Source organism: Scyliorhinus canicula, chromosome 9 (assembly GCF_902713615.1).
Source record: "Scyliorhinus canicula chromosome 9, sScyCan1.1, whole genome shotgun sequence".
Lineage (NCBI taxonomy): Eukaryota > Metazoa > Chordata > Chondrichthyes > Carcharhiniformes > Scyliorhinidae > Scyliorhinus > Scyliorhinus canicula.
The window spans coordinates 80,628,732-80,700,820 of record NC_052154.1 but is presented as its reverse complement, the minus strand read 5'-3'; the positions used below and the strand labels follow the sequence as shown (position 1 = coordinate 80,700,820).

Sequence of the window (72,089 nt, the reverse complement as noted above, 5' to 3'; positions counted from 1 at the left end):
AGTGACCCGCTGACAGTGCTGACACAGTCCCAGTAGCCTGGAGTGAAGTAACACATACCCTGGGAAGGTGAGAAATGTGGGGTGGTTCTCACTTTTGGGAGGTTCTCACTGAACCTAGTATTTTTTCAGGAGTGCAGAACTAAAGACGTTGGTAAGACCGGCTTCTCAGAGATCGAGGTGCCTACAGGGTGCCCAGATCTCAAAGTTAAGTTGAAAGTCCTCCACTCATGGTCATCGTGACCCCCACCACCTCCCACCCCCCTCATTCCCACACCGACATAGGCAACACTACTGACCTTTGACCCCGGTAGAGCAACCTCCCTCATCACTAAATGTCCAGATCAACACCCCCCCCCCCCCCCCCTCCCTGCCCAGCTCCGCCACACCATCAGGCAAGAAGGTGACCTAACCCCACTCCCATCCATCCTCGTTGGCATTGGGACACCACTCCCCACCTTTCAGCCATACCCCCCTTTCAGTTTGCCATGTGCCCACTTCAGGCGTCGCCCTTTATAATCCCCTTCAACCCCCCCCCCCCCCCCCCTTCATGTCCCCACCCTCCACACCCTTCAACTTCAGGCCTCCCAGCTTCAGGCCCCTCTTTATGCAAGCCCTTCATGCCCCCCTTCAAGTCCCACCCCTTGGTAGTGCCTTGGCACTGGTGCCTTGGTACCTTGGCACTGCCTGGTTGGAACTGACCAAGTGCCATGCTCAGTGGCAGGACACTGCCCTGCCTTGTACCCAATCACCTGGGGCCTCCAATGGCCTCCATGCCTCCCAGCGTGGTCACCGCCTCTGAACCCCATTATTGGAGACCGGTACTGAGTCGTGCTAACCTCACGCTGCACCGATGGGACTGGTGAATCCCAGGAGCCGGGAGACTCCAGCCTTGAATGGGCTGCACATCCTTAAATGAGTTTTAAGACTCATTTAAATATGCAAATCCGGTTCATGCCCAGCAAGAACCGATCACGATGTTCCTGGCCCGTAACACCCGACGTGAAACCCGTTTAGCAGCTCTCCCTGTTCAGAGGGAATAGTGGGATTGACGCCGAACGCAACACAGCCAGAGAATCTGACCCAGATTATCTCAAATTCAGTTCGCAGACTGAAGAATTGAACGATTCTTAGTGTAGCTGCAGAAAATTGTCTTGAGTATGGCTGAAAGTTCAATATTATTGCTATTTATTTGATTTAACATGTGTATAAACTTTCATCTCAAAACAAGCACTGTTCCTACGTCAGCCTGAAATATATAAATTGATATGCTCCTTCTAATATATATGCCAAAGATTGAAATTAGGTCGCTAATCTTGAAGAACACAATGCTCTTCACTTTACCATAAGTCAACCTGGGATGTAATGCAGGTTTCTATTAAAATAATCACCAAAAGGGGTCTGGTTTAGCTCACTGGGCTTAATCGCTGGCTTTTAAAGCAGGCCAGCAGCACGGTTTGATTCCCGTACCAGCCTCCCCGGACAGGCGCCGGAATGTGGCGACTAGGGGCTTTTCATTGAAGCCTACTTGTGACAATAAGCAATTTTCATTTCATTTCATCTTTCAATATTGTTGTATACCTTCTATGTTAGAAACATACTTCATTCAATTTCCATCTCTTTGTCTTTGGTTCTGAGCAGCAGGAAATAGCAACCTCATTTCCTGACCTACAATTGTTCAGTTACACAATCTCTCATGTCTTATTAATTTCAGTTGCATAACCCCTCATGCGACCATGTTCAAACAATGACCCAAGCCAGGATCAGGTGGTTTACTTTAGTTGCAGCACAATCATGTTTCAACCTGTGCAACACTGCAATACTTTTTCCACTCAGCCAAAATATTTAGGTGCAAATCAGAATTGGCCAAGATGCCACCCACGATGGAGATGCAATTTAGAAACATAGGAACAGGAGTGGGCCCTTCAGCCCCTTGAGCCTGTCTTTCCATTTAATGAGATCATGGCTGATCTGTGGCCTAACCTGTCTTTGGCCCATATTCCTTAATATCTTGACTTAACAAAATTCTATCTATCTCAGATTTAAAATTAACAACTGTTCCAGTTTCAACCGCTGTTTATGGGAGAGAGTTCCAAACCTCTACTGCCCTTTGAGTGATGATGTGCTTCCGAACATCTCTCATGAACAGTCTGGCACTAATATTTAGAATCTCCAACAAGTGGAAATAGCTTATCTTTTATCTACCTTGGCCTGGAATCTGCAGTACGACGGCTAAGTGTTGACGCCGGCGTAAACACCGGAGTGTTTTACGCTGGCGTCAACGGGCCTCCTGGCCCAGCGGTTCCATGGCCCACAGGAGGTCAGCACAGTGCCGGAGTGCTCCACGCAGCGCCGATGCCGATATAAGGCCCTGCATTGCTGGCCGCGGGTCCGCGCATGTGCGCAGCCGCCACCTGCGCGCTGGGCCCGCGCAACATGGCAGACCCACACAGCGGGCCGGCGCTGAAGAAGGTAGGGTCCCCCGGATCGCGCATACCCGGCGATCGGTGGCCCCCGATCGTTGGCCTGGCTGTCATGGAGGCCCCCTCAGGAGTCTGATTCCCCCGTGCCCCCCCCCCCCCCCCAACCAGGATGGCCACCGCGGCTTTGGGTCTGAACTCCCGTTGGTTGGAACCATGTTAGAACCACGCCGACGGGAACTCGGCCGCGGAGAATCGCCACAGGGGCCTATTTCACCGACCCCCGACCGACGCTGCCTCAATTGGGCCTGCGGCTGGCGGCAATTTTCCAGTCACCGGAGAATTGCTTCCTGGCGTCGGACATGCGTCGTGGGCCGTCTCGGCGTCAACTCCAATTCTCCGAGTCGGCGCGGGCTCGGAGAATCCTGGCCCCTATCTTTCCCTGTTAATATTTTTTTTAAATCTAGAGTATCCAATTCTTTTTTTTCAATTGAGAGGTAGGTAAATTAGCATGAACAATTAACCTACCCTGCACATATTTTGGGGTTGTGCGGTGAGACCCACGCAGACACAGGGAGAATGTGCAAACTCCACACGGACAGTGACCCGGGGCCGATCGAACCCGGGACCTCAGCGGCGTGAGGCAGCAGTGCTAACCACTGGGTCACCGTGCCACCCTTGTTAATACCTTAAATACTTTGGCCAGATCACCGCTTAACTTTCTGAATCTGAGTGAAAACAGTCCTAATTTGAGTAATCTCTCCTCGTAACTTAACCCCTGTAGTCTAGGTATTATTTTTGTAAACCTACGCTGCACTCCCTCCAAAGCCAAAATATCTTTCCTGAGGTGTGGTGCGCCGAATTGCTCACAATACTTCAAGTGGGGTCTAACCAGGGTTTTGTAAAGTTGCAGCATAACGTTCGTGTCTTTATTCTCCAATCCTCTTGATATAAAGGCTGACATTCCATTTGCGTTTTTGATTATTTTCCACACTTGTTCCTGGCATTTTAAGGATCTATGCACCTGAAGCCCCAAGTCTCTTTGGACATCAGCTGTATCTAACCTCTTTACATTTAGAAAGTACTCTACTCTATCCTTTTTTGGTCCAAAATGGATAACCTCACACTTCTTTTTTTAAATATTTTTGTTCAAGGCTCTTCAACAAAATATAAGTATTCAAAAGAACAACCAAAGAGCCTCAAAAGACCATCACATCAACCCAACCAACCACCCCAACCCTCCAGCCCTTCTGAAACCGACACCCAACCATGTCCCACCTTCCCCTTTTTTTACCTCCCTTACTCTCCCTGGAATGCCACCCCCTCGCTGACTCCTCAATCCTCCTTGAACAAATCAATAAATGGTTTCCATTTTTTTTTTTTAAATAATTTTTATTGGAATTTTTTACAGAAAATATAAAAATATAACAACAAGTATAGCAACAAGCAGTAATATGCAACTAGCAGCCCCATAACACCCACAATTCCCCCATACTGTAACATCACATGTATCACACTCCCCCCACCCCCCCAACAAGAGAACTTAACCATAAATTAAAATTAAATAAATCAAATTTAAATAAAATAAGCAAACATAATCAACGCCCCCCCCCCCCCCAAACCAACCCCCCCCCCCCCCCCCCCCCCCCCCCCGGGTTGCTGCTGCTACTGTCCCAGTACCCTATCGTTCAGCCAGAAAGTCGAGGAAAGGTTGCCACCGTTTAAAGAACCCTTGCACCGATCCTCTCAGGGCGAATTTAACCTTCTCAAGCTTAATGAAGCCCGCCATGTCATTGATCCAGGTCTCCAGGCTTGGGGGCCTCGCGTCCTTCCACTGTAGCAAAATCCTTCGCCGGGCTACTAGGGACGCAAAGGCCAGCACACCGGCCTCTTTCGCCTCCTGCACTCCCGGCTCTACCCCAACCCCAAAGATCGCGAGTCCCCATCCTGGCTTGACCCTGGATCCCACCACCCTTGACACCGTCCTCGCCACCCCCTTCCAGAACTCCTCCAATGCCGGGCATGCCCAGGACATATGGGCATGGTTCGCTGGACTCCCCGAGCACCTGACACACCTATCTTCACCCCCAAAGAACCTACTCATCCTCGTCCCAGTCATGTGGGCCCGGTGCAGCACCTTGAATTGGATGAGGCTAAGCCGCGCACACGAGGAGGAAGAATTTACCCTCTCCAGGGCATCAGCCCATGTCCCGTCTTCGATCTGTTCCCCCAGTTCCCCCTCCCACTTCGTTCTCAGCTCCTCTACTGACGCCTATTTCACCTCCTGCATAACCTTGTAGATATCGGAAATCTTCCCCTCCCCGACCCAGACCCCCGAGAGCACCCTGTCACTCACCCTCCTCGCGGGGAGCGCAGGGAATCCCTTCACCTGCCGTCTAGCGAATGCCTTTACCTGCAGATATCTAAACATGTTTCCCGGCCTGGTTTCCATTTTTAAGTGAACCCCTGTCCCAACCCCCACGTGATCTTCTCTAACCGCAGGAATTCTGCGAGGTCGCTATGGCAGCTCCGAGTCCCTCCTACATAACAAAATTCATCTCCGGGCTATGAGGGAGGCAACAGCCAATAACTGCCTCTCTACCACGCCCTGTACTCTCAGATCTTCCGACACCCCAAATATCGCCACCTCCGGACTCGGGATCAACCTTATCCCCAGAAGCGCCGAAAATCCCTGCCAGAACCCTCTTAATCTTGGACACGCCCAAAACATGTGGATGTAATTCACAGACCCCCCTGCGCACTGCCCATATCTATCCTCCCCCTCAAAAAACCTGCTCATCCTCGCCACAGTCATATGGGCCCTATGCACCACTTTAAACTGGATGAGACTTAATCTCATGCATGACGAGGACATATTCACCCTCCACAAGGCCTCAGCCCATATCCCAGTCCCCAGCTCCACTCCCAGCTCCTCCTCATCCTTGTGCTTAACATCCTCCACCAGGGTGTCCTACCTCTCCATCAACTCCTTGTAAATATCCAACACCGTCCCCTCCTCTATTTCAGCCTCCAACAGGAGCTTATCCTGCAGCATCCGAGGGGCAAACCCAGAAGGACGGCACCTTCCTTCTCACAAAATCCCTCACCTGCAGGGACCTAAAACCCCTTGGGTAACTCGTACAATTCCTCCAACTCCTCCAGCCCTGAACATGTTTCCCCCATAAACAAGTCTCTGAAGTAGTCAATCCCCACCTGCTGCCAGCCCCCAAACCTCGCATCCAGCCACGCCAGCACAAACCTATGGTTTTCGCAAATAGGTGCCCACAACGATGCACCCTCTCTCCCCAAGTGTCCTCACACCCTCAGAACTGACACCACTACTGGACTAATGGAATACCTGGCTGGTGAGAATGGCAGAGGCGCCAACTACAAAGCCCTCAAGCACGTCCCCCTACACCTTGCCGCCTCCACCTGTTCCCAAACAGGTCTCTCCTCCGCTGCCCATTCCCTCATTGCAATGTTTGCAGCCCAATAGTAATTTATCAAATTCGATAACTCCAGCCCCCCAAGCCCCTGCCCCATCCCTCGTCCCCGCTCCAGAAAAGCCCGTCGCACCCATGGGGCCTTCCCCATCCACACAAACCCCAAGATCAATCCATTGACTTATCTGAAAAGCGACTCAGGGACAAAGATGGGGAGGTTCAGAAACCTAGGTAGCACCGTCATTTTAACTGTCTAACTGGCCATGCCAGTGGCAACGGCAAAACATCCCACCTCTAAAATCCACCTTCATCCACTCCACAAATTGAGCCAAGTTCAACCTATGCAGCTGGGCCCAATTCTGCACCACCTGGTGGTATCTAAAGCTCGTCCCCACAACCATAAATTACAACACCCCTAACCTCCATTCCTGTCCTCTAGCATTGATTGGGAACACCTCACTCTTTCACATATTCAATTTATACCCCGAAAACGGCTCAAATTTCCCCAGAATCCTCATGATCGCCCCAATGCAGCCCAGTGGGTCCGAAATATACAATAACAGATCAACTGCGTACAACAAAATCCTATGCTCGACCCACCTCGCTCAATCCCTCGACGTCCTAAGCACCATTGTCAGTGGCTCTATCGCCAAGGTGAAAAGCAATAGGGAGAACAGACACCGCTGTCTCGTCCCATGGTGTAATGCAAAGTACCCCAAACTCACTCGGTTCATCCGCACACTGGCCACTGGTAGCTTATACATCTACCGGACACAAATCACAAACCCCTGTCTGAACCCGAACCTCACCAATACCTCGAACAAATGCGCCCACTCCACCTGATCAAAAGTCTTCTCCGCATCCATCGCCACCACCAGCTCATCCTCTCTCCCTCTCTCCCCCTCGCTGCGATGCAAGCACCTTCGCCAAGAACTTGGCATCAACATTCAACAACGATATCGGTCGGCACGTTTACACAATGGTTAGCACAGTTGCTTCACAGCTCTCGGGTCCTAGGTTCAATTCCAGGCTTGGGTCACTGTCTGCTCGAAGTCTGCATGTTCTCCTCGTGTCTGTGCGGGTTTTCCCTGGGTGCTCCGGTTTCCTCCCACAGTCCGAAGATGTGCAAATTAGGTGGATTGGCCATGCTAAATTGCCCTTAGTGTCCAAAAAAAAAGGTTAGATGGAGTTACTGGGATAGGGTGGAGGTGTGGGCTTAGGTAGGGTGATCTTCCTATGAGCCTCGCAAAATCCCATACCTGCAGGCATCTAAAACTCCTTGGATATTCGTGCAGACTCGATGGGCCAAATGGCCTCTTTCTGCACTGTAAATTCTATGATCTACGACACACACTTCTCCGGGTCCTTATCCTTTTTAAGAATCATGGAGATAGAATCCTGCGACAAAGTAGGGAGGCGTCCCCCCTCTCCCTCACCTCATTAGACGCCTTCACGAGCAGTGGCCCCAGCTCCGCTCCAAACCTCTTATAAAACTCCACTGGGAACCCGTCCGGACCCGGGGCCTTCCCTGACTACATCGACCCTCATGCCATCCATCATCTCCCACAGCCCAATCATGGCCTCCAGACCCTGCACCCACCTCTCCTCCATCTTGGGAAACTCAAATCCATTCAAGAACCGCCTCATCCCTCTTCCCTCATCGGGGACTCCGACTCGTAAAGTTTTGTATAGAAGGCCTCAAAAACCACATTCACCCCCTCCAGATCCATACCACCTTACCAACCTCGTCCCTCACCCTACCAATCTCCCTTGCCACTGTCTGCTTCCTCAATTGATGGACCAACATCCTATGCCTTCTCCCCGTATTCATACTGCCCCTTTGTCCCTCCGCAACTGCCCCACGACTTTCTGCGTCAACACTAACCCAAACTCCATCTGGAGCCACCGTCTCTCCTTCAACAACCCCTCCTCCGGCGCCACAGCGTATCTCCTATCCACCCTCAAGGTCTCCTCAACTAGGCTTGCCCACTCTTCCCAGTCCACCCCCTCTCTCCCTGTGAGCCCGAATCAAAATAAACTCCCCCCAACTACTGCCTTAAGTACCTCCCACGAGGTGGCGGCTGTGACCTCCTCTGTATCATTCACTTCTACATAATCAAGAATGGCAGCCCTCATACACTCGCACACCCCCACATCCGCTAACAGCCGCACACCTAAACTCCACTGTGGCCGCTCGGCCTCCCCCAAACCACCCGCAAATCCACCCAATGCGATGCGTGGTCAAAGACCATGATTGGCGAATACCCCGAGTCAGTTACCCCAGCCAGTGCACATCTACACATACACCCGGTGCACATGGGAGAAGAACTCCTTCACCCTCAGCCTCTCAAATCCCCCCCCCCCCCATGTGCTCCATGAACCCCCTCAGCTCCCTAGCTACTGCCAACCTCCTCAACGACTTTGGGCTCGGACGATCCAGGCTCGGATGCAGGACCTTATTATAAACTCCAGCCGCCACCCCCCCCCCCCCCCCCCCCCCCCCCTCCCCGCCACCCCAAGACGGGCCTCTCCTCATCACCATGATTGCAACATGGGGATGAGTGGGTTGATCCATTCTGCCAGCTGCCTGTGCACTCAGCTGGACAGTTTTGCCCCATCTCTTGATCATTCATGGTCAGATGATTCAGCACAAGGTGATCGGAACTCTACACTTGTCTTGTGCAGTGTTAATGTCTGAGCTAGTGTTCTCAAGCGTCTGTTCAAGAGATGGGGCCTCTCCATTAGGACCGTGTGGTTGCTCTCTCTCTCTTCCTTCCCGGGCTGTGTATGTGAATGGGCAGGTGGTAGGTCATGGGTACTGGGGTGGCACTGATGCTTGAAAGGTTGGTGCTGTGATAGGTAGGAAATGTACAATGTTGACAAATGTGAGGTTATACATTTTGGTAGGATTATTATTTAAATGATAAAATATTAAAACATGCTGCTGTGCAGAGAGACCTGAGTGTGCTAGTGCATGAGTCACAGAAAGTTGGTTTACAGGTGATTAAGAAGTCAAATGGAATGTTATCCTTCATTGCTAGAGGGATGGAGTTTAAGACTAGGGTAGTTATGCTGCAATTGTATAAGGTGTTAGTGAGGCCACACCTGGAGTATTGTGTTCAGTTTTGGTCTCCTAACCTGAGAAAGGACGTACTGGCGCTGGAGGGTGTGCAGAGGAGATTCATCCCAGAGCTGTAGGGGTTGGATTTTGAGGAGAGGTTGAGTAGACTGGGACTATAGTCGTTGAAATTTAGAAGAATTTAGAAACATATAAAATTATGAAGGGAATAGATAGGATAGATGCAGGCAAGTTATTTCCACTAGCGGGTGAAAGCAGAACTAGGCCGCATAGCCTCAAAATAAGGGGAAGTAGATTTAGGACTGATTTAGGAGGAACTTCTTAACCAAAAGGGTTGTGAATCTGTGGAATTCCTTGCCCAGTGAAGCAGTTGACGCTCCTTCATTAAATGTTTTTAAGATAAAGATAGATAGTTTTTTGAAGGATAAAGGGATAAAGGGTTATGGTGTTCAGGCCGGAAAGTGGAGCTGAGTCCACAAAAGATTAGCCATGATCTCATTGAATGGCGGAGCAGGCTTGAGGGGCCATATGACCCACTCCTAATCCTGCTCCTAGTTCTTATGTTCTTATGACAGCTGATATGCAGTGGTAGTTCTTCAAGGAAATTCTCAATTCCTCACAACTAAAATATATTCCAGAAAGGAAGAAAATGGGAAGTGGGGTAAAAAAAATACATCCATGGCTAAGCAAGAAGGTTAAGGACAATAGAATGACAAAAACTAAGGTATACCATTTTGCAAAGGCCAGTGGCAGGCTGGAAGATAGGGAAACTTTCAACATAAACAAAGGGTTACTAAAAAGTAATAAAAAGAGCTGAGGTAAATTATGAAAGAAAGCTTGTACAAAATATCCAAAAGGATAACAAAAGCTTTTGTAAGTACATAAAAGGGAAGAGAGTCACTAAAGTGATTGTTGGTCCCTTGGAAGATGAAACTAGAGAGTTAAATGTAGGGAACACAGAAATGGCGATGATGCTAAATCAATATTTTGCCTCAGGTATCACAGTGGAGGACACTAGTACTATCCCTATAGGAATGGATAATTCAGAGATAATAGAAAAGTTGGAATTTAGAACAATCAGCAACAATAGGGAAACAGTACTCAATAAACTATTGTGATTAAAGGCAGCTAAATCCCCAGGGCCTGATGGCTTATATTTTGGGTTTTAAAGGAAGTGGCAGTGGGTGGAGATAGTGGTTCAATTTGTTCTAGTATTCCAAAATTCCCTGGATTTGAAAAATTTTCATACAACGCCCTTTTTCAAAAAGGAAGGGAGGCAGGGTGGAGGAAATTCCAAATCAGTTTGTTTAACATCTGTTATTCGGAAATTGGTATAATTCTTCCTTAAGGAAGTAATACCATTTCGAATGTCAAAACGCATTCCATTAGAGTCAGCGTGGTTTTATGAAGGGTAAATCAGGTCTGACTAATTTGCTAGAGTTCTTCTAAGATGTAACAAGCCAAGTAAATAATGGGGATCCTGTAGATGTAGTATATCTGGACTTCGGGAAGGCGTTTGATGAGGTGTCGCACAGAAGGTTAAAAAGCAAGCTTAGATCAAACAGGGTTAGGAATAATTTATTAGCTTGGATAGATGACTGGCTGACGGACAGAAGACAGAGAGTCAGAATAAATGGGTAAATAAAATTAATAAATGGAATAAATAAATTTACGTACCAGCCTCCCCGAACAGGCGCCAGAATGTGGCGACTAGGGGCTTTTCACAGTAACTCATTTGAAGCCTATCTGTGACAATGTGATTTTCATTTCATTTTCTTTTTCTTGATGGCAAGATGTAACTAGTGAGTGCCACAGGGCTCATTTCTTTGGCCCCAACTATTTACAATCTATATTAAGGAGTTGGACACAGGATAGAAGGTTCCACCAACAAAAATTTGCAGATTAAACTAAAATAGGTGGGAAAGTACGTTGCAGTGAGGAAATACAAATGGATATAGATAGGTTAGGTGAGTGGGTCAAAATGTACCAGATGAAATTTAATATGGATGACTGTGAGGTCATCCATTTTGGTCGAAAAATTGGAAAGGCAACTTATTATCTAAATGGGGAGAGAATTCGGGGTGCTCCAGTACAGAGGGATTTGGGTGTCCTCGTGCATGAGTCACAGGAAACTAGCATGCAGGTACAGCAGGTAATAAAGAACGTGAATGGAGTGTTAGCATTTATAACTAAAGAAATAGAGTATAAAGGTCAGGAAGTGTTGCAACTGAATAAGACATTGGTACAAACAACACCTGGAGTACTGTGCACAGTTTTGGTCCCCTTATTTGAGGAAAGATGTACTGGCATTGGAGGCAGTTCAGAGGAAGTTCACTAGATTGACTCCAGAGATCAGTGGCAGAATTCTCCTTTCCTGTAGACACCTGGGCAGGAATTGTGGACTTCTACGACAGCAAAACTGGCACCACACCTGGGCCAATTCAGCGGCCCTTGAGGGGCTTCCACCAGCACCACTTGGAACACATTTGATTCCAATGAATAAACATTGCGGGATTCGTGATTGACATTCAGCATGCTGACAAGCTGCATCCGCATATACACACTTCACTCGCATTACACACCATCCCAGCAAACAAGATGGCAGAGAGGAGAATGGCACCCCATTTTACAGACGCTGAGTTTGAAGCCCTGCTGGACACTGTGAAGGAGAGGTGGGCGCCACTGTACTCCGGCACAGGAAGAGGCTGCCAGCCTCCGCCATTCGCCGTGCCTGGGCGCAGATGGCAGAGGCTGTAAGCACAAGCAACACCATCTGGACTAGCCAGCAGTGCCGGAAGCAACTGCACGACCTCCTCAAGGAGGCCAGGGTGAGTAGGCAGCACTGTGACCCTGGCACCAACCCCTGTCCCATACACCCGTAACCCTACCCCTCCCACCAGGCCGGCGGTTGAACGCCCACCCTGCACAACATGCCGGCATCCATATCAGTCGCCATGGCCAGGTGTCCTGGCTATTGAAGCCACCAGCTACCGACCCCTTGGGCTGCATGCGTAGGACTGCGTGTTTTCTGTTTTCTGTTTCCTTTCCCACCCCCGCTTCAGGAGAAGGCCGCCCATAACCGCCGGGAGCAGGAGATGACTGGAGGGGGACCGCCAGACCTGCAGCTCCTCACCGTGGCAGAGTAGCGGGCACTGGACATGGTCAGTGTGCCCGAGGGAAGGGCAGTCACCAGGGTGGAGATTGGCCTCAGGCAAGGAAGTGAGACCCCACTGAGTGGTGGTTCCCTGTGACACGTGTGTCACCACCCCCCACATTACCCTCACAACTCCCTTACCCCACACAACCCTCACATCACCCTCACCCCCACACCACCCACACGCCCACATCACCCGTACACCATCCCCTAAACGCACACCACCCTCACACCACTCTCACACCCACACCAACATCAATCCCAAACCACCCTCACACCACCCTCACACCCAAACTCACACTCACCTTCACACCCACACCACTCGCACACCACCTCCCAAACGCACATCACCCTCACCCCTACACCACCATCACAACACCCACACACCATTTTCACACCACCCTCACACCCACACCAGCCATACACCAAACCCCCACCACCCCCTCACCCCCATTCCACACACCCTCACCGCTCTACTGGCCCCTGGGCAGTCTTGTTTTGTGTCTTGCAGGACCTGCTGGTAATGGGGCGGGCCCTTCTGGTGTCCTCCGCTCCTGCCACACCCAGAGCCAGAGCCCCAGGTGTCGAGCAGTGACAAAGGCACCGACACGGGTGGGAGCCATGAACACAAGACCCAGGACACCCCGAGGCTCGAGAGCGGGGGTGGAACAGGTTTCCCATCACAGCTGTCTCCAACATTCTCCACCATCCCAGAGACACCCATCTTGTTTGGGCACTTTGATGAAGAGGTCCCTGGGACGCTATCTGATGCTCACCACACAATTGCTCCAGCACATCAGGTGGCGGAAAGGAATTGCTGAGGGGGAGGACGGTTGGAGAGCGGGTTGACCCCAGGGACTAGATGCCTTCCAGATGAGTTTTGGGCCTCTGGAAGGGACTGTCCCATTGACCATGGAAATGCAGTTGCAGAGCCAGGGAGGAGATAAGGAGTTGACAACGGGCGTCCAGCACCTGCAGGCACAGGTTGAGGAGTCCAACAACATGCAGGAGAAGAAGGTGGTGCCAGCATATGTGCCACCCAAGTTAAGACCACACGAGTGGCATGTGCAGTGGAGGCATTCGAGGCGAGGGTTTCAACTGTGGATCAGCTTGTCCAAGGCCTGGGGCAATCTGTGCGGGCAGTAGCCGAGACTCAGGACAAGGCTGCCCTCTCACAGGCAGCCATGTACCGGAACCACCGGGACATTGCAGCGGGGCTCCTGAGCATGGCCCAGTCACAGCAAGCCATGGCTGAGAACGTTGGCTGCATTGCTGAGCCACTGGCTGTTGCAGTGTACACAAAGGGGGAGATGGCCCATCCCAGAGGAAGATGCCACAGTTACTGGCTGATGTCGCACAGACACAGAAGGTGGTGACACAGTCACAGAGTGATGTGGCGCAGTCCCACGCTGAGATATTCCACTCCCTGTGCTCCATGGCCGCAAGAATGTACACCCAGGTCAAGATGGCAGCGGGTCTCCAGCACTGGCAATGCTATGTGGCGGCGGAGCCTCAGGGGGTAGCTCCCCTCTCACCTCCATCCCATGGAGTAGCCCATGGACCATTGGGCACCTCAAGGGAGGAGGAGGCGGTGACGGGGATGTGCCGGAACATCCAAGCACCTCGGTTTCCCCTCCCCACCTCCTGTCCCTGATGCATCTGGTCAGCAGGGGGCAGGCCAGGGCAGCACCATGCCACCTGAGTTACCCAAGCAGCGATTGGGCCCATCCAGGCCCTGTCGCCCCAGAAGGTGCCCGCCAAAGGGGACCCAGGTCGCAGGATGGGTCGCAGTGGGCCGTCTCCACTCCTGATGTCCCATCTGGAGATCCACCTGGCGTCGCATTAGGGCCCATAAGGTCAGAAAAGTAGACACCAGTTGAGTTGGTACCGGTGCCGGGCACAGTGATAGGGGTTAGGGCACAAACGTGTATATATGTTTTCACATTTAACACTTGTACACAATGTTACAAACTGCTTGGTTCTCTGTCAGAAGGTGTGAGGGGTGGACTTGTCTTGGCTGGCAGCTGAGTTGGGGGTGGGTGAAGGGCAGACTTTGTGGGTGGGCTTGGCTCAGCGACTGTAGTTTAGCTAGCGTTCATCGCTCTGGTGCCCCACCCCCATCCCAGCTCCCTCCCCCACCCCCACCATCCCTACCTCCACCACCCCAAGGATTTGATGGGACCGTGTGATGGAATGGCCAGCTCGCATGCAGGGATCACCCAGATGGACGGTGCAAAGTGCTACCATGGGCAGGAGTCAGACATTGTTCCTCTGGGGCAGGATCTGCGGCTTCTGCTTCCTCCTTGATTATCCCCAGCTCGTACAGCCGCAGTGCATCCCCCAGGATTGCAACGACTAAGAGGAAGGCTATAATTTCTGGTTGTCTTCCAAATCCATTGACTGCATGGGGTGAAAGGCCAACATGTTAGCATGGTGCGTACCCCTGTGCCCAAACAGGTCCACCAGGCTACACAGTGGCCCCCATTGGCACTGCAGTCTCTGCCCCCACATGTTCCCCAAACCCCATCCTCTCCTCACCCTCGTTGGTGAGCGGCACTATGGGGGCCCCTGATCCTGGTGCCCGTACCTGCTGCCAGGAGTACCATTGACTGGTGCTGCCCATGCCAGCAGTTCGCTCTGGGGCTTCTGTCCTGCACATCCCTGAAGGTGCTTCTGTGGGTGTCCCCCTGGACGTGATGCCCAACCAGTAGGTGTCTGCCGGTTTGGCAGGGTGGTATGGTGGAGGGTGTGGTTCAGGGGGATGATGGGGTGAAGGATTGGGGCTGGGTTGCAGGCGTAGGCACACCTGTATGGCCGTTATCACTCTGCATAACCAGGTGCCAAGGCGAGTGGTCATTGAGGTGGACAGCAAGATGGCTGCCCTGCAGACCGTGGCAATGGTGATCCCTGGCTAGACACCGACACAGTACTAAGGGGGGGTCACCCTGGCCCCACAGCCCTTACTCCTGTTCCCCCACGAGCCCTGACATGTTCCCCCCCCCCCCCACCCTCCCCGTCCCAGCCAACCCAGCCAGTGTCAGAAGAGGCAGCCCATGGTCACACCTCTCTCTCCCCTTATCAGCCAAGAATACTGATTTTTAAAAGCACAAGTGAACCTCACTGTCCTGAATTCGCTCAGTGGAGGCGGAGAATCGCAGAAGCCCTGGAGGATACTGGGTCAGTCCAGCTAATGATATGCCAATGATGTTTATTGCACATGCAGAGTGGAACACATTGACGCTGCTGTCGAGGCACCGGAGAATTGTGATTTGCCGTGAAACCGGTGCCCGCCACGATTTCAGGGTCAGAAACGATTCTCCGCCCAATCGTGTTCCCAGATTCTGCACCAGCCATCAGAGAATTCCGCCCGAGGGGTTGCACAGCAGGAACATCTCCACCACACAACCAGATGTCACACATCTGGTGGGAGAGCACAAGGTCCACTCAGTGAGGGCACACAGTAGACTCCACTGGGAGACATTGCAGAGGCCACAGACCCTCTCAGGAACACTCATTGTGGCACCACTGTTACCACAGTTGGCAGGAACAGGTGGTGAGCACAGAGGCTGCCCGCATCACAGGCTGGATGCCAGTCACCAATGGGGGCAGGTAGGCAGTACGGACTACCTCATTTTGAAGGGGACAGGGGTGGCGCAGCAGAACAACTCAGGGTGACCATGTAACCTGGTGGCATCGGATGGTCAAGGGGATCCTCAGCTTTCTCACATTCTCTGTCTCTTTCCCTCCCCCTGCAGAGACATGGATTTTGGACTACAAACAGCAATGCTTGCTATCCACCTGGCTGCTGCTGCCATTGCATTTGCACCGTGGCGGGAGGGTCAAGGTCAGCTGAGAGAGGACCATGCACAAGAGGTGCCTGCCCAGAACAGCAGGGGACAGCCAGTGAGGCTCAACTGCTGGCCGACCATCAGTCCGAGGAAGAGGAACGAAGGAGACACCGCATCAGGTCACATGTATAAAGTCGGCACCTGTTCTTCGAGGAGCTGCCGGACTGTGTGTGCTGCTGACGACTCCAGCTGAGTAGGGAAATGTGCGCCACCTGTGCCAGGTAATGGCACTCCTGGCACCACGGGGGTATGGAGGAGGACACAAGCTCCCAGTAACCATCATGTGATGGTCGCACTAACCTTTACACCTCTGGTTCATTCTTGGAATGAGCTGAGATCTGTGTGGGATATCACAGTCATCAGCACACAGGCACAGCCACACTGTTACAGATGGTTTATGCGCCCGGGCATCTACATCAGCTCGTCTACATCATCTACGTTAACCTCGACCAGGCCCGGGCAGCAGGACTTGCCACCATCGCCGGCATTCCCCAAGTCGAGGGGGCAATCGATAGCATGCATGTCGTCCTTCGAGCACCGGCTCAACAGGTTGTGTCCTTCATCAGTAAGAAGGAGTTCCATTCCATGAATGTGCAGTTGGTGTGCAACCTCTAGTTTAACATCATTCCCGTACCAGCCTCCCCGAACAGGCGCCGGAATGTGGCGACTAGGGGCTTTTCACAGTAACTTCACTGAAGCCTACTTGTGACAATAAGTGATTTTCATTTTCATTTTCATGTATGCCTGTGCCCGATACCCAGGCAGCATGCACAGCGCAGACATCTCATTGTTTCCCGACACGTTCACGGCGTTCCCCCAGCTGAGGGGTTGGCGAGTGGTCAAAAAGGCTTACACGCTGAGGTCATAGCTAATGATGCCCATGCGGAGGGCCCAAACCAAGGCGGAGAACTATTACACCAATACTCACTCAGCAACCAGGAGCATCATTGAGCGTTACATTGGTGTGCTCAAGATGGATTTCTCCTGCCTGCTCCACTCTGGTGGGGGCCTCCAAGATAGCTCCCAGAGGATCTTGGGCAATGTAGCGGCCTGCTGCGGCCTTCATAACATTGCGCAGAGGGGTGACACATTGAAACAGGAGGAAGGATGCCAGGCCTCATCTGACGAGGATAAGGATGATATCCAGGAAAACCTAGGCATGGAGCTGGAGTTGGCACCCAGCGTGTCTTCCAGGGCCACCACATAAGGGACAAGCTCATCACCTCCCAAATTACCAACTAGAAGGCCTGGCCACCAGCAACTCCACCAACCTGACCCACCTCTCCCCCGCCCCCCACACACACACATAATCCAACTTCATCTGAGCCTCTCACTCTTTGCTTCTTCCTTAGAACTTCACTGCACTTCCCACTAGCCTTCCACTCCTTCCCACTACCACAGATCTACCCTCCCCTCCAAGGGTCATACCAGCATCACCATAGGGTGCTGGCCCTGGATTGGATGTATCAGCGGGTCTTGGCTGCAGCACAGAGTATGATGACGACTCGCTGCGAGATGAGTTCTGGTGCTTCTCATTGTCTCACAACGTCAGACTCTTGTCTCTAAGATACTTTGCAGCACCAGGATCCAGGTTTGATTCCCAGCTTGGGTCACATTCTCCCTGGGTGCTCCGGTTTCCTCAAACAAGTCCCGAAAGACATGCTGTTATGTAATTTGGACATTCTGAATTCCCCCTCTGCGTACCCGAACAGGCAACTCGGGGATTTTCACAGTAACCTCATTGAAGTGTTAGTGTAAGCCGACTGTGACAATAAAGATTTTTAGTCTCCAATTCGCTGTGCCAGCTTAAGTGTAATCTATCTTTCTAGCATTTTGTGCTGTACTGCTCCTTTGAGCTGTGATCCCCGACAGCAAATCAGAAGTGGAGACGGCTTACCAATTCTTCTGCCCTTTGCCCTCTAATGCCCTTAGCAGGTGTCCTCTGGAGGACCTGGGTGGCCTCGGCTGATTTTCAAGTGTCACAGGTGACAAGGTATCAGCCTGTTCAGCCGCTGCCTAGCAAATGCATCAAGGTCAAGTGGGGGGGGGATTCGGAAGTGCTGAGGTGTTCGAGTACCTCCCCTGTGGGAGGTGCCAGGCATAATGGTTAGCACTGCTGCCTCACAGCTCCAGGGACCCGGGTTCAATTCCGGCCTCGGGTGACTGTGGAGTTTACACTTCCTCCCTGTGTCCACGTGGGTTTCCTCTGGGTGTTCCGGTTTCCTTCTGCAGTCCAAAGATGTGCAGTTTAGGTGGAATGGCCATGCTAAATTACCCCTTAGTGTCCAAAAGGTTAGGTGGGGTTACAAGGTTCCGGGGAAAGGGTGGCGGTGTGGGCTTAAGTCGGGTGCTCTTTCGAAACGCCAGTGCAGCCTCGATGGGCCAAATGGCCTCCTTCTGCACTGTAAATTCTATGATTCTACTTCCTCCCCCCTCGAGCTGCTCGCTGGCCTCCAGGTCACTCCATGGGACGGCAGGGAGACTGGAATGAGCTCTGGAGGCGCCACTGTCACCTGACGCTGCCAGTCCTGGAGGCCGGCCTCATCTTCACTATGGTCTCGATTCCCTCAGCTGAGGCACGCTGAGGTTGAGCCATGTCCCTCAGTGCGTCGGTCATGTCCCTCTGTATATGGTCATGGTCGCTCAGCATCTGGCCAATGCTCTTGCACTCTTGCAAGTGACACAGCAATATCCATCTGGGCCCGAAACATGTCTGCCTGTGACTGCACCATCCTGTCCTGCGCTTCAGACACGGACAGAACAAGCCTTGGACGTCCTGACACAAACATAGTTATGATGTTTTGGCCCAGGCCTTCCACAGCAGCTGCCATCCTTTAAATGTTGGCCCGGGTGCCACGCATTGTTGGCAACAACTCCTGTGCCAGAAGGCAAGTGGGCTCCTCCAGCTGGCCTTGCAGACACTGTAATGTCACTGGCACCCCTCCTGTAGACTCTGTCTCTGAGCCTGCATCTACACGAGTGCTGGGATCACCTTTTCCAGAAGCTAAACATCTGCCTGGGTGACAGCTGTTCTCTGGATTTGGGCAGCCCTCCGATTGTCAGGAGCCCTTGGCTCCACCTTAAATGCTGCAGCTTGTGTGTGGTGTATACCAGATGGTGACCCAGGAGCTTGATTGCTAACATTACCCATCGAGGTGACAGTCTCTGCGATGGTGGATAGTGCAGGTGACAGTTGTGCAGAGATGTCGGTCTCTTCCCCGAGCCATGCTCCGAGATGCCCTGAGGGTTTCGGCTGAGGAGGGGGGTTAGTGACCCCAGATGGCCCAGCCTTGTCTGGAGGTGATCCTGAAGACATAAAACAAGGGTTGAGGTGTTGGGAAGGACAGGTCTATGGGAGATGATAGACTCACTTTGCTATAGGAACATCTGTGTTGCATTGGCTTCTCACTGGTTTGCCTCATGTAGAACTCGATTGCAGACAAATGTCCTCTCCTAGACCTCCCCTGCGATTTGGAGTGCCTTTTCTTCAAACGGGTTTTGGACCCATAGATGTGGTTGACCCACTCTAGTTTTCTCCCAAACCTGGCCATATTAATCCTTGGGGACACAGAAAGGACAAATTGAGATGCTGGGACGTCAGTTTAATGGGGGAGTTTGCAGCTGTTAGAATGCGTGTGCAAGACTCCGAGCCAGAGAGGGTAATACAGGTGGTGGGGGTTCATAGGGGGTGGGCTGTAAGAGAAATACAGGCATGTAGGGTGTTAATACAGACTGGGCGTAGGTGTGAGGGGTGAGGGACAGGAGCGATGCCAAACATACAGAGTTGGTTCCTCACCCGAGCTACTCGAAGATGGACGTTCACTTTTTTACGGCATTGCATTCCAGTCCTCTTGGTTATGCCAGCAGCATTGATTGCCACCTGATCCCAAGCCCGATTGAGAAGGGCAGGCTTGGGTCTCCGCCCCATCCTGGGGAAGAGTTTCACCTCTCGTCGACAGAGGCCAGTAGCCTATCAATGTCAACAGCCAGACAGTGAGGTGCAGCTCTTCTACTCATCATCTTCTTGCTGGAATGAAAGTATGGTCTAAGTGGGTCACTTAAAAGCTGCTCCAGCTTGGCAGGCTCCCAACCCCAACAAATCTGACTCCAGCAGGGCCAGGAATCGCCCGGGCTGTGCATTGCCCACATGCTGTTCTCTTTAAATGCCCTGGATAGCTCATAGCCAGCACACCCAGAGGCAGTGCCAATTTATAGTGATCCTCCACCACTAGGAGAACATAGGGCGGGATTCTCCATTGCCCAACGCTGATATCGTCAACAGCGATCGGGCGGAGAATCCCTATTGATGCCGAAATTAGGGGCAGCGCCTGTTTTCGGATGCTCCACCCCCTCCAAAACAATGTCACCGGGGAACAGGCCTTTGGGACGGCCTCAGGATGTCACCTGAAAACCGTTCCCCGATGCTCCATCCCCAATGGGCCAAGTCCATGACGGCGCAGATCACTTGTGCTTTGAGTTTTCGTCAGCCTCGCGTGGGGGCTGCGGACTGTGTCCAGCGCCGCCACAGTCAGGGGGAGCCGTGTCGCTTGCTGGGGGGCTTCGGCGGGGACTGGGAGGGCTGGTGGGGGTGGTCCAGGGGTGGCGAGGGAGGGTCTAGGGGTGCACTATCTGGCAGGTCGGGTCTGTATGCTGCTGGCATAATGTTGTATGGCGTGACCACTGTAGATGGCCCTAAGATCTGTTATCATGAAATCATGACATCATGAAACAGGGGCTGGTTTAGCTCACCAGGCTAAATCGCTGGCTTTTAAAGCAGACCAAGCAGGCCAGCAGCGCGGTTCGATTCCCGTACCAGCCTCCCCGGACAGGTGCCGGAATGTGGCGACTAGGGGCTTTTCACAGTAACTTCATTGAAGCCTACTCGTGACAATAAGCAATTTTCATTTCATTTTCATTTGAGCGGTTCGTCATGAGACGATCGCTGCCAGCCTCCCAGTTTGCCTATCACCGCAACCGGTCCACAGCAGACGGTATCTCACTGGCTCTGCAATTAACACTCGAACCACAAGGACACCTATGTAAGACTGCTGTTCATAGACCACAGCTCTGCCTTCAACACCATTATCCCAACAAGACTAATAACCAAACTCTGCGGGGCCGGACGGGTTCCCGGTGCGGGGCCGGACGGGTTCCCGGTGGAATTTTATAAAAAGTATGCGGATCTGGTGGGCCCCCTGTTGGTGTGAGCCTTCAATGAGGCATGGGAGGGGGGGGCTTTGCCCCCGACGATGTCGCGGGCGCTGATCTCTCTGATCCTGAAGCGGGATAAGGACCCCTTGCAGTGTGGATCATACAGGCCTATCTCGCTCCTCAATGTTGACGCTGAGTTGCTGGCGAAGATCCTGGCCACCAGGATAGAGGACTGTGTGCCAGGGGTGATACAAGAGGATCAGATAGGATTTGTCAAGGGACGGCAGCTCAATACGAATGTGCGGAGACTGCTAAATGTTATTATGATGCCGGCAGTGGAGGGGGAGGCGGAGATAGTGGTGGCGCTGGATGCGGAGAAAGCGTTTGATAGAGTTGAGTGGGGGTACCTGTGGGAGGTGCTGGAGTGGTTCGGATTCGGGGAGGGATTCATCGAATGGGTGAGGCTGCTCTACGCGGCTCCAATGGCAAGTGTAGTTACCAATGGAAGGAGATCGGAGTACTTTAGGCTCTACCGTGGGACCAGGCAGGGGTGCCCATGTCCCCCTTGCTCTTTGCACTGGCGATTGAACCTTTGGCTATGGCGTTGAGGGAGTCAGGGAGATGGAGGGGTCTGGTGCGGGGTGGGGAGGAACATCGGATATCGCTGTATGCGGACGACCTGCTGTTGTATGTGGCGGATCCAGAAGGGGGAATGCCGGGGGTGATGGAGCTGTTAGCGGAATTTGGGGGATTCTCGGGCTATAAGTTAAATTTAGGCAAGAGCGAGGTATTTGTAGTACACCCGGGTGATCAGGAGGAGGGAATTGGGAGACTCCCATTTAAGAGGGCAGTGAAGAGTTTCAGGTACCTGGGGGTGCAGGTGGCCAGGAGTTGGGGGACTCTCCTTAAGCTTAATTTTACCAGGCTGGTGGAGCAGATGGAGGAGGAATTTAAAAGGTGGGACATGGTGCCGCTATCGTTGGCGGGTAGAGTGCAGTCCGTCAAAATGATGGTTCTCCCGAGGTCCTTGTTCCTTTTTCAGTGTTTGCCCATCTTTATCCCTAGGGCCTTTTTTAGAAGGGTGACTAGCAGCATCATGAGCTTTGTTTGGGCGCATGGGACCCCGAGGGTGAAGAGGGTCTTCTTGGAGCGAGGTAGAGTTGGGGGGGGGCTGGCGTTACCCAATCTCTCGGGGTATTATTGGGCAGCCAATGTGTCGATGGTGCGCAAGTGGGTAATGGAGGGGGAGGGGGCAGCATGGAAACGGATGGAGAGGGCGTCCTGTGGAGATACAAGCCTGGGGGCCCTGGTAACGGCGCCGTGGCCGCTCCCTCCTACGAGGTATACCACTAGTCCGGTGGTGGCGGCTACCCTCAAGATTTGGGGGCAGTGGAGGCGACATAGGGGAGAAGTGGGGGGCTCGATGGAGGCTCCGTTAAGGGGGAACCATAGGTTCGTCCCGGGGAACATTGATGGGGGATTTCAGGGTTGGCACAGAGCGGGCATCAGACAGCTGAGGGACCTGTTTATTGATGGGAGGTTTGCGAGCCTGGGGGAGTTGGAGGAGAAATTTGGGCTCCCCCCGGGAAACATGTTCAGGTATCTGCAGGTAAAGGCATTTGCTAGATGGCAGGTGGAGGGATTCCCTTCGCTTCCCGCGAGGGTGGTGAGTGACAGGGTGCTTTCGGGGGTCTGGGTCGGAGAGGGGAAGATATCTGATATCTACAAGGTTATGCAGGAGGCGGAGGAGGCGTCAGTAGAGGAACTGAAAGCTAAGTGGGAGGGGGAACTGGGGGAACAGATCGAAGATGGGACATGGGCTGATGCCCTGGAGAGGGTTAATTCTTCCTCCTCGTGTGCGCGGCTTAGCCTCATCCAATTCAAGGTGCTGCACCGGGCCCACATGACTGGGACGAGGATGAGTAGGTACTTTGGGGGTGAAGACAGGTGTGTCAGGTGCTCGGGGAGTCCAGCGAACCATGCCCATATGTTCTGGGCATGCCCAGCACTGGAGGAGTTCTGGAAGGGGGTGGCGAGGACGGTGTCAAGGGTGGTGGGATCCAGGGTCAAGCCAGGATGGGGACTCGCGATTTTTGGGGTTGGGGTGGAGCCGGGAGTGCAGGAGGCGAAAGAGGCCAGTGTGCTGGCCTTTGCGTCCCTAGTAGCCCGGCGAAGGATCTTGCTACAATGGAAGGATGAGAGGCCCCCAAGCGTGGAGACCTGGATCAATGACATGGCGGGTTTCATTAAGCTGGAGAAGGTCAAATTCGCCCTGAGAGGGTCGGTACAAGGGTTCTTTAGGCAGTGGCAACCTTTCCTTGACTTTCTGGCTCAATGATAGGGTACAGGGACAGTCGCAGCAGCAACCCGGGGGGGAAGGGGGGGAAGGGGGAGGGAAAAGTGGGGGGGGGGACGATGACTATGTTTGTTTATTTAATTTTAATTTATTTTTAAGTTCTTTTGTTGTTCATTGGGGTTGGGGGGGTGGGGGATGTGATACATGCGTCGATACGGTCTGGAGGGTGTTACAGTTATTATGGGTTATTTTGTTGCATTTCATTGTTTGTCGTTATGTTTTATATTTTCTGTAAAAAATTCCAATAAAAATTTTTTTTTTTTTTTAAATAACGAAACTCTGCAATCTTGGACTTGACCCCTCCCTGTGCAGCTGGATCATTGACTTCCTCACCAACAGACCGCAATCTGTCAGGAGAGGCAAAAACACCTCCTCCACAATAGTCCTCAACACCGGAGCCACGCAAGGATGTGTGCTCATTCCTCTACTGTACTCCCGAAACACTGTGTGGCAAGATATAACTCCAACTCAATCTATAAGTTTGCGGATGATACGACTGTGGCGGGCTGCATCTCAAAAAACGACAAATCAGACTACAGGAGGGAGATAAATCACTTGGTTGCATGGTGTACCGAAAACAACCTCTCTAAATGTTGGAAAGACCAAGAAACTGATCATCAACTTCAGGAAACGCAGCATGACACACTCCCGCCTGCATCAATGGCTCCGGAGTGGAGATGGTCGATAGCTTTAAGTTCCTGGAGGTCACCATCGCCAACAGTCTGTTCTGCTCCACTCACGTTGGTGCAACAATCAAGAAAGCCAACAATGTTCTACTTCCTACAGAAGCTAAAGAAATTTGGCATGTCTGCATCGACTCTCACAAACTTCTACAGATGTGCGATAGAGAGCATCCTAGCCAGCTGCATCACAGTCTGGTATGGCAACTGCTCGGTCCAAGATCGCAAGAAACTACAGACTGTGGTGAACTCAGCCCAACGCATCACACAAACCTGCCACCCCCACATTGATTCTGTCTACACCTCTCGCTGCCTCAGGAAGGCAGGCAGCATTATTAGAGACCCCTCCCACCCAGGAATTGCCTACTTCCAGACCCTTCTATCAAGCAGAAGGTACAGAGGTCTGAAGACGCGCACATCCAGACATAGGAACAGCTTCTTTCCCACAGCTACAAGGCTCCTCAATGACTCCCGCTCAGACAGATCTGTTCCCTGTAAGAACACAATTCATGACGCCCTATGCTGATCTTGCTCATTTATTTGCTTTGTTTGGCCCTCTGTTCTGCACTGTAACCAATCATTGTTTTGTCGCTGTACCATTTGTCAATGTTCTCTGTTGATTATTCTTGTATCTACTATGTATGTACTGTGTACGTTCTTCAGCTTCAGAAAAATACTTTTTACTGTACTTCGGTGCATGAGACAATAAATCAAATCAACTCAAATCATCGGCGTGTGCATGCGTGGCTATGGACCGACCATTCTTGGCGCGGGAGCCGGGCGATTTACCCAGCGCTGCTGCTAGCCCCTCACAGGTACCGGAATCGGTGAGGGTTCGCCGCTGATTTTGGCATCGTAAAACTGTTACTATGCCGGCATCGGCATTTAGCTGCAAAATCGGAGAATCATGCCCGTAGTCTCCCACCAAACTAAGGGCCCTGCCCAGTTAAGGGATTTCCCCTTATTTTAACTGTTTATCCCTTAAGTAATACCTTTTAACTTTATCCCAAGGGCATACTGTGAAATACCGAACCGAGGTGAGTTTCCTCTTTGCCTCTTTGTTTTCTTCTGTGAGCAGACCCCCATCACTGCCCACACCCATTGTGTTTGTATGCGGATCAGAAACTCCCACCCCCAATTCCCTTGGTCAAAGAATGCCTTATTTTATTTCAAAAGAGTTGATCATCTTACCATGTGAGCAAGTGCGTAAACTGGTCCTTTGAACATGGGGACTGCTGGTAATCCCAGTCCTAGCCACTGCTGCTAATGGCATTGCTGAGACTACAGAGCTGCTGGCCAGATGAGGGATGGAACTCCCATCTCCAATAAATTAATGCTTCTTGGAGAGTTAGACGGTTGAGGGCTATCCTGTATCGGCAGGGTGCATTCCCAGGTGACACCATAGGGACAGAACAAGAAACCTCAACATCTGCAAAATCCTGCCTTATGGTCTTGGGTTGCAACAATATATCTAACAGAGTTGTACATTGCATATTATGGTGGGGACCTGGGTAGCAAAGGGAACACCCAGCCTCAATCACTCGTTTGTGCTCTATTGGCTATCACCACCTACAATATATCTCAGCATTCCCATTGGACCAGCCGGCGGGAAAAGCCAGAAAATCCAACACACTAAAAATGGTTAAAGTAGGATTTCATCAAGTATATTTCTAAATTGAAATATGGCTTTTCTTTTTGTAAGTTACTCATTGGTTGTTAGTATCAGGTCAATATTCCAAAATAAGAGGGCAGCATGTGGTGCTGAAGACCCAGGTTCGAATCCCGGCCTTGGGTCACTGTCCGAGTGGAACAACATAGAACAGTACAGAGCAGTACAGGCCCTTCGGCCCTCGATGTTGCGCCGTCCTGTGAAACCAATCTAAAACCCATCGACACTATTCCCTTATCATCCATATGTTTATCCAATTACCATTTAAATGCCCTTAATGTCGGTGAGTCCACTACTGTTTCAGGCAGGGCATTTTGCGCCCTTACCTACTCTCTGAGTAAAGAACCTACCTCTGACATCTGTCCTATATCTATCTCCCCTCAATTTAAAGCTATGTCCCCTCGTGCTAGCCATCACCAACCGAGGAAAAAGGCTCTCACTGTCCACCCTATCTGATCCTCTGATCATCTTGTATGCCTCAATTAAGTCACTTCTTAACCTTCTTCTAGTTTGCACATTGTCCACATGTCTGTGGGGTTTCACCCCCACAACCCAAAGATGTGCAGGTTACGTGGACTGGCCACACTAAATTGCCCCTTAATTGGAGAAAAAAATAATTGGGTACTCTAAATTTTTATTTTATTTTTAATTCCAAAATACGTAGTAGCACAAGCCTCTGAGGGACTATTTAATGCAACCAATAAACTGGTGTGACCTCTTTTACTGTACTTCACCATTTGCACATTTTTTAACCAAAGGAATTTGTTGTATATATTTTTTTAGATCAATTATCGTAACAGTATCAGACAAAAGTATATATTTAGAACACAGTCCTTTATAACAAATGGTATATGATGCAGGTAAATAACTTATTCTCGACAGTCACTGGAATATGAGATTAATAAAAACAGACTCATAGAACATGTACAACACAGAGGAGGCCATTCGGTCCATCTTGTCTGTGTCAATCATTAAAGAGTTACCCAGCCTAATTCCACCTTCGTGCACTTGTCCTGTAGCACATCACTTCAAGTAGACATTCAGATATTTTTTAATGCGTTGTGAGTTTCTGCCTCTATCACTCCTTTAGGCAGTGATTCCAACAGCCTTACCATCCTCTCGGTGAAAAAATGTTTCCTCATCTCCCTCCTCAACCTTCTACCAATGACTTTAAATCCATGGTCTTTGGTTTTTGATCCCTCTGCTAAAAATAAGTAGGTTGTCCCTAATTACTCCAATTAGGCCTCTTATTATTTTAAATGTTACCTGGTTGTCCCACAGCTTCTACCACTTTTACGTTAGTACACTTTTATTGCTTTATTTTACATAACAAGATAAGCACTTGCATAATGTAAGTTTAGAATATGATTAAACATATTGACAGAGATTATAATGGAAATTGGATATAAACTGGAACCCTGCAAACTAGAAATAAATGATACAGAATTCTGGACAATGGATACAAATGAGAACAAGAATTCTGTGCGATAGTATGAATCAGAATTGGAATTCAGTCCACTGACTGTAAAAAGGAAATGAAAATTCTACATAGTGTATGTGACTAGGGCACTGCAATGTTATGAAATGTACAGTACCTGAAACAGCAGTTAAATAAAGAGCCAATAAAATGTAATGTATTAGATGGATATAGGCATTAAAATTCTGCATAGTGGGGTGGATAAAAAATTAGAAGAGATGTAAAGCAGTGTGTTGATTCCCTATCACCCATTTTATACTAACTCGCACACAAATTGGAGATTGCTCCAATCAGATACCAATATGGCCTTGTATTCCATAGAAAGGGTACAAATGGAGAGGGAAATGTTATATCCTGGTTGTCAATGGGTGGATTCAAATTCCATATACGGGATATGAAAGAGGCAATTTATTCTATAAACAGTAAGTGAATAGACACAAAGGTTTCTCTGGCTGAGTGTGGCTGGAGTACTGGAATTGAGTTATACTTGCTTTTATCACACTTTCCCACATGTGGAATCCTTCAGAAATTAATTTTCTCACAACAATCTTCGGTGAAATATGAACACCCTTCCGAGGGCCCTGTCATAAGTACCAAAAGTGATCAGATATAAATATTCTCAATTCAGAAATATTAATTCACAGATCAGAAATAATGTTTTATGAGTGAACAAATATGGTTAAATGCAGTAATTTTATGATGTTCGAATTCTCTTGTTCACTCATTTATGAAGTATGCAATGAAGGTAGTTCTTTAAAGAGAACTATGATTGTCACAAAATACTTTTCAGATTTATTTTTCCACCATCAGGCAAGCACGGGGTCCTTATCTCTCTTATGATGTTTCTTGCGCTGTGATGAGGTTTTGTTAGCTTTTTCTACTTTACTTGTGTTCCTCTGTGGTGTCTGAGTATTGACTTTCTTTGCTTCTTGTTCTTTGCATTTAGGATTTTGCACTATTGGCTCAAAGCAGCGAACACATTGCCTCATTTGAATTTTGCGTTCACGAGCTGTAAGAAAAACGCATGAAATATAAGAGTTCAAAAATGCTGGAATACCCTGTTGAGTCAGCATTGAAGTGGCATTGAACAGGAAGTTTCTATTTGTCAAATTATTGAATTAATCTATTGCTTAAAATAAGTCATCATATTCATCATAAAACTATACATTACGGAATCAACCACTCCACTGAAGCAAAATAGACACAGAATATGAAATTGAAATAGTATTAGAGATGCCATAAAACTACAATAGTCTGATAAAGTATATTGTAGATCAGAAAATCTAGCCAATGTGTACCTTAACCTACAAACCAGATACCAATACTTTAGGCTGTAAAAGGGGGAACGTTTTAATTTTACATTCAGACTCAGCTGATAAGTGGCAAGTAACCTTGATGCAAGACCATCTCTAACAAGAGAGATTATAACTATTTCCCTTTGACATTCAACAGCATTAATAAAATGAAATGAATTAAAATCACTTATTATCACAAGTAGGCTTCAAATGAAGTTATTGTGAAAACCCCTAGTTGCCACATTCCAGCGCCTGTTCGGGGAGGCTGGTACGGGAATTGAACCGTGCTGCTGGCCTGCCTTGGTCTGCTTTCAAAGCCAGCTATTTAGCCCAGTGTGCTAAACCAGCTCCATTAACATTGGGGCAGCACAGTAGCTACAGTGATTAGCATTGTTACTTCAAAGCGCCAGGGACCTGGGTTTGATTCTCGACTTGGATCACTGTCTGTGTGGAGTCTGCACGTTCTCCCCGTGTCTGCGTGTGTTTCCTCCAGGTGCTCCATTTTCCACCCACAAGTCCCAAAAGACGTGCTTGTTAGGTGAACTGAACATTCTTAATTCTCCTTCTGTGTACCCAAATAGGCGCCGGAATGTGGTGACTAGGGGATTTTCACAGTACCTTTATTGCAGTGTTAATGTAAGCCTGCTTGTGAGACTAATAAAAAATTAAAGATTAGAATTCCAACCAATATCCTGGGGGTTACTGGTGACTAGAAACTGAACTAGACCAGCGCTATAAATACTGTGACTGCAAGAGTAACTCACCTCCTGACTCCCCAAAGCCTGCTCAACATTTACAAGGCACGAGTCAAGAGTGTGACGCAATTCCCTCCACTTGCTTGGATGAGTGTGGCTCCATCTTCATCCAAGAAGCTCGACACCATCCAGGACAAAGTAGCCCACTTGATCAGTTGCCATCCACTACCTTGAATATTCACTCCCTCCAGCACTAACACAGACCGACAGCATTGTGTACCAAAGATGCACTGCAGAAACTCAACAGCACCTTTCAAACCTGCAACTTCTGCAAACAATAAGGACAAAAGCAGCAGAGGCATGGCCACCACCTCTCCTCCAAGCTACACACCATCCAAACTTGGAACTAAAATATGTTAAGAATATGCCAGACTTGATTCATCCAGCAACCTCCATAACTCCGGAATGTAGACTTGAAGTTGCAATAGAGTCCTAAGAAAAAATTAATGCATAAATCACGGTGGTGGGCAGCACGGTAGCACAGGTGGATGCTTCACAGTGCCAGGGTCCCAGGTTCGATTCCCCGCTGGGTCACTGTCTGTGCAGAGTCTGCATGTTCTCCATGTGTCTGCATGGGTTTCCTCCGGGTGCTCCTGTTTCCTCCCACAGTCCAAAGACGTGCAGCTTATGTGGATTGACCATGATAAACTGCCCTTTGTGACCAAAAAGGTTCGATGGGGTTTCATAGAATTTATAGTGCAGAAGGAGGTCATTCGGCCCATTGAGTCTGCACCGACTCTTTTTTTTGATAGAGCACCCTACCGAAGCCCACACCTCCACCCTATCCCCATAACCCAGTAACACCACCCAACACTAAGGGCAATTTTGGACTCGAAGGGCAATTTACCATGGCCAATCCACCTAACCTTTGGACTGTGGGAGGAAACCGGAGCACCTGGAGAAAACCCACGCACACACGGGGAGAACGTGAAGACTCCACATAGACAGTGACACAAGCCGGGAATCGAACCTGGGACCCTGGAGCTGTGAAGCAATTGTGCTAACCACTAGGCTACCATGCTGCCCCAAAATTTAGAGTATCCAAATTATTATTTTTTCCAATTAATGGACAATTTAGTGTGGCCAATCCACCTAACCTGCACATCTTTGGGTTATGGGGGTGAAACCCACAGAGAAATGGGGAGAATGTGCAAACTCCACACGGACAGTGATCCAGGGGTGGGATTCGAACCCCGGTTCTCAGCGCCTCAATCCCAGTGCTACCCACTGCACCACATGCCACTATTGGGCTATGGGGAAAGGGTGGAAGTGAGGGCTTAAGTGCAGGCTCGATGGGCCGAATGGCCTCCTTCTGCACTGTATGTTCTATGCTCCATCTCATTTATCAACACTAAATCAGCACTTACTAATTAAATTGAAACTGCTGAGCTTTTGGCCAAAGACACATAGAGCATTGATATTTGTAATGTTGGTTGAAAATTAATTTACAGCTGCAGTGACAGACAACCTTGGGAACTAGTTTCCATTTTTTCTCACAAGGCAATTTTTGTTTCATATTTTGATAGAATGTAAAATATAATTCATAACTATATTCTAAGAGGAGATAGACTTCTTTACAAATTGAGGAAACTAAGTTATAGACCAGGGCTCAGTGTTGGATAAAACCAAGTTTGAAGAGTGCAGAAGGGAAAAAGTCAAATTCCAGAAGTAGTAGTCAACCAGTGACAAACGTTTTCAATTTCCTGTAGACTTGTAGAGGAAGTGGAAACTCTTGGAAGTAAGGGGTTCTGCAATTAGTGGTTGAGTTATGAGTCTTAATTTCACTAAAATGATGTTACAGGAAGGTGGTGCAGTGAGTATGATGACTTATTTGGAACTTAGTGAAAATAAGAATGGAAAATTCAATATATAAATGACCATTGTGGTATCTTTAAAATAAAGAGAGATGAGGCAAGACAGAGAGAATTGCTCAGTCTTAAACAACATATCAGTCTTCTTGTAGGCAACATTTAGTGGTGAAATATGAGTTTCAGTGGCTAAAGTAGATAAATAAATGATAAGAGGTTAAACTTGTTGGTTTATTTGAAAGTAAAAATGTCTCTCTCTAAAGAGTTGAAAGTAATTTATTTATTTTCTTGAACTGAATGCTCTGTCGTAAACTCATTTGTATAATTGTTTACAGGAAAAGGTGGAGAGTCAAAGAGGTCTAGCAAGGTCAGTAATGGTGGGAAAGGAAAGCTGTCTGTAACTTTAACGGGATGTAAATAACACACTGGCACAATAGGCAACAAAAATTCAGAAAGTCTTGAGATAGTTCAAAAGCCATTTCAGGCACTTTGCATTCGTTGCCAAGTGTGTAGGGAAATAGGGAGCGGGTTTCTCTGATCATGAGGCTAAGTGTTGGTGCCGTTGTAAACACTGTCGTGTTTCTCGACGGCGTCAACATGCCCTCAGGAGCAGCAATTCTGACCCCTACAGGGTGCTAGCACGGCATTGGAGCGACTCACATCGCTCCAGCTGCCGATCCCCGGCATCAGATGGGCGCCGGAGGTCTGCGCATGCGCAGTGGGACCGGCGCCAATGCTAGGTATAATAAGACCCTTGTAATGCGCAGAGTGTGCAGTACTCTCTGTCGTTCCCATCCTTAAACGGGGCCTCACGGTAGCATGGTGGTTAGCATCAATGCTTCACAGCTCCAGGGTCCCAGGTTCGATTCCCGGCTGGGTCACTGTCTGTGTGGAGTCTGCACGTCCTCCCCGTGTGTGCGTGGGTTTCCTCCGGGTGCTCCGGTTTCCTCCCACAGTCCAAAGATGTGCGGGTTAGGTGGATTGGCCATGCTAAATTGCCCGTAGTGTAAGGTTAATGGGGGGATTGTTGGGTTGCGGGTTACGTGGGTTTAAGTGGGGTGATCATGGCTCGGCACAACATTGAGGGCCGAAGGGCCTGTTCTGTGCTGTACTGTTCTATGTTCTATGATCTATGTTCTAAACAGGACAAATTGCTCCATCCCTGTGGGAATTCTAAGCTTATGATTAATGGTCAACCTGCTTTCCAAACTGGATGAGTACCCCTTGCCGTGAATAGACAAAAACCAGGTGGCCAGACAGTCACTAAGCTAGATAGGAGCCACACCTATCTTCATCTTCAATTAGACAAGCCTTCCCCTAAACATGTTAAAATCAACATGGATAAGGGCTTCTCTGAGTATACTCGCTTGCCTTTTGGGGTCTCATCGGCATGCACCACATTCCAACGGATGATGGAGAACATACTCCAAGGGTTCCCTAAAATGCCAGTGTACTTGGATGACGTTCTGCTGATGGCGACTTCAGACGAGAGCACCTGGCAAACTTAGAAGTCTGGCAGTGATTTTCAAAAGCTGGTACACATCAGAAAAGAGGAAAATTGTTTTCCAAGCAAGCAAAGTGATCTATTTGGGTTATTGGGTGGAGAAAAAAGGGGCTACGCACAGTGGAAGACAAGGCAATAGCCATCAGGAAACAACAACTCCAAGAAATACAATGTAATTGAAATCCTTCCTGGGATTAGTAAATTATTACAGGAGGTTTATCCCGAATTTGGCCTCCTTGCTGTCTCCTGTCTCCATACTACTGCGAAAGTGCCAGAAATGATCTTGGTGGGCGCCACAGGAGGAGGCCCTCGAGAACGTAAAAGGGCAGCTAATGTGTCCAATTTATTGGCCCATTTCAACCTCTAAAAGGAACTCATCCTGACACGTTTTGCTTTCCCTTACGGGGTTGGGAGGTACTTTCACACTGCTGGACAGAAAGGCCCATTGCTGTGCATCCAGCACTCTCTTGGATGCCAAGTGGATTTAGAAGGTTAGAACGATACAGCGCAGTACAGGCCCTTCGGCCCTCGATGTTGCACCGACATGGAAAAAAAAAACTAAAGGCCATCTAACCTACACTATGCCCTTATCATCCATATGCTTATCCAATAAATTTTTAAATGCCCTCAATGTTGGCGAGTTCACTACTGTTGCAGGTAGGGCATTCCACGGCCTCACCACTCTTTGCGTAAAAAACTCACCTCTGACCTCTGTCCTATATCTATTACCCCTCAATTTAAGGCTATGTCCCCTCGTGCTAGCCACCTCCATCCGCGGGAGAAGGCTCTCGCTGTCCACCCTATCTAACCCTCTGATCATTTTGTATGCCTCTATTAAGTCACCTCTTAACCTTCTTCTCTCTAACGAAAACAACCTCAAGTCCATCAGCCTTTCCTCATAAGATTTTCCCTCCATACCAGGCAACATCCTGGTAAATCTCCTCTGCACCCGTTCCAAAGCTTCCACGTCCTTCCTATAATGAGGCGACCAGAACTGTACGCAATACTCCAAATGCGGCCGTACCAGAGTTTGGTACAGCTGCATCATGACCTCATGGCTCCGGAACTCAATCCCTCTACCAATAAAGGCCAACACACCATAGGCCTTCTTCACAACCCTATCAACCTGGGTGGCAACTTTCAGGGATCTATGTACATGGACACCGAGATCCCTCTGCTCATCCACACTACCAAGAATTTTACCATTAGCCAAATATTCCGCATTCCTGTTATTCTTTCCAAAGTGAATCACCTCACACTTCTCCACATGAAACTCCATTTGCCACCTCTCAGCCCAGCTCTGCAGCTTATCTATGTCCCTCTGTAACCTGCAACATCCTTCCGCACTGTCTACAACTCCACCGACTTTAGTGTCGTCTGCAAATTTACTCACCCATCCTTCTGCGCCCTCCTCTAGGTCATTTATAAAAATGACAAACAGCAACGGCCCCAGAACAGATCCTTGTGGTACGCCACTCGTAACTGAACTCCATTCTGAACATTTCCCATCAACTACCACTCTCTGTCTTCTTTCAACTAGCCAATTTCTGATCCACATCTCTAAATCACCCTCAATCCCCAGCCTCCGTATTTTCTGCAATAGCCGACCGTGGGGAACCTTATCAAACGCTTTACTGAAATCCATATACACCACATCAACTGCTCTACCCTCGTCTACCTGTTCAGTCACCTTCTCAAAGAACTCGATAAGGTTTGTGAGGCATGACCTACCCTTCACAAAACCATGCTGACTATCCCTAATCATATTATTCCTATCTAGATGATTATAAATCGTATCTTTTATAATCCTCTCCAAGACTTTACCCACCACAGACGTTAGGCTCACCGGCCTATAGTTACCGGGGTTATCTCTACTCCCCTTCTTGAACAAAGGGACCACATTTGCTATCCTCCAGTCCTCTGGCACTATTCCTGTAGCCAATGATGACCTAAAAATCAAAGCCAAGGGCTCAGCAATCTCTTCCCTGGCTTCCCAGAGAATCCTAGGATAAATCCCATCCGGCCCCGGGGACTTATCTATTTTCACCTTGTCCAGAATTGCCAACACTTCTTCCCTACGCACCTCAATGCCATCTATTCTAATAGCCTGGGTCTCAGCATTCTCCTCCTCAATATTATCTTTTTCTTGAGTGAATACTGACGAAAAGTATTCATTTAGTATCTCGCTTATCTCCTCAGCCTCCACACACAACTTCCCACCACTGTCCTTGACTGGCCCTACTCTTACCCTAGTCATTCTTTTATTCCTGACATACCTATAGAAAGCTTTTGGGTTTTCCTTGATCCTACCTGCCAAAGACTTCTCATGTCCCCTCCTTGCTCGTCTCAGCTCTCTCTTTAGATCCTTCCTCGCTTCCTTGTAACTATCAAGCGCCCCAACTGAAACTTCACGCCTCATGTTCACATAGGCCTCCTTCTTCCTCTTAACAAGAGATTCCACTTCTTTGGTAAACCACGGTTCCCTCGCTCGACCCCTTCCTCCCTGCCTGACTGGTACGTACTTATCAAGAACATGCAATAGCTGTTCCTTGAACAAGCTCCACATATCCAGTGTGCCCAACCCTTGCAGCCTACTTCTCCAACCAACACATCCTAAGTCATGTCTAATGGCATCATAATTGCCCTTCCCCCAGCTATAACTCTTGCTCTGCGGGGTATACTTATCCCTTTCCATCACTAACGTAAAGGTTACCGAATTGTGGTCACTGTCTCCAAAGTGTTCACCTACCTCCAGATCTAACACCTGGCCTGGTTCATTACCCAAAACCAAATCCAAAGTGGCCTCACCTCTTGTTGGCCTGTCAACATATTGTGTCAGAAAACCCTCCTGCACATATTGTACAAAGAACGACCCATCCAATGTACTCGAACTATATCTTTTCCAGTCAATATTAGGAAAGTTAAAGTCTCCCATAACAACTACCCTGTTACTTTCGCTCTTTTCCAGAATCATCTTCGCCATCCTTTCCTCTACATCTCTAGAACTATTAGGTGGCCTATAGAAAACTCCCAACAGGGTGACCTCTCCTTTCCTGTTTCTAACCTCAGCCCATACTACCTCGGAAGAAGAGTCCCCATCTTGCATCCTTTCTACCACCGTAATACTGTCCTTGACTAGCAGCGCCACACCTCCCCCTCTTTTGCCCCCTTCTCTGACCTTACTAAAGCACCTAAACCCCGGAACCTGCAACAACCATTCCTGTCCCTGCTCTATCCATGTCTCCGAAATGGCCACAACATCGAAGTCCCAGGTACCAACCCATGCTGCCAGTTCCCCTACCTTATTTCGTATACTCCTGGCATTGAAATAGACACACTTCAAACCACAGACCTGAACACTGCCGCCCTCCTGCGAAGTCAAAACTGTGCTCCTGACCTCTCTACTCTCAATCTCTCGCACCCCAAAACTACAATCCAGGTTCCCATGCCCCTGCTGAATTAGTTTAAACCCCCCCAAAGAGTACTAACAAATCTCCCCCCCAGGATATTGGTGCCCCTCAGGTTCAGATGTAGACCATCCTGTCTATAGAGGTCCCACCTTCCCCAGAAAGAGCCCCAGTTATCCAGAAATCTGAATCCCTCCCGCCTGCACCATCCCTGAGGTATCCATTGAGGTATTCTCAAATTGAGAAGGAGGGAATTGCTGTCATGTTTGGTGTAAAAAGATTTCCCCGATACTTCTACTGCAGACGGATTTTTAATTGTGACAGACCGCAAGTCCTTATTGGGGCATTTTAAAGAGGATAAAGCAATCCCCCCCGCCTCCCCTTTGGCTCCGCCCAGATACAACGTTGGGCCATGTTACTTGCAGCTTACGAATATCTATTAGAGCACAGCCCAGGAAAGTTAATAGCTAATGTTTATACTTGATTTGCCTCCCGATGCCCAATAGCCTGGCTCCCTGTCAGCATTGGAAGAGGTCTTGATGGCCTTACATTTTTAGAGAATTTACCAGTAAAACAAATCCACACTCGAGTGCAAAAAGACTCTCAAAATTGAAGCACACGATCCTGAACGGCAGAATCCAAGGACAACCTCCTGAAGAAACGAAATCTTATCTGAACAAGAAATATGAACTCAGTGTTGAGGATGGTATCATTCTGTGGGGTCTCAGGTAGTTGGCCCCTGCCCAGAACGGTGCCCAATTCGACTGGAACTACATAATGGCCACACTGGGGTATCTATAATGAAAATGCTTACCAAGAGCTATGTCTGGTGGCCCAGTCTCGATTCAGACATCACAGACTTGGTGAAGCACTGCGATTTATGCCAGGATAATTAGAACGTCCCTCCTTCAGGCTCCCTGTACCCTTGGGAGTGGGAGGCAGGCTGTGGGCTCACGTGCACATGGACTTTGCCGGGCCTTTTAATAGGTTCCATATTTTTGATCCTGGTAGATGCACGCTCCACATAGGTTTCATGGCCTCCCACTCTACGAGCGAAAAACTATGACAGAGCTTGTGCACACATGTCATACAGGAAACCCTGGTTTCCAACAATGACAATACCGTCACCAGTGGTGAGTTCCAAAGCTTCACGCAATCTAATGGTTTCAGAAACATTAGAACAGTGCCTTAACACCCATCATCAAATGGGCTGGAAGAATGGGCGGTGCAAACCTTTATAATCAGCATGAAAATACAACCGGCATTGTCAATAAAGACCAAATTGGTACGATTTTTATTCAATTGTAGGACCACTCCTCATACAACAACAGGAATCTCCCTTGTGGAACGATTAATGGGCCGACGGCTTTGCACGAAACTAAGCCAACTATTCTCAAACCTGGCAGGGAGGATGGTGTCCCAACAAGAGAACCAGAAAATAAATTATGGTTCTGCGTAAACAGAAAGAATATTCAAGACAGGTGATCTGGTCTATGTGAAGAATCTCCAAGATGACTCCAGCTGGATCCCTGAAGTCATAATGGAGAAAAAGGAACCAGTATGTCCTACAAAGTAAAGGACCAGGGTAAGATCATGAGGGAACACCGGGACCATCTCAGAGGTAGGGGGGTCTATCCCTGTACAAGCCTCACTACCAGCCACAGAGGTGGCTGCCGCGAGTGTAGGGAAACATCCAGAAGGGAATCCTGCACCCATTTCCTCTAATAGCATGGACTCGGATTCCAAGATGGAAGCAGAGGAAGCTGGCTTCCGACTGAAGCAGGCACCAAGGAGGAACCCGTGTCAGCAACTCTTCAACGATCCCTCTGGAAGCGAAGATCTCCAATTCGGTTCACACCTCCAGATCCAGTTCCACCCTCGACGGACTTCAGACGGATTGCGAAAATGCAGAAGAGACCTCCTTACCGTGGGAGTACTAAGGGAGAAATGGACTTGAGGTGGGAGGGCTATTATGGTCGCCACAAAGGATTGTCAAAAGATCTGCCCGTGGAATATGAATTTCACTTTTAAGCGGGCGGAAGCTCACCCAATAGGAATTGTATGGTGGGGCCTTAAAACCCACTTGCTGCAACTGTCGAACTTTGGCAAGACCACATCTGGAATACTGTGCAGCTTTAATCTACATATTAGGAAGGATGTACTTGCATTGGAGGTGCTGGTGAGTGGTCACTAAATTGGCCCCTGAAGATGAAGGACAAAGGGTTGGGTAAATTAGGCCTATCTTTTCTGGAGTTTAGAAAAATTAGAGGTAACTAATTGAAACATAGAAAAAACTGAAGGAGATCAAGGGATATGAGGAGCAGGCAGGAAAGCAGAGTTGAAGCCCAAGGTCAACTATGATCATATTGAATGATGGTGCAGACTCAAGGGCAGTAAGATCTACTCCTCTTCCTATTCCATGTTATCTTAATTGCAGGCTGACAGGTTGCCAGTTTCTACCACCCTCACTCTTGTTTTGAATATTGAAACATATTTGAGAAGCATTGACAGATTAACACGCCAGCTAGGTGTACCATTTTCAAAGTGCACCCACACCCAATCTTGCTCCTCATGGGCGATTGAAAATCCAACCCCTAAATTGTACCATATTTCTGTAGGAGGGTCGGAGGAACTTCATCCTGACTTTAGATATGTTATACCTAATCGGGAAAGCCTTGGTGCCTAAAAGGGAAGTGTTCCAATCTACAAAATTAACATCCTTCACCTTTCTGAGCTCAAATTGCATAAAATATCATTGAAGAATTGAAGTAGTATTTTTAATCCTACGGTTTAGTTATTGCAGATGAATAAGATTAGTTCACATATTCTTTCAATTTATTATAATTTCTGTATTTTTATAATTGATAAATATTAAATCTAGAAGTTCAGCCATTAATGGAATAAGATGGCTCCCTTACCTTTAGGTTTTTTGCAACAACAGAATTTACAACAAAGCACCAGTGCAATAATCAGAAGCAGTAAAGCTATTGCTCCACAGAGGTAGATCCACCAAGCAAGAAAGCCACTGGAATCAATGCCTGCAAGATACATACAGAATAAAACCTAGTCATTCAGTATAGGTGATAATATGAATGTAATCTTCCTGCACAAATACAAACACCCAATATTACAATTACTGCTCCTACATTAAACAGTTTGAATAACGATTGTTGACCCCGTAAAATTACAACTCACAAGCTTCTCACCAGTGTGAGAGTCTTAATCTGCTCCTGCTCGACATGGGTCAAAACTGTCCATGATTCAGTTCAGATTAACAATAATAGGTTAGATCAATTAAACAATCCAAAAGTTTGGCTAAAAGAAGTGAAAACGATGGCATGGTTATAGTTGATGGTGCTCTTCTAAACATGGAGTTAAACACGTTTTATTCGGCATCTTACTCGGGTAGAGTTGAACCCAAGATCGATCTTGATCATTTTGAATGGCAGCACAGGCTCTATGAGCTGTATATGAGCTCTATAGTCTATTCTTGCTCCTATTTTATGTGTCTTTGTGTTTTCAATTGGACTTGAAAATATTTGACAAAGGAAAGGGACTGGATTCTCCGTTCCTGAGACCAGGTTTTGATGCCGGGGCAAGATTCATCGATTTTCACAACAGTAAAACTGCCGCTGAACCTGTGATTCATTGATTGTGGAGGGGTGAGTACCATCAGTACCACATGGAACACAATGGATTTCAAAGAAAAACGGTACGGATTTGCTGGGTCCGTGATTGACACTCGTTAGGCTGACAAGCTGCAGCCGCATATACACATTACAATGCCCACACACACTCAGCCCAGCCAATAAAGTGGCACTAGTTGTGCTGGAGCATGCCCATCCCGCTGATAGGTTGGCTGGGGCCAGAGGGTTCTTAGGGGAGTGCCCTGGGGAGACACCCATATGACCTGTGGCCCTAAGTTCACAGTGGACAGTCAGCATCATGCGCCGCTGCATGGCTGCCTTGTTGGTGCGGCAATGGTGTTCCATGCCCATCCACCCCGACCCTACGGCCCACCTCTTGACCACCTCCTGCGAACCCACCCCCAGCCCAGGCAGAAGCCCCCCTGCCATTGGCACAACTATTCGCAAACTATGGCAATATTGGACACTTTCCGTACCCTCTTTCTCTCCCTCAGCATCCACGACACCGGTTTCATGATTTTTAAAAACATATGTGAAACACATTGGGAATTCGGCCCATCGGAGGCAGAGACTCATGAACGCCCCAGAGAATTCTGGGTTGCGCCCGCGAATTATATGTAAATCGTGTTTACTGTATGTGTGTTGTGAAATACATTGATGCCACTGTAGAGGCAACGGAGAATTGCAATTTCTCATATAATTGGCGCATGCCATGATTTCGGCATCGGAACCAATTCTCCACCCAATTGCGATTCCGGCATCAGCCGATGGAAAAAAACGTCCAATGTTCTTCTCCATAAACCTATTTAGTTCAGATCACAATAAAATTCCCCCAAACATAAATTAAAAATATAATGGTCCAGATTCTCTGTCGGCGGGATCCTCTGCTTTGCCGGCAGCACACGCGGATTTCCCAAATTTATGGACAGAGAGGTCCCCAAAACACCAATCGAATTATTTGCTGATTCATCAGTTTTGGTTGAGATAAATGATGGCGAGGACGCTGGAAAATCTACACTGTTCTTCTTCCAAAAGTGTCAAGGAATATTTCACAGCCACCTGAGAGGATAGATTAAATTGCTTGGCTCCTGTGGGTTAAATAATGGCTAACAGACAGTGTCTAAATTTACATATGGATGATGTACTGGTGGTGTGGCAGATGTCTGTGGCCTCAGAAAAAGAAGAACAGGAAAAACAGGAGGCTACTACCAATGAGAATTCATTCTATTTTTAAAATATTAGGTTATCTTTTCTAAGATCCCTTTGTCGTGAAACAATTTGTGCAGAACAAAGAGGGAAGCCAATATCAGCAAGGTATCACTGCTCATGTCACTGTGATGTGTGGAAGGCAGAGTTGTCCATTCACATGGAAACTCATGAAGGACCATCGTCCATTGACCTCTCCAACAAGTGAACTTCTGGTGACATGGAAACAATTGATGGGGTAGTGAATCAACCATGTTTCAGACACCCAATCCCGGCAGTGCCAACTGGGCATGGAAGACATCTATGGGGCCAGCAGACTCCCGCAGAATGCCTGCTCCCGTCCAGGGAAACTCTGCAGCAAACCTAGCCACAGAAGAGTGGCAGACAGTCAGAATGGACAATGTCCTTGACTGCCAGCTGCCTGGTCCTATGTTTCGGTGTTACTCTCACTAGATAACTTAAACCTTTATAATTACCATTAACAATTTACCATGTTATTTCTCGTTTGTGGGCCTCAATACCCAGGATCTAATAATTGTATTTCAATCATTCAAAAGGCACAGTAAGAAGTCTTACAACACCAGGTTAAAGTCCAACAGGTTTGTTTAAAATCACTAGCTTTCGGAGCACTGCTCCTTCCTCGGTTGAATGGAAGGAGCAGTGCTCCGAAAGCTAGTGATAGAAACAAACCTGTTGGACTTTAACCTGGTGTTGTAAGACGTCTTACTGTGCTCACCCCAGCCCAACGCCAGCATAACCACATAATTCAAAAGGCAGGCAGTGACAATGAGTAATGGTGGCATTGTGGAGACGTAACCCATAAGCATGGTCTAATGATCCAGAGGTATAACACCACCACAGATTCTGGAAAAAGAAAATTCATATAATTAATTAAATCTAAAATCAATGATGATGACCAAGTAACTTTTGGATTGTCATAAAAACCCATCTGGTTCCCTAATGTCCTATACAAGAGGAAATTTGCCATCCTTACCCAGGCTAATCCATATGTGACCCAGTGAAATGTAGCTATTAACTGTCTCTGGTATAGACTGGAAAGCCTGCGATATTCAAGAATGTGACTCACCATCACCGACTCATGGACAATTAAAGATGGACAATAAATATTCTTGTGATGCCCACGTTGTGGAAATTAATTTTTAAAATTGTCTGTCTTGGGTTGACAGTGTTCAGTTACCCACTGCTGACTATAAATCACTATGCATTATCAGGTCTGTGTGACTGTCTTTTTTGCATTCTTGTTCCTTCAGTCTTTTCACTACTACCCTTGTTAAATCCTGCCCTGTGTTAGGTTAACCAGTGACAGCAGCTGTTTATGTGCTACAAATGGACTCAATACTAGTCCTCCAAGGAGAATAAAAAAATACACCAGCCAAAATTCTTAACTCATTTCCAGTGATAGATGCACATGGGTTTGTGTGGATGTGTGCACGCGTCTGCTTCATTTAGTTAACCAAATAACATTCAATCCCGGCGGTGTCAACTAGGCATGGAAGATCTTGATGGTGCCGGAGGTATCCCACGGAATGCACGCTCCGTAAGATTAGTAAGATTCAAAAATGAAGTAAAATCACATCACTGAGCTCAGGAGCTGCAGCTGATTCACTTTGCCATTATCGAACAGCTCTATTGATTCCACAATTTCTCAAAAATTACCACCCTGCACTCACTGCATTTCTGACATTATTACAGTGAAAATATTTCCCATCAATTGCAGTGAAACCACAACATACAATGTATCGGAAATAACCTGGTGTTGTTCCTACCTGCAAGTTCAACAGTGTAACTGACTCGAGTTGGAATCTTAAGAGTCGAGTGAGATACCTCACAGATATAAACAGTCCCAGCTGGACCAGGCTGTGGTTCTTTCAAATAACTGGAAACTTCATATAGTCCCTTGGCATTTTTCTTGCTGTATGTCTTTACTCCAGCAGTAAGGCGTCTACCATCTTTAAGCCAAACAAGGTTGTAAGCATCAGGATAGAACTCAGAAGTTTGACACAGATACGTTAGAGAGCCATTTGCAGAGGACACTGGTAAAATCTTCAGAGGATCTGGAGGAACTATAGAAAAAATGAAAAACAAAGGCATTTCTTAATTTCCAAGTTGGTATAATTTTCTGATATATTGCTCTGAGCACCATTTCACAATATTGCAGTTGCACTTTACCTATGAATATCCTTTTGTGTCATAATCATTTTAAGATTCTATTCTGTTGTTTTAAATTCAAATTAGCTGAGATCAATAAAAACTTTAAGCTAATTCTGACTTTTTTTCCAAAATATTGGACAGGCTTCCTGGTCCCCAAGCTGTGTGTTTCTCGGACCCGTGCCTTTTGCTGGCGGCAACTCTCTATCTTCCCACCGCTTGTCAATGGGATTTCCCATTGAAACCACCCCATCCCAAAACCAGCTGCTGGGAGGGCGTTGCCAGTGGGAAAAGTGAATCCTGACAACTGGAGAATTCTCACCATTGTTTCAACAAGAATGGTAATCACTAATTTCAAACTTTAATGTATGCTGCCACATATAACATCCCAATAGAAGATCCGGCACTGAATCTACAGCACAGAAACAAGTCATTTGGCCAAGCTAGTCTATGCTGGTGTTTATACACCTCAAGACCTTCTTCCCAGTCTGCCTTAAATCTCTCTATTCTCTTCTTCATGTTGCATCAACCCTTCCTTAAAAGGTAACGCTGCTATCTTTTTAAAGTAATGGCAGATTTTGCTGTTACAAGGTCGTAAAAGAGGAAATTGCTGGTTGCTATGCATTACAGCATTGTTGTTGCTTTCATGTGAATCTAGTTCAATTAAATACATTAAACCATTTACACACAATCCCATAGTACGGATTCAGTGACCATAAGGGATAGCCATGATGAGTAGATGCTGGCGTTGGACTGGGGTGGGCACAGTAAGGAGTCTTGCAACACCAGGCTAAAGTCCAACAGGTATATTTGGAATCACGGGCTTTCTGAGCGTAGCTGCTTCTTCAGGTGACTCACCTGATGAAGGGGCTATGCTCCGAAAGCTCGTGATTCCAAACAAACCTGTTGGACTTTAACCAGGTGTTGTAAGACTTCTTACCATAAGGGTTAGGAGCAGGAAGCTAGATGGTCTTTCCAATTTGCTCTGCCATTAAATGTTGACCAGATTTCAATTACACTTTCCAGCCTGTTCCCTATATGCCTTGGCTTCCCTATAGTTCATGAATTTGTCTGTATCAGCCTTGAGTATACTTAATGGCTTGTCTTCCACGGATTTCTCATGTTGAGAATTCCAAAGATTCATGACTCTCTGAGAGAAGAAATTCCTCTTCTGCTCTGTCTTAAATGGGTGACCTCTTACAGGAAAACTCTGCCCCTAATTCTAGATTCTCCCTTGAGGGGAAACATTTCTCTTGGTCAAACTTTCTACTAAAATCATAAATATATTATTTGCAACTTCACTAGAATTATCAACTACAGCAAATCTTTATGACTAAGCTTACATGGTGCAACACAAAGGCCACAGTAATTTTCGGTCCTGCCAATTTGCTTAAAATGGAACTCAGGCTGTTTTTCAGATATTTTACCTTTTCATATTAATTTTATCTTTCTGCTTCACATCACTTTGTGTCCAGGGGCATGCAAGCAGGATTACAATACAAACAGGTAAATTAATTTTGATTTAAACACCTTCACAAAATTAATGATAAATGGCCTTAAAGCAGGTCAAAAGATGGAATTTTAGTTTCCACTGTCTAAGTGAAACTGCATTTGGCCATTCTGCACTTGATCTGGGTGGTGCATCACTCCCAGAATGAGGTATGGAGGGCTAACACTGGGTGTCTAATGGGAAGATTTGTATTCTGCAGAATATTTTGCTACATATTGTAGGAGCTAACCCTAAAATACTTGCATCTAATTGTGTCCAAAGTGTGATGAAAATACACACATTACTATCAAAGTTGAACTTCCGTTTACTTAACCACTTTCACAATGATCCAAAGCACTTTGCATGCCAACAAGCTACACAGGAACGTAGTTGACCACAGCAAGTTTCCATAAACAAATAGATACATTTTTTAATGATTTTGTTGGAGGGATATTTGTTAGCCAGGACACTGGCCTCCTCTTGAAAAAGTATGCCGAGATCTTATATTTTCACCTAAGTGGATAGTCGTGAACTTGATTTAATGTTCCATCAGGATTCAAAACCAAGAGTGCTGCTACTGAACAAAGTGTGTTAAATAACAACATCCCAATCTACAATTAAAGCAAATGTATGCAATTATAATCAATTAGTCTAGTACCAAGATTTAAAGATTGTTGACTGAAAGTGAAAGGTTGAAGTCAAAGGACAGAAAATACAAAAGAATTCCTAGGTTTGATCAAATAGCTATGACAAAGAAGTAGTTGCAAAGTGACCAATGTTGGCAAATAAATATTCAAGGTACTTCATTTTTAGATGAGGTAGACAAAATACAAAAGGAAGAGGGATGGTCCTGACAATAAAGGGCTGGGTGAAGTGAGTCGAGCAAAATGGATCTTAGGTCAGAAAAATTAAAAAGTGGAATCTGTTTAGAAGGAGCTAAGAACATGACATGTTCAGAACGTGGCCAAAAAGGTTAATTCATCCAATATGCCTGGTGGCAGTGGTAAGAGCAGGAGAGTGCCCTAGTACATTGTTGCTGCAGAAGGCCAACAGCAAATACACTGCCAAGCATAATCATGGACCAATCCAATGGAAACCCATGGTCACCATGGGAGGGATAGCTGAAGGGGGAGGGAGTATGAAAATACAGCAAGGGACAGAAAACATTGGTGTGAGTTGTTTGTAGGTTGCTTAGGTTTAATTGTGGTGTAAGGCAGATTATAAAACAGAATATTAGAGGTGTATAGAGTAAAGATAATACAGTAGTTGGGGGAACTTTAATCTTGGTATAGACTGGCCAAACCAAATTTATAGTAATAGTGTGGAAGGGGCAAATTTATTGAATGTGTAGAAGGGTGGCACAGCAGCACAGTGGTTAGCACTGTCGCTTCACAGGTTCCAGGGTCCCAGGTTCGGTTCCCAGCTTGGTCCACTATCTGTGCAGAGTCTGCACATTCTCCTTGTGTCTGCGTGGGTTTCCTCCTGTAGCTCCGGTTTCCTCCCACAGTCCAAAATGTGCAACTTAGGTGGATTGGCCATGCCAAATTGTCCTTAGTGTCCAAAGAGGTTGGGTGGGGTTGCTGGGTTATAGGTATAGGACGCAGGTGTGGGTTTAAGTGGAGTCCTCTTTCCGAGGGCCGGTGCAGACTCGATAGGCCAAATGGCCTCCTTCTGCACTGTAAATTCTATGTCTAAGAAAATAGTTTTATGAATAGGAACCAACTAGGGAATGGGTTATCGTGGATCTAGTTTTGTGCAATGAGAACGAGTTAATTAATAATTTTGTAGCAAAGGGGCCTTTGGGAAGAGTGGCCATTGATTTTGTTAAGTCTGAAACTAGGGTCTTAAATCTTAAAATAAAATATGCGGCCCAAGATAAATTGGGAAATTACATTAAACATTATGACTGTGGGCAAGCAATGGCTAGCATTTCAAGAATTAAGACATTGTTTTCAACATTCATTTAAGGCACAAAGAATGTATTAAAAAAGTGGTCTAACCCTGGTTAACAACAGGAGTTAATGATAATAAAAGTTCAAAAGAAGCTTACAATGTTACAAATAAGCAGGAAGCCTGCAAATTGGTTCAATATTAGAATTCAGAAAAGGAGGACCGAAAAATTAATAAGGAAATAAAAGAGAGGCTGGATACGCATTGAAAGGAATGGCCAATATAATAATAATAATCTTTATTGTCACAAGTAGACTTACATTAACACTGCAATGAAGCCTACTGTGAAAAGCCCCTAGTCGCCACATTCCGGCGCCTGTTCGTGTACATAGAGGGAGAATTCAGAATGTCCAAATTACCTAACATCGCGTCTTACGGGACTTGTGGGAGGACACTGGAGCACCAGGAGGAAACCCACGCAGATACGGGGAGAACGTGCAGACTCGGCATAGACAGTGGCCCAAGCTGGAATTGAACCTGGGACCCTGGTGTTGTGAAGCAACAATGCTAACCAGTGTGCTACCGTGCCGCATTGCCTTGCAAAATGCATTCTTGGGGTTTAAAGCGATAATGAATACATCCAGAATTTGTTATATTTGAAAACATTTCCCAAGCATTGGAAGGCATCAAACATAAACCCTGCTATTTAATAAATGAGGATATTTTTTTTAAATCTCAGGACTAAGCCAATTATTCTAACATCAGTGGCAGGCAGAATGGAGAATCTGTTATTGGAAGCATGGTAACGGGTCATTTAGAAAATCATAATATGATTAAGCAGATGGATTTATGAAAGGAAACTTGTGTGTAAGAATTCTGTTGAGAGCACCACGAGGGTAAATACTTGGACCTCAGCTATTTACGATCTATATTGGTTACTTAGATAAGGGGATAGAGTTTAATGTATCAAATTTATAATATAATTTATGATATAAAGTTAGATGGGAAAGTAAGCCAAGACGAGAATGTAAGAAGGCTGTAGGAAACGTGAACAAGTTGGGTGAGTGAATAAGAATTTGACAAAATGGAATGCAATATAGTGAAGATGAAATTGCCCACTGCGGTAGGAAAAGTAGAAAAGCAGATTTTTTTTGAATATAGAGAGGTTGGGAAAATGTTTCCATTCGGAGGACCTGGATGTACTGGAAAGACAGAAAGTTAACAAGCAATTAGAAAGGCGAATGACATGTGAGATTTTGTGGCCAAGGGATTGAAGTATAAAAGTAAAATAAGTACTACAATTGCACAGGGTACTGGTGAGGCCGCACCTGGAAGATTGTGTATAGCTTTAGTTGTGTATAGTCCTTACTTAAAAAAAGACATACTTGCCCAAGAGAGGGAACAACAAGGCGGTGTCTGTGGACCCCACAAACTGCATCCCAGGGATTTAAAACGATAATGGATAAGGGTTCAGAATGGGTTGACGGAATTGTCTTATCAAGAGGGGTTGAGTAAACTCATGCTACATTTCTTGGAATTTAGAAAAGTGTGAGTTGATCTAATTGAAACATATAAAATATTTTTAAACAAAGGGCTTGACAGGGTAGAAAATGTTCTTGCTCAGGGGAATCTAGAACAAGGAGCGACAGAATCAGAATAAAGGTTGAGAATAATAATAATCTTTTTTAGTGTCACAAGTAGGCTCACATTCATGCAGGGATAAAATGGGGAGATATAGACATAGAACAGTACAGCACAGAAGAGGCCCTTCGGCCCTCAATGTTGTGCCGAGCAATGATCACCCTACTTAAACCCACGTAACCCATATACCCGTAACCCAACAATCCCCCCATTAACCTTACACTACGGGCAATTTAGCATGGCCAATCCACCTAACCCGCCTAATCTTTTCACTCAAAGGGTTGTGAATCTTTGGAATTCCTTAGCCCGGTGAGAGGTGGTTGCCCAGTTGCTGATTATAGTAAGATAGAAATCAATAGATTTTGGGGTGCCGAGGGACTGAAGGGTTATCGGGATAGGGAATTAAGGGATATGAGGGAGGGAATTAAGAGATATTGGGACAGGAAATTCAGGGATATTGAACAAGGAATAAAGGGATATGGGATAGTTTGTGAAGGCGAGTTGACGGAAATGGTCAGTCAGATCTAGTTGAATTGTGGAGCATGCTGGAATGATCAAATGGCTTTGTCCAGCCCCAATTTCTCAGGTTCTTATCTTATGTTCTTAACCTTGACTAAATGGTGGGCAGCACGGTGGCGCAGTGGGTTATCACTGCGGCCTCATGGCGCCGAGGTCCCAGGTTCGAACCTGGCTCTGGGTCACTGTCCGTGTGGAGTTTGTAATTTCTCCCTGTGTTTGTGTGGATTTTGCCCCCACAATCCAAAAATGTGCAAGCTAGGTGGGTTGGCCATGCTAAATTGCCCCTTAATTGGAAAAATGAATTGGGTGCTCTACATTTGTTAAAAAAACACTGACTTAATGGCCTATTTCTCGGTATACCGATGGAAATTCTATGCTGTAAATAATTTATGTTCAGCAACATGCAGCATTGACTAAACAATAGCTTGGTGTTTGTTGTCTAAATGGTTGGGTTGAAGCTGAGACTGTCAATTCTCTGCCTTTCCATCTATTTTGAACCTTGTGACAAAACCAGAATGCTGAAGAAAATGACTGGATAAAAGTCGTTATGCTCTTTGCATTTGCAATGGCCAGTGGGGGAAGGATTGTGCAATTTTAGGCCAGTAGCTGTTTTTAAACTACACTCAAGTGAGAAATGATGGGTGTTCACAAAGATCATATAATAATCTTTATTATTGTCACAATTAGGCTTACATTAACATTGCAATGAAGTTAATGTGAAAATCCCCTAGTCACCACATTCCGGCGCCTGTTCGGATACACAGAGGGAGAATTCGGAATGTCCAATTCACCTAACAGCAAGTCTTTCCAGACTTGTGGGAGAAAACCGGAGCACCCGGAGGAAACCCACGCAGACACAGGGAGAACGTGCAGACTCCGCACAGACAGTGACCCAAGCTGGGAATTGAACCTGGGACCCTGGAGCTGTGAAGCAACAGTGCTAACCACTGTGCTACCGTGCCGCCGACATTAAAGGGCACAGTGTGTGTCACAAATTACATCCCAATGCTGACCCCTAATTCAAACGGCGATTAAGGATTAGTCTCAGAATCAGACCTTACATTTTCTTCCCCGAATACGAGTTGTTTCGGGCCAAGGTTTGGAACGTGAATGCATAGTGAATGGTTGGGTTTGAACCCACTGAATTGACAGTTAGCTTGGGAAGACCATGCCGTTGGCACAATGATGTTCCGATTTGATTATTATTACCTATTGATTTTCAAGGACAGAAACGTTTGTTCTGGAGATTTGCCCATAATCTAATGAGTGTTTCTACCCATGGGCAATTAGAGATGGACAATACCGAGACCAAAGGAAGACACGTTCGAGCCGGATGGGGTCCGATGCGGCGAACCAACCCTTGCAACCCTTTCTCCTTGGGGAGACTCCTGTTGAAGATCACTGGTGAAATAATAGCTGTATAGTCAACACGCCTTCAGATAGTTCTTTCGCGCCTTTTAGAGAGGATGTTTTTCCTGTGTAATGCTGGAAATTCGGTGTTTAGTGCTGTGATTCTTTATATGTGGCCCGTGAGTTTCAAACAAAATGATCAGTTAACACAGGGGAATGGACAGCCAGTAAATTGCAGTTTAATTAATAATTCGCAACAATAGTTAAGGGTGACTGGGAGTGATTTTGGCAATAGCGCTTAACGGGTGATATCAATATTAAAACTTGGGAGAGGTGTGACATGGCGATTCACTTATCATCTCTCTTATTCCAAAGGTGTACCTCTGACTACAGAGTCATTTAATTTCCCACTAATGTGTAAAATGGACCATGTTGGGTCCGCCGGATTTTATAACATAATCGGAGCATTTTTTAAAAACACACAAAGGCAGAAGATGCTCCAGAATCCAATACTAACTCGAGTCGGCGGGATATCACAATCCGGTTGTAATCCGCTGCACATCTAGAAAATCTTTCTGACCCGACTGGGATTGCACTGTGTCTTTGGGGAAATCTACTCATTGGATAACTGGAGCAAACTCGTTCAAACAAAGCAACCATTTCGCTCCAGGCACCCAATGATTTAAGATCCCGTCAACCTGACGGGATAAATTATACGCGACATTCTGTAAAGTCAATAATTCTTCACTCGAAAGTTTCCATGTTAATCAGACCCTTTTTTAACCCAGTTCCGCTGACAATGCCTCCAAATTATCAGCAAGAACTTTGGAAATATCGTTCATCTTCTTCCGAAGTAAAAGTCATATTCAATTCTCAACGTTAATCACGCTTCTCTCACCACAGAGGCCGGCTGAAGATTTCTAACATCTTCAAATTTCATTTTTATTCTACAAAAGATTCCAACCCGCAACCTTGGACAAGGTTTACACTTCCATGTTGCCAAGGCTGCAATTTTCATTTCTAAAAGCCCCAGAATACCCTTTTAAAGGTGGGGGGGGGGGGGGGGGGGGGGGTGGAGTTAACAAAAATGAAAGGTTTTAAACGCGTTGTAAATAGCGGATTTTGATCAAAAAATAAACGATTCAAGGCTGAAGGATTAGTTAGTGGTTTCACTGGACGGAGGTGAGAGTGATTTCACTGCACATGAGGCGATGGTGATTTCACTGCACATGAGACGACAGTGATTTCACTGGACAAGAGGTGAGAGTGATTTCACTGGACATGAGGGACAGTAACACAGGAGGTGATAATGATTTCACTGCATGTGAGGTGATGGTGATTTCACTGGATTTGTGCTGGTTTAGCTCAGTGGGCTAGACAGCTGGTTTGTAATGGAGAACAAGGCCAGCAGCACGGGTTCAATTCCTGTGCCGGTCACCTGAACAGGCGCCGGAATGTGGCGAATAGGGGCTTTTCCCAGTAACTTCACTGCAGTATTAATGTAAGCCTACTTGTGACAATAAGAAAGATTATTATTAATGATTTCATTGCACATGAGGTGATACTGTAGTGATTTTACTGGACATGAGGTGATAGTTATACAGAAGGTAATAATGATTTCACTGACATGGGGTGATTTCACTGGACTGGAGGTAACAGAAATTAGCAAACGTTTGTTACATTCCACATAGACACCTTGCAATTGTTAGAGGAGATTGTGAAATGCATATTTAAAATGAATGTTGGGGACGTCCAGATCTAGAAGTCACAGCTGAAGAATAAGGGGTAAGACATTCAGGACTGAGCTGAGGAAGAACCTCTTCTCTCAAAAAGTTGTGAATTTGTGGAATTATCTACCACAGAAAGGTGTTGGGGCCAGGTAGGTGGATATAATCAAGAGGGAGGTGGGCGTGGGTCTCACAGCTAAAGGGATCAAGGTGTATGGAGAGAAAGTGGGAGTGGGATACTGAATTTGCTATGGTCAGCCATGATCATATTGAATGGTGATGCAGGCTCGAAGGGCCGAATGGCCTACTCTTGCGCCTATTTTCTATGTCTCTGTTTCTTTGTTTTTTCTGCAGTAAATGATTACGAAATAGCAGAATAAAGCGGAGCACGGAGCCGCTTTGCGCAATACTGGGTCTTTGCCTTTTTGTTCTGAACTTTCAGCAACAAAAGCGCCGACGTCCCGTGTCCAGTGCGCGATGTCTCAAATTCTGCCAGCTTCCTACCGCAGTCGCAATGGTCGGCTGTGCACTGTAAATGTGCCAGAATGGAAGCAATGGCCAGCTGTGCACTGGAAATGTACCAGAATGGAAGCAATGGCCAGCTGTGCACTGGAAATGTACCAGAATGGAAGGTCACAAGTGAGAAATTAACGGCAATTAGCTGTGTCCATCCCAGCCCTTTTCTGACGCGATCCCTCTGTCCCAGATCCCTAAGTAGCCCCGATTGGTATAACTTGTAAATTACATTGTTGTGTTTCCCCGGTCGCTGTGAAAGGTCACTCACCGCTCACAGTCAGCTCTTCCCCGGTTCCATTCCCTTTAATTTCGCCCTGCACTCTACAATAATAAAATCCGGCATCTTCAAAGCGCACTTTGTGAATCCGCAGAATGGCGCTCGCTTTGCTCTCAATGTGGAAGCTTAATCGGGGATGTTCCTGCGGGTTCAGGAATTCCCGTTCGCCACCTCTCCACCACTGCACTGCGATTTTAGATTTGTCCCTGAACAGCGGGAACATGCAGTAAAAATTCACCGTCCCTCCTGCGATTGCATTTTTCACATCAAGCATTTGTCCCACTCTGTCGGCTGTGTCCGCTACTATTACAAACAAAAACAAAATAAATTATTTATTTCTGGGAGGAAGAGGGCAAGTGGAATATTTTTGGGGAAACAACCGCCAACAATTCGAAATATTGCCCTTTTTAATACCAGAGCAGAGGAACTACGTAAAGAACAATAGAAACCTACCCAAGCTCTAAATTGCGATGTAACTTACATACTTTCTGATGATTTTTGTGATCTTAATTTGTGTTGTTAAACTGAAGACACAGTACCTGTGAAAGAAAGGGCCAGGATGAGGATGGGCCGAAGTGAGGTTCTTCCAGACATACTGATATTTGGAGCTGAATCCCGTCTGGGCACCAGGCCCTCGGCTGGTTTGGGCGGGGCGTTGGTGGAGGAGGGTAACTTTTGTTTTCCAGTTGACTCGATGTGCAGTAGTTCAATGTCAGACTTGCAATCTTGCGGTTTCTATACTGGGTGAACTTGGTACGTGGGGTCCACAGACCACGCTGAGCTTTAAGCAGAAATTGCGCTGGTTCCGCTCTCACCAAATTTGACACTTTTTTTAATCTCAAGCTGAAATCAAAGGTCACGCCATGCGAGAGGGGAGGAAGTGTTTGTGCTGTTAGCCTGGGGTTGAGTGAGCCGTGATGTCCACTCGGTTCCCTCCCTTCAGGCTGGTGGTCTGTTCTGTTTATAGCGGGACTGGTTTAGCACAGTGGGCTAAACAGCTGGCTTGTAATGCCAGCAGCGGGTTCAATTCCTGTACCGGCCCCCTGAACAGGCGCCGGAGCGTGGCAAAGTAGAGGCTTTTCACAGTAACTTCATTGAAGCCTACTTGTGACAAAAAGTTATTGTTGTGTCTCAGAAGTCTCTGGTTGCAAGGGGTTGATCGTATTGAGGTGAGGCCACAGGGAGGCTCTGAGGTTGCAGATTCCTCGGCCTCCTGAAGAATGACATCCCCCGCTCCCCCCCCCCCCCCCCCAGTCCCATTTCCACGGTGGGAGGGGGAAATCCTTTGCTCTCTTTGACCGGGGCTGCCTAGTGTCCGCTGTTCTGGGTCTGGAGGGTTATAACGGACCGGGGGCATCGTCTGAGTGGTTCTGCTGTACTTCATCCGGTAGTCATTACGGGACCAGTATCGACATTTTTGTTTGAATAGTTTTATTGGCATTTTCAATTATACACAGTAAAACTTTACATTCAATAGTTACAGCACGGATGTACATACAGTTGTTCTTGGTGATTCCTCCCCCCCCCCCCCCCCCCCCCTCCACTTTCCCTGGCCTCCCTGTCCCCTCCTTGGTATCCCCCTCTTTCGTTCTGGGTGTTCTGTCCCCCAGCTCTGATTCCCCCCTCCCCCCCCCCTTCCCTTTATTTTTTCTGTTGTCGGCAATGTGGGTTGGAAGGCATTTCCACCTCTCTCTCCCCCACATTTTCCCTTATTTCCCCTTTGTTTCCTCCTCTCTTCCTCATCCTTCCGATTGAAGTTTTGTATCTCTGCTTTCTCCCATCTATCGCTTTTTCCCTAGTTATTGTTGGCTTCGTACAGGTCTTGAAACAGGCTGACGAATGGTCCCCATGCTTTGTGCAAGCGCTCGTCCGACTCTTGGATGGTGTATTTGATCTTCTCCAGGTGGAGAAATTCCGCCAAGCCTGTCAGCCAGTCTGCAGCTGTGGGTGATGCTGCTGATCAGCAGCCGAGCAGGATTGTCCAGTGGGCGATTAGGGAAGCGAAAGCTAGGGCTTCGGCCCCCTTCCCCATGTGTAGCTCTGGCTGCTCCGATACCCCGAAGATTGCCATTCTCGGGCACAGCTAAACCCTCACCCCCACAATCTTGGTCATCGCCTCGGAGAAGGCTGTCCAGAACCCTCCAAGTCTGGGGCAGGCCCAGAACATGTGGGTATGGTTGGCCGGCCCTCACTGGCACCGTTCACATTTATCTTCCACCTCCAGGAAGAACCTGTTCATTCGGGTTCTGATTATGTGTGCTCTGTGCACCACTTTGAACTACATGGGGCTGAGCCTTGCATAGGAGAAGGTGGAGTTGGCCCTGCTCAGGGCTTCGCTCCAGAGTCCCCAGCCCACTTTTGTCCCCAGTTCATCTTCCCATTTCCGTCTGGCTTTGTCCAGTGGCAGTCTCTCCCTGCCTAGTAGATTTTCCCACTGTTTCCCCCTTCCTTATTGTCCATATTCATCAGGTCCTCTAGTAATGTGGTTCCTAGGGTCCTGGGGTATCCTACTGTCTCCTTGCAAAGAAAGTGCTTTACCTGAAGGTGTCTAAGTTCCTGTCCTGTCGGTAGTTCTAGGTCCCCCGTCAGTTCGCTCAGTATCGCTAGTCTGTCTCCCATGTAAAAGCCCTAACTGTTAACGTCCCCCATCTTGTCTCCATTTCTTGAAAGTGGTGTTGAGCATGGCTGGTGGAAATTTGTGGTTTCCACAGATGGGGGCCATGGGGGACATCCCTGTCAGACTGAAATGTTGTCTCATCTGGCTCTATGTCCTTAGTGTAACTACCTCCACTGGGCTGCATGTGAGTTTTGTCAGGGGAGCGGGGGATTGGAATGGGAGCGCTGCCGTGGCAAGCGCCTAGAGGGTCGTTCCTTTGCAGGAAGACTCCTCCATCTGCCCCATTCCATGGTGGGTTCGCATATCCATTTCCTCACTCGCTCCGCCTTTTCTGCCCAGTTGTAGTATTGTAAATTAGGTAGTGCCACGCCGCCCATGACTTTTCTCCTCTCCAGTGTTGATTTGGGGATTCTTGGATTCTTCACCTCCCCCCCCCCCCCCCCCCCCCCTCCCCCTCTCCCAACACAAATGCCATGATCATTTTGTCTTTGTTGTGGAAGAAGGCCTTGGGGATGAAGATAGGTGTGGATATGAATAGGAAGAGGAACCTCAGTAGTATGTTCATTTTGATTGTCTGCACCCTCCCCACCAGGGAGAGCGGGAGTGCGTCCCATCTCAGCAGGTCCTTTTTGACTTCCTCTGCCAGGCTGGTCAGATTCCACTTATGGATCTGTGTCCATTCCCATGATCCTTTCTCCGATGGTCATGGATCCTTTCTCCGATGTCCAGTAAAATGAGGCTCAACTGTGTGCGCAGTCGACGTCCCACCAAAAGCTCTGCGGGTGCTACCCTAGTGGTTGTGTTCAGAGTGGTCAATGGTAAAAAAGGAAATGGGCGAGGCGGGTTTCTGGGGAACCCGAAGTCTGTTTCCGCATCCCGAGTTTAAACATCTGCACTGCTCAATCTGCCAATCCATTGGATAACAGGTGCTAAAGTGAGGTTCATACATGGTGGACCTCTTTTTTTTTTTTTGAAAATCGGTGAACTCCAAACTTGTAAAAGTGGTGCCACTGTCTGAGACCAGTACCTTGAGAAACCCATGAACACTAAAGGATTGAGGCTCATGATATCGTCAAAGTCATTCACTGAACATCCATCCATTTTAAATGCATATCCACAATGATTAAGTACATCACCCCTTTAAAAGTTCCTGTAAAATCCACATGGAGGCGGCACCATGGTCGGCCCAGCCACTCACATGGGTGCATTGAAGCTGCTGGAGGGAACGTTTGGTGTTTCTGGCACCGTGTACATTGCTTTGCTAATTTCTCAATATCTACATCTATTGATATATCAGTTATTAATTTACAAACTCAACGTCCAAAAGCAGCGCCTCCTAGCCTATTCTGAATGGCCCTTGCATCAGCTGGAGCCTGGACTTGCAGGGCTACACCAGGAAGTATGTCAGCATCAGGCTCCATATTACCTTCCTCCAGCTCATCCATTTCTGGCGACAGGACATCTTCTGAAGGTCGTTCCTTTGCTGTACTTTTCTTTGTATCACAGAATTATAGAATTTACAATACAGGAGGCCATTCAGCCCATCAAATCTGCACCAGAGCTTGGATAGAGCACCCTACTTAAGCCCAATCCTTCACCCTATCCCCATAACCCAGTAACCCCACTAAACCTTTTGGACACTAAGGGGCAATTTAGCATGGCCAATCCATCTAAACCATCTTTGGGCTGCGGGAGGAAACCGGAGCACCCAGAAGAAACCCACGCAGACACGGGGGGAAAGTGCAAACTCCACACAGTCACCGAAGGTCAGAATTGAACCCAGGTCCCTGGAACTGTGAGGCAGCAGAGCTAACCACTGTGCCACTATGCCACCCTATGCGCAGTCCATGCTGAATGGCAAGATTCTTTTTTTTAAAATAATTTTAATTCAAAATGTTTCACATATTTTCAAGAACAAACAAAAATAAGAGAAACAACAAAAAACGCATAAATAAACAGAGTATAGCTATATCACACATTCCCCCAGACTACATGCCCCCCATTAAACGATAAACGATAATAAATACAATAGTAAACACAGAGTACCCCCCTCCCCCCGGGTTGCTGCTGCTGCTGACCATCTCCTAACGCTCCGCTAGAAAGTCTAGGAACGGTTGCCACCGCCTGAAGAACCCTTGCACAGATCCTCTTAAGGCAAATTTGACCCCCTTTAATTTAATAAACCCTGCCATGTCGCTGATCCAGGCTTCCACACTTGGGGGCTTTGCATCCTTCCCTTGCAACAGAATCCTCCGCCGGGCTACCAGGGACGCAAAGGCCAGAATATCGCCTCCTGCACTCCCGACTCGTCCGATACCCCAAATATTGCGAGCCCCCCAGCTCGGCTTAACCCGGGTGTTCACCATCTTCGACACCGTCCTCGCAATGCCCCTCCAGAACTCATCCAGCGCTGGGCACGCCCAGAACATGTGGGTGTGGTTTGCCGGGCTCCCCAAACACCTCGCACATCTGTCCTCTGCCCTAAAAAACCGGCTCAGCCTTGCCCCAGTCATGTGCGCCCTGTGCAGAACCTTAAATTGTATCAGGCTAAGCCTGGCGCAAGAGAAGGAAGAATTTACCCTACCCAGGGAGTCCGCCCACGTACCCTCGTCTACCTCCTCCCCAAGCTCCTCCTCCCATTTACCTTTTAGCTCCTCCACCGAGGCCTCCTCCTCCTCCTGCATCTCCTGGTAGATCGCCGAGACCTTGCCCTCTCCAACCCACGCCCCCAGAGCACCCTATCCTGGATCCTGCGTGCTGGCAACAGCGGGAATGCCCTCACCTGCCATCTTACAAACGCCCTTACCTGCATGTAACTGAAGGCATTTCCAGGGGGAGCCCGAATTTTTCCTCCAATGTCCCAAGGCTCGCGAACGTTCCATCTATAAACAGGTCCCCCATCCTTCTAATACCTGCCCTGTGCCAGCTCAGGAACACCCTATCCATTCTCCCTGGAACAAACCGATGGTTCTCTCTGATAGAGGACCATATCGAAGCCTCTACCTTCCCCCTGTGGCGTCTCCATTGCCCCCAAATTTTGAGGGACGCCGCCACCACTGGACTCATGGTGTACCTTGTTGGCAGGGCGGCAGCGGCGCCATCACCAGCGCTCGCAGGCTCGTGCCCACACAGGACGCCATCTCCAGCCTCTTCCATGCCACACTCTTCCCCTCCATTACCCACTTGCGTATCATCGCCACGTTGGCAGCCCAGTAGTGCCTGCACAGATTAGGCAATGCCAGCCCTCCTCTGTCCCTGCTCCCCTCCAGAAACACCCTTCTCACCCTCGGGGTCTTAGCCCATACAAACCCCATAATGCTCCTGCTGAGCCGTTTAAAAAAGGCCTTAGGGATCAGGATGGGGAGGCACTGGAATATAAAAAGGAACCTCGGGAGCACCGTGATCTTCACTGACTGTACCCTACCCGCCAGGGAGAGCGGTAGAATATCCCACCTTTTAATTCCTCCTCCATTTGCTCCACCAGCCTCGTCAAGTTGAGCTTGTGTAGGGCCCCCAGCTCCTGGCCACCTCGATCTCCATGTACCTAAAACTCCTTTCCATCCTTTTCTGTGGAATCTCATCTATCCCCCTTCCCTGGCCCTCTGGGTGTACCACGAACAGCTCGTTCTTCCCCATGTTGAGCTTATACCCGGAGAAGTCCCCAAACTCCCTGAGGATCCGCATCACCTCCGGCATCCCCCCCACCGGGTCCGCCACATATAATAACAGATCGTCAGCATACAGCGATACCCGGTGTTCCTCCCCCCTTCCCCCCGGCACCCGCCCCCTCCAGTTCCTGGAGCTCCCTCAAAGCCATCGCCAAAGGCTCAATTGCCAACGCAAATAGTAGGGGGGATAGGGGGCACCCCTGCCTCATCCCCCGGTACAGCCGAAACAATTCCGACCTCCTCCGATTCGTGGCCACACTTGCCACCGTGGCTTCGTATAGTAACCTAACCCAACTGACGAACCCCTCCCCGAACCTCCTCAATACCTCCCACAGGTACCCTCACTCCACCCTATCACCCTTCTCCGCATCCATAGCCGCCACTATCTCCGCCTCCCCCTCCACTGCCGGCATCATGATTACATTTAGGAGCTTCCGCACGTTGGTGTTTAGCTGCCTTCCTTTCACGAAACCTGTCTCGTCTTCGTGGTGACCCCCGGGACACAGTCCTCAATTATAGTAGCCAACACCTTCGCTAACAGTTTTGCATCCACATTGAGGAGCGAGATTGGCCTATACGACCCACACTGTAAGAGGTCCTTGTCCCACTTCAAGATCAGCGAGATCAGCGCCCTAGACATCATCGGGGGTAGGATCCCCCCCTCCCTTGCCTCATTGAAAGTCCTTACTAGTAGTGGGCCCAGCAGGTCCATATACTTCCTGTAAAATTCCACCGGGAACCCATCTGGCCCTGGTGCCTTCCCCGCCTGCATACTCCCCAGCCCCTTAGCCAGTTCCTCCAGCCCTACCGGTGCCCCAAGCCCCGCCACCTGCCCCCCTCTACCTTCGGAAACCTCAGCCGGTCCAGAAACCGGCGCATCTTCCCCCTCCTCTGTCGGGGGCTCCGACCTATACAGCCCCTCATAAAAGTCTCTAAATACCCCGTTTAGTCCCACCGCACTTCGCACCGAGGTCCCCCCTTTATCTCTAACTCCTCCGATCTCCCTCGCTGCCTCCCGCTTCCAAAGCTGGTGTGCCAGCATCCGGCTAGCCTTCTCCCTGTATTCATACACCACCCCTTGCACCTTCCTCCAGTGTACCTTCATCTTCTTGGTAGTCAACAGGTTGAACTCGGCCTGGAGGCTTCGTTGCTCCTTGAATAGTCCCTCCTCGGGGACCTCTGCGTACCTCCTATCTATCCTTACCATCTCCCCCACCAGCCTCTCCCTCTCTCTCCTCTCCTTCCCCTCCTTGTGGGCCCTAATGGAGATTAGCTCTCCCCTGATCACTGCCTTCAGCACCTCCCAGACCACCCCTACCTGCACCTCCCCATTATCGTTGACCTCTAGGTATCTTTCTATGCACCTCCGGATCCGCACGCTCGCCTCTTCATCTGCCAACAACCCCACCTCCAGGCTCCACAACGGGCGCTGGTCCCTCTCCTCCCCAAGCTCGGGATCCACTCTGTGCGGGACATGGTCAGAGATGGCTATGGCCGAATACTCCGTGTGCTCCACCCTCGGAATCAGCGCCCTGCTCATCACGAAAAAATCAATCCAGGAGTAGGCTCTATGGACGTGGGAAAGGAATGAGAATTCCCTGGCCCCCGGCCTAACAAACCTCCATGGATCCACTCCTCCCATCTGGTCCATAAACCCCCTCAACACCTTGGCCACCTCCGGCCTCCGACCCGTCCTGGACCTAGACCGGTCCAATGCTGGATCCAATACCGTATTGAAGTCCTCCCCCCATTATCAAGCTCCCTGCCTCCAGGTCCAATCGATTCGGCCCAACATGTGGCGCATAAATCCGCATCGTCCCAGTTCGGGGCATACACATTCACCAAGACCACCCGCACCCCCTGCAGCTTACCACTCACCATCACGTACCTACCTCCATTGTCTGCCACAATACTCAGCGCCTCAAACGACACCCCCTTCCCCACCAAAATCGCCACCCCTCAATTCTTAGCGTCCAATCTCGAATGGAAGACCTGCCCTACCCACCCCTTTCTCAGCCTAACCTGGTCTGCCACCCTCAGGTGCGTCTCCTGGAGTATGACCACATCTGCCTTCAGTCCCTTCAGGTGCGTGAACACACAGGCCCTCTTGACCGGCCTGTTCAGGCCTCTCACATTCCAAGTTTCCAGCTGGATCAGGGGGCTACCCGCCCGCCCCCCCCCCCCCAACCCCCCCCCCAACCCCCCCCCCCCCACCCCCTGCCGATTAGCCATCACCCTTTCTAGGCCAGCCACGTGCCCGCAACTCCCGCACTCTCCGTTCCCCCCAGCGGCAGACCCCCGCCCCGACTCTCTCTACAGACTCCAGCTCCCCCTTGGCCTTTGCAGCAGCAACCCAGTTCCCCCCCTCAAGCTAGGTCCCCTCCAAGCTGCGTTGCTCCCTCCACAGCACTCCCGTCGGTCAGCTGACTCCTGCTGACCCCGGCCGCTCCCGCCACTCCCACGACCCCCCCCGTGAGAATCTCCCTCCCCCCTCCTTTCCATCAGCGGGCGCTCCTCTCCGGCACCACCTTCCACCCCGACCCCACCTCCTTCCTCCCCTGACGCGGGAAAAAGCCCACGCTTTCCACCAAGCCAGCCCCGCCCCCTCTGGCACAGCTCCCTTTCACGGCTAATCCCAGCTCCCCCACCTCGGGCCTCCCCTCTCCCTTTCCCTCCAATGGGGCCCCCTCTTCCAACCACCGACGCCCACACTCTCACCAAACCCCCACTACCAACCACAAAAAAAAAGAGAAAAAGCAGTACCAAACAGAACAGAACATCCCCCTAAAACACAACAATCACATCAATCCCCTCTCGACATCCCCTCGCCACCGGCCCTCAATCCGAGTCCAACTTTTCGACCTGGATAAAGGTCCACGCCTCCTCCGGCATCTCAAAGTATTGGTGGCGGTTCTTGAATGTGACCCACGGTCGCGCCGGCTGCAACATTCCAAATTTCACCCCCTTCCGATGCAGCACCGCCTTAGCCCGATTATACCCGGCCCTCTTCTTGGCCACCTCCGCTCTCCAGTCCTGGTATATCTGGACCTCTGCATTCTCCCACCTGCTGCTCTGCTCTTTCTTTGCCCACCTTAGGACACACTCCCTGTCCATGAAGCAGTGGAACCGCACCAGCACTCGTTGGGCTTGGGCCTCCTCGCCAGGACTCGATGGGCCCCTCCAGCTCCAGACGCCCCGGGAAAGCCCCCGCGCCCATCAGCGTGTTCATCATCGTGACCACGTATTCTCCGACATCCGACCCCTCCACCCCCTCCGGGAGACCCAGGATCCGCAAGTTCTTCCTCCTCGACCGATTCTCCATGTCCTCGAACTTCGCCTGTCATTTCTTATGCAGTGCCTCGTGCGCGTCTACCTTCACCGCCAAGCCCAAGATCTCGTCCTCATTCTCCGAGGCCTTTTGCTGCACCTCCCGGATCGCTGCCGCTTGGGCCTTCTGGGTCTCGAGCAGCTTGTCAATCGAAGCCTTCATCGGCTCCAACAGCTCTGCCTTCAGCTCCGTGAAGCAGCGCTGGAGAAACTCCTGCTGCTCCTGCGACCACTGTGCCCACGCTGCCTGGTCTCCACCCGCCACCATCTTGGTTTTCCTCCCTCGCACGTTTCCCCGCTCCAACACTACTCTCTTCACCACTCCACTCCTGGTCCAATCCATACAGTGCCGGGGAATCGTCGAACAAATGCTGTTGGGGGCCCTGAAAGTGCCCAAAAGTCCGTTTCTGCCGGGAGCCGCCGAACGTGCGACTTAGCTCCGCATAGCCGCAACCGGAAGTCAATGGCAAGATTCTACAATGCACAACACACAATCTTTGAGACTATCTCTGGTGCATACTGTAACGTGCTCCCTGAACTGACATGTCCAGACATCGAGAACTTGAGTTGAAAACACTAAGTGCGTGATTCTCCCAAAGGGAGACTGAGTGCCAACGCCGGAGTGAAACCCGGAGTGTTTCACTCCGGCGTCGGAGGCCGCTCCTCGCCCCCTATTCTGCCCCCCGGGGGGCTAGGAGCGGCGTTGCGAGAAACTCAGCCGCTTGCGTCAAAGCAGCGCGCCGAGAATGACGCGGCCGGCGGCACCTAAGTGACGTCAGCCGCGCATGTGCAGGTTGGCCGGCTCCAACCCGTGCATGCGCAGTTGCCATCTTCCCCTCCGCTGCCCCGCAAGATGGCAGCTTGAACTTGCAGGGCGGCGGAGGGAAAAGAGTGTGTCTCTTAGAGACGCCGGCCCGACGATCGGTGGGCACCCCTCCTGAGCACGCCCGTGGTGCTCGATCCTCCCTCCGCCCCCAACAGGCCACGCACTTACCTGTCGCGCGATGTTCACGCCGGCAGCGAGCAGGTGTGTTTGGCGCCGGCGTGAACCGGTCGGGTTCATCAGGCCGCTCGGCCCATACGGGCCGGAGAATCGCCGGTCGCCGTGAAAAACAGTGAGCGCCGATTCTCCGAGCGGCGTCACGCAAAACGCGACACGCCATTTTGGGGGGAGGTGGGAGAATCACGGGGGGTGCCAGGGCGGCGTGTCGTGATTCGCCCGGCCATCCCATGATTCTCCCACCCGGCGTGGGGAGCGGAGAATCGCGCCATAATTGTCCTCTCCACTACCTGACATGTTGCTACATGCACATGGTTGTATCGCTTCTGTGCTTCATTGTTGGTCCTCCAGAATGATGTCAAAAGCCATGATCTCAATGGGCATCCCTTATCACCCAGTAACCATCCTTTAATTCCTGGTAATGTTGTCATGGACCGGTATAACATTGAGCTCTCAATGACAAATGAGTCATGGGCACTGCCCCAATTATTCGCAGTTACACTGAAGATGCTCATTTGTGCCTCAAACACCAACATCACATTTAAAGAGTGGAACTCTTTCCTTTTCTTTAAAATAATATTTTATTAAAGATTTCACATTTAACAAACATGATCTGAACTATAAAATAATATCTATGAAAATTGTTCAAACATGGTACAATTGTGTTAACAACACAAGAAATCAGAGATATAAAATAAACATAACACAGGCTACAACTGAAACCACCCACCCGGCATACCGCCCCAACCCCACAAATAAACCCTACCTCTCCCCCGCCCCCTAACAGCTGATGGTAATTAACTCTTTAAAGTGGGAAATAAATGACTGTCACTTCAGGTAGAATCCCCCCAACGATCCCCTGACAGTGTGTTTGACCTTGTCCAGGTATAAACAGTCCAGAAGGTCACCCAACCAGGCTATGGCACTAGGTGGAGCAGATGCATTCCATCCCAGCAGTATTCGCCTTCAGGCTGTCAGTGAGGCAAAGGCAGTTGCATCTATCTTCACCCCTGTCTGCAGCCCCAGCGAGTCCAATGCCCCAAAATGGACACCAATGGACAAGGCTCCAGATCACAGCGCCAGGGACCTGAGTTTGATTCCTGGCTTGGGTCACTGTGCAGAGTCTGCACGTTCCCCCAGTGTCTGCGTGGGTTTCCTTCAGGTGCTCTGGTTTCCTCCCACAAGTCCCAAAAGACGTGCTGTTAGGTGAATTGGACATTCTGAATTCTCCCTCTGTGTACCCGAACAGGCGTCGGAGTGTGGCAACGAGGGGATTTTCACAGTAACTTCACTGCAATGTTAGTGCAAGCCTACTTGTGACAATAATAAAGATTATTATTATTAGTGTCATGATATGCACTCATGCACATAATGAGATACAGATAGGCAGTGACAGACACCCAGTGCAGCCAATCAACACACAGGACAGAACACAACCAATCACCAGGCAGAACACTAGAGGGTGGTCTGCCACTATGAAACACACGAGCATCAGCACTCTGCCTCTTTCCACTGGTGACAACTGTAGTGACAGTCAGGGTGTATATATCAGTTAGCACCTTCTACACGTGGCTCAGAGCTAGTCTGGTCTAGTTAGTTATAGTACGCACACTAAGATCAGTAGAGTGTCAAACCCACAGCGAACTGTGTGCACTGCTTAAGAAGTTCAATAAAGCATATTGAACCAACATTACAGTTTGGAGTCTACTTTCAAGTTCAACTGCATCCAGTTGCAGTCCGTGTTACCCCAAGGTGAATAACACAACATGGTACCAGTAGTCTACTTTCTCTAAGTGGTTTACCTCAAGTGATTCCGTTACAACCAGCAATTGCCTTCCAGCGGCATGGAGAAGATCCAGGCCCCCCCCACAGCTACGGATCTCTGGCAATCTCGGCGCCAACTGGCGGGTCTTCAACCAAAGGTTCCTTCTCGACATTGAGGCTCAGGCCGCGAGGATGCGTCCAATGTCAGAAAAATCGCGCTGCTCCTATCAACTGCGGGGGACCAAGCCATCCAGATTTTCAACTTGCTTAATTTTACCGACGGCCAGGAGAAGACCAAATTCAAGACCGTTTTAGAGAAGTTCGACAGTTACTGTGAAGTCGAAATAAACAAGAGCTTTGAGTGCTCTATCTTCCGACAACGCCTTCAGGGTAAGGATGAACCTTTCCAATCCTTTCTAACTCATCTCCCTATATTAGCGCAGTCTTGCAATTATGGTGACACCGCTGATTCCATCATCAGGGATCAGATCGTGCTTGGGGTGCACTCCGATTCCTTGTGGGAGCAACTCCTCAAAATTAAGCACATGACCCTGCCAGTCGCAATCAAGACGTGTATAGTGCATGAGCATGCGAGAAATCGGTGCTCCCGTCTCAAATCGGCAGAATAGGAAAAACTTGCCTCCCACGAGGCAGAGAATGTACAGGCCATTGCCCGGATGCAGCACCTCAGTATCGATGAAAGCGGCCATTATGCGCGCTTTTCCCAGGGCCCCACGCTTGAGCAACCCAAACGGGAGAACGAAGCGGCCAAAAACCAGACTGCACAGGTGCGAACGTCGGATGACCGCACTGCGCATGTGCGACGACGCATGGAGCATAACAACGTCAACGTCATGACGTGCCCGAACTGCGGCACCACCCACTTAAAGCGGCAATGCCCTGCAAAAGGCAGGCAATGTTTAAACTGCGGGAAGCCTGGACATTATGCAGCCTTGTGCAGGTCTGCACCACCAGTCAAGGGCCAGCGATCCCATTTTCAACGCAAGCGCGTTCGATGTGTACAGCAAGGTTTATTGGATTCTGATCCTGGTAGTATTATTGATCCAGAGGACGAATGCCTGGAGAGTCCCCCTATCGTGTGGGCATCATCACTGCATGTGAGTATGCCTCCTCAAATTCAGCAAGACACCTATCTATCCTCAATGTGGATTCCGAGGACGAATGGCGTGCTGTCATACAGTGAATCAATGCAGCATCCAGTTCAAGCTGGACACTGGTGCTTCTGCCAATCTCATCTTTCAAGCTGATTTTGACCGCATTAAAAAGCAACCCAAAATTCTTCCGCCAACCTGCCAGCTCCTCGGTTATAATGGCAATGCCATAACTGCACTAGGATCTTGTCATCTCTTCATCTCCAACAAGACCATCAATGCCACACTGCGATTCGAAACCATCAAGCCTGATAAGGCATCCCTGCTTGGTGCCCATGCATGCCAACTACTCAACCTCGTACAGCAAGTCCATGCCATGTCTTTTTCCAATGTGGATCTTCAGGCTGACATTGAGGACATCCTGGCTCAATATCCGGATGTATTTGATGGAATGGGTACGCTGCCATTCTGCTACAAGATCCTACTTAGGCCTGATGCCACACCTGTAATCCATGCACCACGCTGGGTCCCGGCTTCTCTGAAGGAATGTTTAAAGGCACAGCTACAGGAGCTCCAAGACCAGGGCATCATCTCCAAAGTGACGGAACCGACTGACTGGGTCAGCTCGATGGACTGTGTGAAGAAGCCCTCAGGAGAGTTGTGGATATGCATAGATCCCAAAGATCTTAACCAGAACATAATGCGGGAACACTATCTGATCCCGAAGCGGGAGGAACTGACCAGTGAGATGGCACATGCCAAATTGTTCACAAAGCTAGATGCATCGCGTGGTTTCTGGCAGATACAATTGGACGAGTCCAGCAGGAAGCTCTGCACGTTCAACACACCATTTGGCAGTTACTGTTATAACCGTATGCCGTTCGGCATTGTCTCAGCCTCTGAAATCTTCCACAGGATAATGGAGCAGATGCTGGAGGGCATTGAGGGTGTGCATGTCTACGTCGATTATGTAATCAAATGGTCCACGACACCAGTGTCCATGCAAGCGGCCTCAAGCTGAACAAGGCCAAATGCTCCTTTGGCATGTCATCCATCAAGTTCTTGGGCGACCAGATATCCCAGCAGGGTGTGCGACCAGATTCGGACATGGTCAAGGTCATTAACGCCATAAAGACCCCGGAAGACAAAAAGGCGGTACTACGCTTCCTCGGAATGGTGAACTTCTTGGAAAATTCATTCCCAACATGGCCTCATATACCACGGCTCTCAGGCATCTGGTGAAGAGGTCCACTGCATTCCAGTGGCTACCCACACATCGAGCAAAGTGGCTCGAGCTCAAAGCAAAGCTCACCACTGCTCCAGTACTAGCGTTTTTTGACCTGGACAGGGAAACAAAAATCTCCATGGATGCCAGGCAGGACGGCATTGGTGCTGTAGTCCTCCAGAGGGATGACTCCTCGTCCTGGGCTTATAGGCTCCCCAGTTGCTTATGTGTCAAAGCCATGATTCCTACTGAACAGAGGTACACCCAGATAGAAAAAGAGTGCCTGGGCCTCCTAACCGGCATGTAAAGTTCCATGACTACGTCAATGGTCTACCGACAATCACAGTGGAGACTGACCACAGACCCTTGGTCCATATCATTCATAAGGGCTTGAATGACATGACGCCCAGGCTTCAGCGCATTCTCCTTCGACTCCGAAGGTACAATTTTGAGTTAGTATACACTCCAGGCAAGGAGCTGATAATTGGGGATGCCCTGTCCCGCTCCATCACCTTGCCCTGTGAAGAGGTTGACTTCATCCGCCAGATTGAGGCACAGGTGCAGCTGCGTGCCAGCAACCTCCCGGCCTCAGATGAAAGAGTGATCAGCATTCGTGAAGAGACTGCCAAAGACCCTCTTCTGCAGCATGTAATGCACCACCTTGCAAATGGCTGGTATAACGGGCAATGCCCTCAGTTCTTTAATGTGAAGGACGACCTGACAGTCATCAAGGGGACCCTCCTCAAGCTGGATCGTATCGTTATTCCTCACAGTCTGCAGAGCTTAGTGCTCAAACAAATCCACAAGGGACACCTAGGTGTCGAAAAGTGTAGGCGCAGGGCCCGGCAGGCTGTCTATTGGCCTGGAATCAGCAAGGACATATCCAAAATGGTCCTCAGTTGTGCGACCTGCCAGCATTTCCAGCATGCTCAATCAAAAGAAACACTCCAGCAACACTAGATCGTGACCTCTCCGTGGTCCAAGGTGGGAATCAACCTTTATAACACCAATGGGCGTGACTATGTGCTCATCATAGATACATTCTCAAATTACCCGGAAGTTGTGAAGCTGTCAGACCTCACATCAAGGACAGTCATTCAGGCCAGCAAGGAGACATTTGCCAGGCATGGTATTCCACTCACTGTCATGAGTGACAAAGGTCCCTGCTTCCACAGCCAAGAGTGGTCCAATTTCGCCAAGTCGTACCAATTCAACCACATTACCTCAAGCCCACACTACCCGCAGTCCAACGGGAAGGTTGAGAAAGAGGTCCATATAGTGAACAACTGCTCTGCGAGGCTGCGGACTCTGCCTCTGACTTCAACCGTGCGCTGCTGATGTACAGGGCAACTCCTCTGTCCACCGATATGCCCCCGGCTCAACTCCTCATGAATAGAGACCTGCGGACGACTGTTCCAGCCATACACTTACCAGACCTGGATCACCTCCCAGTGCTGCAAAAGGTGCAGCAACTCAGGAACCGGCAAAAGCTGACGTACGATGCTGATGCTACCGATTTGCCTGTGCTATCTCCGGATGATGCTGTTTGGATCAAGCTACCTGATGGAGGCTGGTCAGCTCCAGCTGTTGTGGTTTGACAGGCTGCTCCCAGATCGTTTGTAGTTCGTATGGCTGATGGCTCCATTGCCAGGCGCAACAGAAGGCACTGTGCAAAGTTGCCTGCCCACCACCAAATCCTACTTTTCCATATGTTGTTATGCCTCCTCCGGACACCTCGCACCATGAGGCCACCAATCTGGCAGCAATCCCACCTGTCAAGGCGCTGTCGCCCCCACCTCCACCTCTCAGGTGGTCGACAAGGATCAGACGCAAGCCCCAAAGATTGGACTTATATACATTTATCTTGTAAATGTTGTTCTGTATCTGCACGTTAGACACCTCTAATGTATATATTCATTCACTCGCTATTTAATGTAAATAGTCATACATGTAAATACAGTCACATATGCTCCAAGCAACCAACATTTTTTTTAATAAAGGGGGGGTGTCATGATATGCACTCATGCACTTAATGAGATACAGACAGGCAGTGACAGACACCCAGTACAGCCAATCAACACACAGGACAGAACACAACCAATCACCAGACAGAACACTAGAGGGTAGTCTGCCACTATAAAACACACGAGCATCAGCACTCTGCCTCTTTCCACTGGTGACAACTGTAGTGACAGTCAGGGTGTATATATCAGTTAGCACCTTCTACACGTGGCTCAGAGCTAGTATGGTCGTTAGATATAGTAAGCACACTAAGATTAGTAGAGTGTCAAACCCACTGCTTAAGAAGTTCAATAAAGCATATTGAACCAACATCACAGTTTTGAGTCTACTTTCAAGTACAACTGCATTCAGTTGCAGTCCGTGTTACCCCAAGGTGATCACACAACAATTAGATCAATATTAAGAAGCATTGACAAGGTGTGAAAGAAGGAGATCCGAAGGCTCATCACCTTTGGAACAGACCAGAACATGTGGGTATGGTTGGCGGGCCCACAAGAACACAGCTCACACCTACCCTCCTCTCCATCAAAGAACCCGTTCATCCTACCTTTGGTTCTCTATGTGCTCTATGAAGCCACCTTGAGGTGGGTCAGGCTGAGCCAGACGCAGGATGAGGTAGAATATACCTTATAGAGGACCTCGTTCCACACAGACTCATCTAGGATGGGTCCCAACTTCACCTCCCATTTTGTATTCACCCGATCAAGCATAGTAGCTTCCAATGAGATAGACCACTCAAAGATATTCAAAATCTTTCCCCCTCTAGTTTTTGCCAACCATAAGATTTCCTTCAACTGGGAAGGCTGTGACGCCAAGTGAAACACAGGGTAAACTCCGCAAACTAAGTCATGTAGTTGAAAATATTGGAATAGGTGTAATGCTGCTCGTTGGAATTTCACTGAGAACTCCTCCCAAGTGGCGAGCCGTCCATCTATAAACAGTTCTCTAAAGTACGTTAGCCTGTTCCCTTCCCATGCCATAAAAGCTGAATCCAAACGCAATGGCACAAAGAAATGGTCACCATTTATAGGAGCCAGTAATGGCAAAGCATTCAGCTTGTAATGTCTGAGCTGCCTCCATATCTTCAAAGTTGAGGTCACCACTGGGCTTGTGGTATATTTCTTTGGAGAGAGTGGAAGTGGTGCTGTTACCAGGACCCAGAGGCTCGACCCTTTACATGAACTTGTCTCCATCTTCCCCCATATGATGTCCAATTCGCTGTACTGCCCCAACAATTTCTCCACGTTTGCCACCTAGGAAACTGAGGAAACTGGATAGTGCCAAGACCCCCAACTGCTGGCCGCTCTATGGTACATCCTGAAAGTTCTCGGCGCCTTACCCACCTATATAAAAGGAACTCACTACTTTGTTCACCCTGACAGGCAATGATTTAGTGAGGAAGATAGGAAGGCATTGGAACAAAAATAGAAACTTCAGCTGAATGTTCACCTTAATGGTTTGAACCCTGCCCGCCAGGGATAACGGAAGGCTATTCCATCTCTGCACATCAAGTCTCACCTTATCCAACGAACTTAAACAGTTTAACTTACTGGAGGCTCAGGGCTTGAGTCAGGTTCTACAGGATCAAAATGGCATCTGCTTACCTTGCAGGTCATAAGACTGAACAATATCATGTCTTGTGAAATCAGAAAAGACATTATATCAATCTCTGATAAGAGGAAGTAGTCTAGGCTGCAGTCAACAAACTGTTTGACGATACAGAAATAGCTAACCACCAACGGCTAACAGATAACAGATGTGCAAATGGACTACCTTGAAGAAAGAGTATAAGAATCAATGTCGGGAGACAGTAGGCAGTGGCAAACCGGGATCAATAGTCACAGAAGGAACAAAGAACCTGAGCGTGGCTCAGCGACTGGAGACAACCGCCGGTCAAGCGCCTGGCCAAGCCTTGAAGTGGTAGTATTTCATTTATTTCATTTATGCTTTGAGTAGTGAGTCTTAAAGCCGCCAGCGAGCAAGCAATTATACGTGACTGTGTGCTTAAGCATTATCAATAAAGAAAGATTTACTTGCCTAATGACTCAGAGTGTTATTCTGTCAGGCATCACGTTACCTCACTGAGACAGAGACCAGTGATGGTCAACATTACAAAGCCTATGCCAATCATATGTCATTTGGATGCCAAGATACTGGAAGCTACCTCTGACCCAGCATAATATCCCCAGATTGGCTCCCCTCCCTGGAGGATTAACTGGAAATTACTGAATTTTCCCCAGGCTTAATTTATAGCCCGAGAAGGAGCCAAAGCAACCTCAGAAGTCTCATAATCTCATCTACAGAGGAGACCTGATTTGTGACATATATAGGATCAGGTCATCAGCATAAAGTGACACCCCATGTGTGTTACCCCCAATCAATCTCCCTCCATCCCCCAGAAGCCCTTAGTGCCAATGTCAGAGGTTCTATCACCAGAATGAAAAGGAGCGGTGACAATGGGCATTCCTGTTCTGTAGCCCTGCTCAGTGGGAAGTATCCCAAACTTGTCGTAGTGGTGTGAACGCTAGCCATGGGGTTCTTGCATAGCAGCTGCACCCATGAAATCAGTTTCTGCCCAAACCCAAACCTCCCAAGTACCTCAATGGGGTACCTCCACTCCACTCTATTGAATGCTTTCTCTACATCCGTAGCTATAATTACCTCTGGCTTGGGGGCCGAAGAAGGCAAGAGGACAATGTTCAGAACCCGCCATATATTCGATGGCAGCTGCCTACCCTTCACAAATCCTGTCTGGTCCTATACCATTATATAAGACCATAAGACCAGAATACATAGGAGCAGAATTAGGCCACTCGGCCCATCGAGCCTGCTCGGCCATTCAATCATGGCTGAAATTTTCCTCATCCCTATTCACCTGCC

At 48.6% G+C, this 72,089-nt stretch overlaps 1 protein-coding gene across 4 annotated transcripts; it reads right to left on the bottom strand.

The window, feature by feature from the left end:
* Positions 1-26,417: 26,417 nt before the first annotated feature.
* Positions 26,418-53,245, bottom strand: LOC119971471 (natural cytotoxicity triggering receptor 3 ligand 1-like). Of its 4 annotated transcripts, none has more exons than XM_038807038.1 (5): positions 53,014-53,245; positions 52,466-52,777; positions 42,684-42,980; positions 38,962-39,081; positions 26,418-28,283 (listed from the first exon to the last, which is right to left on the bottom strand). In XM_038807038.1, exons 1-5 carry the CDS (start codon positions 53,066-53,068, stop codon positions 28,081-28,083), a joined length of 987 nt encoding a protein of 328 aa, XP_038662966.1. In that variant the 5' UTR covers positions 53,069-53,245; the 3' UTR covers positions 26,418-28,080. The 4 variants fall into 4 exon arrangements, with proteins under 4 accessions (XP_038662966.1, XP_038662968.1, XP_038662967.1 ...); XM_038807040.1 differs by having other exon boundaries at positions 52,956-53,123; XM_038807039.1 differs by having other exon boundaries at positions 52,928-53,122.
* Positions 53,246-72,089: the final 18,844 nt, after the last annotated feature.

Bases quoted from the DNA above. Each gene is read 5' to 3' on its own strand.
- LOC119971471 (XM_038807038.1), bottom strand. From the start codon at position 53,068: ATGTCTGGAAGAACCTCACTTCGGCCCATCCTCATCCTGGCCCTTTCT. The intron at 42,981-52,465 runs GTGAGTGACCTT...TTTTTTCTATAG, and splicing joins GGAAGAGCTGACTGTGAGCG to TTCCTCCAGATCCTCTGAAG. The intron at 39,082-42,683 runs GTAGGAACAACA...TGTATCTTGCAG, and splicing joins TTACACTGTTGAACTTGCAG to GCATTGATTCCAGTGGCTTT.